Consider the following 72,089-nt stretch of genomic DNA (forward strand, 5'->3'; position numbering starts at 1 on the left):
CCTTCGAACACCGTTAAATCAATGGCAGGCAAACAAAAACACATAGGATCACATAGAAAACACATAGAAAACACTTCAAAGGTGTCCAAAAGCTGACAAACTGCTCAGAAGACACAACGAACACATGGAAAAGTGACAAGTACATATAATCATGCGAAAAGAAAAGAGGTGGAGGAGTAAAAGGAGGGGGAGACACAGATATAGGCATGTCATGCCCTTCTAACATCAAGAAAGGCTGGAGTAAAAATCTAAAATCAGCCTACCAACACCCAGACGTCGTGACAAGAAAATTAAAAAAAGAAATATCTTTAGGTGGAATGGCGGTTCCATTCAGAACACTTTCCTTACAAGACATAGTGGTATCCCCGTTGTGAGTTGTGCCAAAAACGGAACCCAATACATTCAGACTAATCCACCATTTGTCATATCCAAGGGGCAGGTCAGTAAATGACAACATCGCCGCGGAACCAAGTACAGTAGTATATACTGTACATCCTTTGACAAGTTGGGAAGGGTCACCCTAACGGCCAAAACAGACATTGATGTGGCGTTCCGGTTACTTACTACCTGTGCCTCCGAATAGTGTCCACCTATTGGGCTGCTTCTGGGAAGGAGCATACTATATAGATCGCTGTTTGCCCATGGGGTGCTTCAGATCCTGCTCACTATTTGAGGCGTTTAGTTGCTTCCTCGAATGGGTTGTAATGGACGTTTCTAAGGGGGCACATATTATCCATTACCTCGACAACTTCTTATGCCTGGGCCCAAAAGATTCGCCACAGTGTGAATACACGCGGTAGTCCACCTGTGAGAAGGAGAGAGCTGGAGGGAGAGCGGACACCACAGAGCCGAGGGGTTAGATGGAGAACGGAAGAAGGAAAGAGGGTGAGGGAGGTAAGGGAGTACAGTGGAAGGTCGACCTGAGCTCCCCCACATTCCTGCTGGGTGGGGAACAGCCCTGGGAAGAAAATCCGCTTGCGCATCCCTTTGAGGTTACGGGCGCGAGCGGGCAGAGGGACTACGCTGGAGTGCGAAGCTGACACTGCTAGTCCGTTCCTGCCCTTGCGACCTCCATGTCGCCGGGTTTGTGCCAGAGTGGCGGTGGACCCAGACGGCCAGCCCCCCTCTCCCAATACTGGTGCCTGTCCGCTGGTGGGTCGAGCCCCCCCCACGGGGAGGGGGGGGAGTAACATCTGCAGAAGAAAGACCATCTTCCAGCCAAACTAAGATGTCTACTTCTTTTCGTGGACAATGTGATACGATCCCATTCTTACAGACACGCCCATCGCTACAAATTCCAGATGAGGCACAAAAACAGCAGGTGCTTCAACAGATATCAAGTGCTCCTTCAAGTGCGCTCTCCTCCACCTCAACTTCAACATCACAAATACTCCAGTCCTCTGAGGTGTCACCCCAATCGCACTTGCTTCTTCACAGCTCCCAAGTCTCCAGCTGCCCATCTGAGTATGGGATAACACAGATGGTTGAGTCTGCACAGCTGTTTACTCATACTATAGTCTGGGAAACGGAGGTCTGCTCCAGAGCTTCTGTTAATCCAGACGAGGAAATGATCTGCACTGATGCCCAGAATCTTTATGAGTCGGATCCAGGACCAGATGAAGAAGGATCTGAGCATAATGTAGACCCTTGTTCCCAAACTGTAACTCCTGTTGGTGGAGACAATGATGAAGACGATTATGAGACTCAAATAACTGATTGGAGCGACAACTTGACTTTTCGCTTAGGGCAGGAAGAGGTTGGCTCTGAGGACGACGGGTGTGAGAACACACAGGGTGATGATGACGAGGTTGGAGATCCCACTTACTGTCAACCCTCAGTCAGCCAGTCGATGAGGTCAGCAGAGGAGGTGGAGGAGGATGTGACTAGCCCAGGGGATGGGGATGACTCGGTACCCGGGCCTTTGCCTGACCTTGGGGATCTCGCGGTGGTTGGCTCCCGGGCCCATACCCTGGGGTCACTCTTTAAAAGGGTGGATAATTGTTAATTTTATAAGAGTTCGTGATGCCACCTGTGGTATAGGGTGACAAGCACCAGCGCTGCAGCAGTCCACTGAGGCCGGTGATAAGGCAGTTCGATGGTATAGCTCCCCACAGGTGGAGCTAGGCCTCAGGGCAGCGTATGCAGGGGGAATGCAGGACAGGCGAGACCCAGCTGGGTTAGAGCAAGAACGGAAATGGACACGGTAGTAACTTCAGTACCTTTTACTGGTGGAAATTCAGGCACATCCCGGAGCACTGTAGGGTGAAGGGTGCATATCAGGATCCTCCCCAATGAGCGAGTGTAGGGCCTCCTGTTTCTTGCCTCTGCGTAGTAAGTTTCTGACCTGACTGGAGCTAGGCCTAACTTTGTCTCTGTCCTGCGCTGGCTGACCTTGTGGTAGGGCCTTGTCTTGGAGTTCACGCTCCCAGTATGCGGGGCCTAATCGTCTCCTGGCTCTGTTACGTATCAGCACCTTAGCGATCCTGGGACTTGTAGTTCTCCAGGGATTCCGGTTATGCCTTACTGGGTCATAGAGATCCCGGTAAGCTCGGATCCGGTGTCCGGTAAATGCTTCGGGGTGAGTTGGTTAAGCTCCTCTGCCCCCTATGTACTAACTCTCCACTCGCCTTCGGTCTACTCGGGCCCTCACTAGGCTATACACACTAATGGCAGCTTGCCACGCTTCACCGATTTTATGGCGCCGGCACACCTTAAGCTCTAACTGGGCTCCCTGAATCTAGCTAGCAGGAGCCTCGAGCTCCACTGCTGAACTATTAACTGAGTTCTCTAGACTAGACTGAGCTCCACTGCAGACTGACCTCTCTTAGGCTTCTCTACTGCAGTAACTCTTCAGAGGAACTGAACTGCCTAGCTCCACCTGCCCTATTTATATCCCTAACGGGCTCCCTCTGCTGGTCTGAGGTGGAAGGTGGAGATGTGTGAATGTTTATGGGGGCCTCTTGTGGAGGATTCCATCAATGCACTCATCTAGGATCTGTGAAACCAAGCGCAGCTGGGCGTCACAGATGCTATTGACGACGAGGTTAGGTTGCGCATTCCTTGACAGAGACGGAGTACTGGAAGCACTTCAACAACTGCATCCTCAACCACAACTCTTCCTCTGACCACAAGTCGTAGTGGCTCTTCAGGTCGCATGGGTTCTAAGCCTTACATAGCCTGGGCATTTTTCAGATCGATAAGGATGACCCAACTCGTGTTATCTGTAATATTTGTCACCAAAAGCTAAGTAAAGGCCAAAAAATCCATAGTTTGAGTACTTCATGCATGAACCGTCACATGGATATGAAGCATAAGTTGCAGTGGGAAGCTCACTGTGCTACAATGTGGCCTAGCGGGCCGGGCCAACCACCGTCTGCCCCATCTTGTGCATCCGCGGCCTCTTCATCCTCTGTGACTGGGGGGACAGCAGTCACACATGTTTTTGGACGCAGACCTGCCACCTCTTTACCCGCAACAGCCAGCGTGATTGGCAGGTCGTCAGTTCATTTGGAAGAGGAAACACCTGCTGGTGTTGAGCGCTCTCCAACATCGAGAGCACCACCTTTGGATCAAGGGAACCTAACATGTCCGCCTGCATATTCCTCACAGACCGGCAGTTTGCCGGGGACACCCTACTCAACCCCGTCTAAGCACAACAGCCAGCCTTCGGTCCCTCAGATGTGGACAAGTAAAAGACCATTTCCTCTTAGCAATGACAAAGCTAAGAGGTCGAATTTCACCATCTGCAAGCTGTTGGCTACAGAAATGCTGCCTTTCCGCCTGGTGGACACAAAGGATTTTCGAGACCTTATGTCCGTTGCAGTGCCCCAGTACCAGATGCCCATTCAGCACTACTTCTCAAAGAAAGGTGTGCCTGCGCTACACCAGCATATCGCACACAACATCACTTCTTCTTTGAGAAACTCTGTGTGTGACAGGGTGCATTTCACCACATATACTTGGACGAGTAGGCATGGATAGGGGCGTTACATGTCGCTGACTGGGTAACTATGGTGACAGCAGGACAAGGGGCTGCTGCCCAAGTCTTGCCATCCACACGAGTTGTACGTCAATCCTCTTTATCTCGAAGTTCCTCCACTGCTTCTGCCTCCTCAACCTTCTCTTGGTCCTCCACCTGCACCCAAAGCCTGTCTGGTAATGCCATCCGCTTTCTAACTGCGCAGAAGAAATCCTGCACACCTCCTTACTATGCTGGCAGCAGGGCTCAATGGAATCAGGCGGTGTTTACTTTGAAATGTCTGGGAAATGTGAGTCACACAGCTGAGGAGTTGTGGTCAGCTCTCGAGACCCAGTTTCATGAATGGTTGTCTCCACTGGACCTGCAACCAGGGAAGGCCATGCGCGGCAATGCTGCAAACCTGGGTGCGGTCCTTCACCGGGGAAATGTCACACACATGCCTTGTATGGCTCACATGTTGAACCTGGTTGTCCAGCAATTTTTAGCCCACTATCCCGGACTAGATGGCCTTCTGCAGCGGGCACGGTCGCTGTGTGCTCACTTCCGCTGTTCGCATCCCGCAGCTCAATGACTTACATCTCTACAGAAGTCGTTGGGCCTGCCACTTCACCGGCTGAAATGCGATGTGCCGACACGGTGGAATTCAACTCTGCACATGTTGCAGCGACTGTGGCAGCACCGACAAGCCCTGGTGCAATACGTTCTGACGTATAGCCTGGGCAAATGAGATCCAGAGGTGGGGCAAATCACGCTGCAGGAGTTGTCTCAGTTCAGGGACCTATGTAGTTGACGCGCCCCTTGGGCCATGGGGTACCCGGAGCCGGGCCGGTAGACGCTGGGTGTTGTAGTCACTGTGGCGGTGACCCGGTCCGTGACCCAGGGCGGTCAATCCAAGGGTAATTTGTATATATGGGTTTTATAAGGTCCAACTACGCCACCTGTGGAGTGCGTCCAAAGGGGCCGTCGCTGCGGAACAGTCCTCTGAAGCTGGTGGTTTTGCAGCAATTTTATTATTACTCCCCACAGTAAGAGTGTAGCTTCAGGGCAGTGTGGGTGGATGATGGTGGTTGTAGTGCAGGGAGTCAGTAATAAACACAGAGTCCATGTGATGCAGTCCCAAGATCTTTACTCACAGTTGTTGCATTCCAGATTACAGGTACCAGAGTAATATCCCCCGTCATGCTGTGCGTACTCAGTGAGGGGCTCAGTCCACCCCCAGATAGCTCCGGAGTACTTAGCAGGACCCCCTTCTGTGTGTCCTTTCTCTGGCCTTCTCCCTGCACCTCACACCCAATGACACTTCTATCCGGTATCCTCGGGCCTTGGCGGGCGACGTGTGTTCCGTCCCCTGGGTCCTATGTGGCTACCTTCTTAGTGAGACTGGTGTGGACTTTGGCCTGCAGTACATGAAATGCTGCAACTGCCGGTTTCTAGTTGAGCCTTGCTGTTTCTCCGCTAGTTGAGGGACCGGTTCCCCTTATCTGGCCTGACCCCTCTACCTCCTGGTTGCAGCGGGCGTACGGGTGGCCTTCTGCACGGCCCGTACCCCTAGGGTCCCTTCGGTTCCTGGAGCCTTCCTGCTCCCACTCCTCTCTTCTCTCCTTCAGTCCTGGGCCTCCCAGGCTAGGCCCGCCTCCGGAGCAGAGCTCATGCAGAGCCTCTGCTCCTGTCACTTCTCCTCCTCTGACTGGCTTGCTCTTTCTAATATGGCTTCCTATTTATACTCTCCCTGTCATGTGCTCCCCTAAGCTGCTCCCCTAAGCACCCACTACATAGGACCCTCCCGCCATCTAGGGACTTGGGACTGTGCACTCCCTTAGGAGCAATCTCGCCCTACCCCCATTGCGGGTATGTGTTGGATGCAGGTGTTAGGGTCCCGAGCCATACTCCTTCCTTACCTGAGGGTGAGATACCACACCTCTGGGTGAGATGCAGTAACTCTGTGGCGACTGAACCTTCAGGCGAACCACACACCCTTCTGCACAGTTTTGAAATGGCAACGAAGATGTTTAGTGCTGACGACGATGCCATTATCAGCATGACTATTCCGGTGATTTACATGCTGGAGCACACATTAAACAGAATTCAGAGTCAGGTGGTGGGATAAGAGGAGGTGGAGGAAGTAGAGGAGGAGTCGTATGTGGAAGGGATAACATCTCCAAGGTCCAGACGGTCGGTAGCACCAAGGCGGCAGGCATGGGAGGGTGGGGGAGAGGGATTAACCAGGGCGCATGGTAGCAGCCAAACTGTTGAGGAAGGTGCAGGAGCCGAGGAAGAAGTGGAGGACGAACTGGCGATGGGCATGGAAGACTAATCAGATGAGGGAGACCTTGATCACATTTCTGTTGTGCGAGGTTGGGGGGAGAGGGCAGAGGAAGGAAGCATGATTGTTACCTCGCCACCAACACAACTGGGACTTGGTGCTTCTGGATGCGCAAGACACATGAGTGCCTTCTTGCTGCACTACCTGCAACATGACCCTCGAATTGTGAGAATTAGAAATAATCCTGACTACTGGGTTGCCACACTGTTAGATCCCCGGTACAAAAGAAAATTTGCAGAAATTATTCCTGCCATAGAAAGGGATGCACGCATGCAGGACTATCAGCAGATGCTGTTGCAGAATCTTACATGTGCTTTTCCACAAAACACCAGTGGTGCACGTAGTGAATCTCAGTTTTAACTTGCCAACCGTGGGACTGTCGAGTCTGCATCACTCAAACCGTAACAGTAACACAGTATCTGCTGGCAACAGCAATTTTGTGGAATCGTTTCACCACTTTTTTAGACCATCCTTTGCAAGGCCATAGGAGACAAGAAGTCTGACACATAGTCAATGCCTAGAGAGGATGGTACAGGAGTATCTCCAAGTCAACATCGAAGCCATGACTGTGTCACTGGACCCTTGCTCATTTTGGGATTCCAATCTGGAAAAATGGCCGGAGCTCGCCACTCACGCCTTGGAGATCTTGTCATGCCCTGCAGCCAGCGTTCTCTCTGAACGAGTGTTCAGTGCTGCTGGTGGTGTGCTGACAGATAAGCGCACGCGGCTGTCCACTGAGAATGTAGACAGACTCAGGTTCATAAAGATGAACAAATCATGGATTCACAAGGACTTTTCTACCCCTGTGTCATCCTGGGGAGACTAAAAGCTTGAGGATTTGGTAAAATCACCTCACCAACCGTTTTAAGCAACTCTGGGGCAATTGATGCCACTTAAGTGGTGTCTGTGCCACAATTTTTGGAAAAAATGGAGACTCTTTTTGGAGTCCCCTTGCTGTGTTTTATGTGACTTTGGCATCGTCAATTCCAGGTGGGTTGGGTCGCTCCCCCCCCCCCCTTTAACTGTAAGAAACTACATACACTATGGCTTGGGGTAACACAGATGGTTGAGTCTGAAGAGCTGTTTACTCAGAGGTCTGCTCCAAAGCTTCAGTGTCTGCTAGTCAGCGTAGAATTTTTAACTGCATGTAGCCTAGGCAATACTTTGGGCGTCGTAGCCAAGCTGCGAAGCAAGCTGCACCGCCTGTGTATCTAATAAGAATTTTTAAATGCATCTAGCCTAGGCAGACTGCGGGGACCCCAACCAAACCCAGATGCTCAGCCCCCCTACCGCCCCCCTTTCCTTGACAATGCAATAATGTAACTCTTACAACTGGATGGGTGAGGATTGGTCACAGCTTTATTAACTCTTTATACTCATTCCATTAGAAAGACATTTTATTTCTAAAATAATTCTGCCTGTTGCAGCATGCCCTGGGTCTCCACTCCGGCAAGTTGACCAACAAGTGTAACTCTCCAACAAGTCCTTTCTATTTCCAGGCCACGGAGGATCCTGCGTACTCTTATGCAGGACTCCGACCCCCATCCATCACTCTTAACTAGAGATGAGCGTTGTTCTACTCGAACTGTTCGCCAATCTCAAATTCGAGCTGTTTTGGGCGGTGTTCGAGCCGGTCGGCGAACACGAACAATTTGAGAAAAATTCGGCTGTTCGAGGTTATGTTCGATAACTGTTCGTGCACCAAAATCATAACTGGATTTTTTCTCAGTAATGATGAAAATTAATGTTAATACGCAGTTTGAGTGTACAGCGGGGCGGGGGGAGGGGCAGGGGATGGATCTCTGCAGGAACAATGAAGATCTCCATTTTTTTTTCTCTTTCCCGCATTTGCAGTGGGGAGGTGCAATCTGTCAGCCTATCAGCAGCGCACACACGGAGCGAAGTGCTTTTTTTCACACAAGCAAGGGCATGTGTGATTGGCAGTGTATGTCACATGTCTTTGCTCTATAAGACCAAGCCATTTTCCCCGTCGCCACCATTTTCTCACTGCTGCAGCTGCGTGTTAGACGGCACCGCTGTTGCTGTGTGCGCTATACCTTGTTAATTTCAAGCCAATTTTCGCACAAATATACAGATAGCTTGGGAGTAGGGAATAGTTGTGATTGCAGTCCTTTTAAGGACTAGGTTACAGCATTTCCTACGACTTTTATCAGGCAGGTCTGTGCTCTTAAATAGATAGATTGTGGGAGTAAAGACTAATTGTAATTGGAGTCCTTTTCAGGACTAGGTTACATCAGTTCCTATCAGTTTTTGCCAGGCAGGTCTGTGCCAGTGCTGTGCAAGTTTTTTTCACAGCATTTGGCTGAATCTAGCAAAGCTAATCCTTTTTGGCCTATTGCAGAGTGTGTTAGTCAGTGGAGTAGCCTATCTGTGTTGCAAGATATACCACCTGTGTATAGAATACCAATTTTTTTACTGCACCTAGTGAAGTAAAATCTTTTGGGCATAGCATCATTCTATTAGTCCATCTATACTGACCTCCATCAGGTTGCAAACTGAATATAATTTTTTTCTGCATCTAGCTCTGAAAAAATATTTGGGCTTCTAGCAGTGTGTGGGACTTGGTCTATTAGTCCATCTATACTGACCTCCATCGGGTTGCAAATTAAAAATAATTTTTTTCTTCATTTAGCTCTGAAAAAATATTTGGGCTTCTAGCAGTGTGTGGGACTTGTTCTATTAGTCCTTCTATACTGACCTCCAGCAGGTTGCAAATTGAATATAATTTTTTTCTGCATCTAGCTCTGAAAAAATATTTGGGCTTCTAGCGGTGTGTGGGACTTGGTCTATTAGTCCATCTATACTGACCTCCATCAGGTTGCAAATTAAAAATAATTTTTTTCTGCATCTAGCTCTGAAAAAATATTTGGGCTTCTAGCAGTGTGTGGGACTTGGTCTATTAGTCCATCTATACTGACCTCCATCAGGTTGCAAATTAAAAATAATTTTTTTCTTCATTTATCTCTGAAAAAATATTTGGGCTTCTAGCAGCGTGTGGGACTTGTTCTATTAGTCCATCTATACTGACCTCCATCAGGTTGCAAATTAAAAATAATTTTTTTCTGCATCTAGCTCTGAAAAAATATTTGGGCTTCTAGCAGTGTGTGGGACTTGGTCTATTAGTCCATCTATACTGACCTCCATCAGGTTGCAAATTAAAAATAATTTTTTTCTGCATCTAGCTCTGAAAAAATATTTGGGCTTCTAGCAGTGTGTGGGACTTGGTCTATTAGTCCATCTATACTGACCTCCATCAGGTTGCAAATTGAATAAAAAAATTTTCTGCATCTAGCTCTGAAAAAATATTTGGGCTTCTAGCGGTGTGTGGGACTTGGTCTATTAGTCCATCTATACTGACCTCCATCAGGTTGCAAATTAAAAATAATTTTTTTCTGCATCTAGCTCTGAAAAAATATTTGGGCTTCTAGCAGTGTGTGGGACTTGGTCTATTAGTCCATCTATACTGACCTCCATCAGGTTGCAAATTAAAAATAATTTTTTTCTTCATTTAGCTCTGAAAAAATATTTGGGCTTCTAGCAGTGTGTGGGACTTGTTCTATTAGTCCTTCTATACTGACGTCCAGCAGGTTGCAAATTGAATATAATTTTTTTCTGCATCTAGCTCTGAAAAAATATTTGGGCTTCTAGCGGTGTGTGGGACTTGGTCTATTAGTCCATCTATACTGACCTCCATCAGGTTGCAAATTAAAAATAATTTTTTTCTGCATCTAGCTCTGAAAAAATATTTGGGCTTCTAGCGGTGTGTGGGACTTGGTCTATTAGTTCATCTATACTGACCTCCATCAGGTTGCAAATTAAAAATAATTTTTTTCTGCATCTAGCTCTGAAAAAATATTTGGGCTTCTAGCGGTGTGTGGGACTTGGTCTATTAGTCCATCTATACTGACCTCCATCAGGTTGCAAATTAAAAATAATTTTTTTCTGCATCTAGCTCTGAAAAAATATTTGGGCTTCTAGCAGTGTGTGGGACTTGGTCTATTAGTCCATCTATACTGACCTCCATCAGGTTGCAAATTGAATAAAAAAATTTTCTGCATCTAGCTCTGAAAAAATATTTGGGCTTCTAGCGGTGTGTGGGACTTGGTCTATTAGTCCATCTATACTGACCTCCATCAGGTTGCAAATTAAAAATAATTTTTTTCTGCATCTAACCCAGCCAATAGTTTTGGCCTAATACCACAGTTTGGCCACTCAGCTCTGCTCGGTTACCATCCATTGTTTTTTTGTGCAAACAACTCCAGAGTTGTGAATTAGTTAACCACCAAAATGAGTGGAAAAAAGCCTGCTGCTGGTGGAAAGGGGAATAGGCGTGTTGGGAAGGGGAAAAAAGGTTGAGTCCGTGGGGTAGGTGCAGAAGAAAGACCATCTTCCAGCCAAACTAAAATGTCTACTTCTTTTAGCGGACAATGTGATAAGATCCCTTTCTTACGGCCACGCCAATCGCTACAAATTCCAGATGAGGCACAAAAACAGCAGGTGCTTCAACGGATATCAAGTGCTCCTTTAAGTGGGCTCTCCTCCACATCAACTTCAACATCACAAATACTCCAGTCCTCAAAGGTGTCACCCAAATCGCACTTGCTTCCTCACAGCTCCCAAATCTCCAGCTGCCCGTCTGAGTATGAGGTAGAACAGATGGTTGAGTCTGCAGAGCTGTTTACTCATACTATAGCCTGGGAATCAGAGGTCGACTCCAGCGCTTCTGTGAATCCAGACGAGGAAATGATCTGCACTGATGCCCAGAATCTTTATGAGTCGGATCCAGGACCAGACGCAGAAGGTTCTGACCATAATGTAGACCCTCATTCCCAAACTGTAACTCCTGTTGGTGGAGACAATGAGGAAGACGATGATAAGACTCAAATACCTGATTGGAGCGACAACTTTAGTTTTTTGTCAGGGCAGGAACAGGTTGGCTCTGAGGACGACGGGTGTGATAACGCACAGGGTGATGATGATGAGGTCGGAGATCCCACTTACTGTCAACCCACAGTCAGCCAAGAGATGAGGTCAGCAGAGGAGGTGGAGGAAGATGCTAGTGACGACGAGGTCAGGTTGCGCCTTCCTGGACAGAGACGTAGTACTGGAAGCACGTCAACAACTGCATCCTCAAACACAACTCTGCCTCTCACCACAAGTCGTGGTGGCTCTTCAGGTCGCATGGGTGCTAAGCCTTGCATAGCCTGGGCATTTTTTCAGATCGATAAAGATGACCCAACTCGTGTTATCTGTAACATTTGTCAGCAAAAGCTAAGTAGAGGCCAAAAAATACATAGTTTGAGTACTTCATGCATGAACCGGCACATGGACATGAAGCATAAGTTGCAGTGGGAAGCTCAGTGTGCTACAATGCGGTCTAGCCGGCCGGGCCAACCACCGTCTGCCATATCTTGTGCATCCGCAGCCTCTTCATCCTCTGTGACTGGGGGGACAGCAGTCACACCTGTTTTGGGGCGCAGACCTGCCACCTCTTTACCCGCAACAGCCAGCGTGATTGGCAGGTCATCATTTTCTTTGGAGGTGGTAACACCAGCTGGTCTTGAGCGCTGTCCGACATCGATAGCACCACCTTTGGATCAAGGCAACCTAACATGTCCGCCTGCATCTTCCTCACAGACCGGCAGTTTGCCGGGGACACCCTTATCAACCCCGTCTAAGCACAATAGCCAGCCCTCGGTCCCTCAGATGTGGACAAGTAAAAGACCATTTCCTCCTAGCCATGAGAAAGCTAAGAGGTTGAATTTCACCATCTGCAAGCTCTTGGCTACAGAAATGCTGCCTTTCCGCCTGGTGGACACAGAGGATTTTCGAGACCTTATGTCCGTCGCAGTGCCCCAGTACCAGATGCCCAGTCGGCACTACTTCTCAAAGAAAGGTGTGCCTGCGCTCCACCAGCATGTCGCACACAACATCACCGCTTCTTTGAGAAACTCTGTGTGTGACAGGGTGCATTTCACCACAGACACTTGGACGAGTAGGCATGGACAGGGGCGTTACATGTCGCTGACTTGGCACTGGGTAACTATGGTGACAGCAGGACAAGGGGCTGCTGTCCAAGTCTTGCCGTCCGCACGAGTTGTGCGTCAATCCTCTTTATGTCATTTTTCCTCCACTGCTTCTGCATCCTCAACCTCCTCTCGGTCTTCCACCTGCACCCAAAGCCTGTCTGGTCATGCCACAAGCTTTCTAACTGCGCAGAAGGGATCCTGCACACCTCCTTACTATGCTGGCAGTAGGGCTCAACGTCATCAGGCGGTTTTTACATTGAAATGTCTGGGAAATGTGAGTCACACAGCTGAGGAGTTGTGGTCAGCTCTGGAGAACCAATTTCATGAATGGTTGTCTCCACTGGACCTGAAACCAGGGAAGGCCGTGTGCGACAATGCTGCAAACCTGGGTGCGGCCCTTCGCCGGGGCAATGTCACACACGTGCCTTGTATGGCTCACGTGTTGAACCTGGTTGTCCAGCAATTTTTAGCCCACTATCCCAGACTAGATGGCCTTCTGCAGAGGGCACGGTCGCTGTGTGCTCACTTCCGCCGTTCGCATCCCGCAGCTCAGCGACTTACATCTCTACAGAAGTCGTTGGGCCTGCCACTTCACCGGCTAAAATGCGATGTGCCTACCCGGTGGAATTCAACTCTGCACATGTTGCAGCGACTGTGGCAGCACCGACAAGCCCTGGTGCAATACGTTCTGACGTATAGCCTGGGCCAACGAGATTCAGAGGTGGGGCAAATCACGCTGGAGGAGTGGTCTCAGATCAGGGACCTATGCACCCTTCTGCACAGTTTTGAAATGGCGACGAAGATGTTTAGTGCTGACGATGCCATTATCAGCATGACTATTCCGGTGATTTACATGCTGGAGCACATGTTAAACAGAATTCGGAGTCAGGTGGTGGCACAAGAGGAGGTGGAGGAAGTAGAGGAGGAGGAGTTGTATGCGGAAGGGCTAACATCTGCAAGGTCCAGACGGTCGGCAGCACCAAGGCGGCAGGCATGTGAGGGTGGGGGAGATGGTTTTACCAGGGCGCATGGTAGCAGCCAAACTAGTGAGGAAGGTGCAGGAGCCCAGGAAGAAGTGGAGGACGAACTGATGGAAGACTCATCAGATGAGGGAGACCTTGATCACATTTCTGTTGTGCGAGGTTGGGGGGAGAGGACAGAGGAAGGAAGCATGATTGTTACCTCGCCACCAACACAACAGGGACTTGGTGCTCCTGGATGCGCAACACACATGAGTGCCTTCTTGCTGCACTACCTGCAACATGACCCTCGAATTGTGAGAATTAGAAATAATCCTGACTACTGGGTTGCCACACTGTTAGATCCCCGGTACAAAAGTAAATTTGCAGAAATTATTCCTGCCATAGAAAGGGATGCACGCATGCAGGAGTATCAGCAGAGACTGTTGCAGAATCTTACATGTGCTTTTCCACAAAATACCAGTGGTGCACGTAGTGAATCTCACAGTTCCAACTTGCCAACCGTGGGACCGTCAAGTGTTCAGCACTCAAACCGTAACAGAACCACAGTATCTGCTGGTAACATCAATTTTGCGGAATCATTTCACCACTTTTTTAGCCCATCCTTTGCAAGGCCACAGGAGACAAGAAGTGTGACACATAGTCAACGCCTAGAGACGATGGTACAGGAGTATCTCCAAGTAAACATTGAAGCCACGACTGTGTCACTGGACCCTTGCTCTTTTTGGGCTTCCAATCTGGATAAATGGCCGGAGCTAGCCACTTACGCCTTGGAGATCTTGTCATGCCCCGCAGCCAGCGTTCTGTCTGAACGTGTGTTCAGCGCTGCTGGTGGTGTGCTGACAGATAAGCGCACGCGGCTCTCCACTGATAATGTAGACAGACTCACGTTCATAAAGATGAACAAATCATGGATCCGAAACGACTTTTCTACCCCTGTGTCATCCTGGGGAGAATAAAAGCTTGATGATTGGTTAAAATCACCCTACCAACCGTTTTAAGCTTTCAAATTACTAATCATGTTTATCTGTATCTTGACTGGAAAATAATTTGGGCTTTGTAGCAGTGTGCAGCACTGATCCTATTAGGCCATCTATAATAAGCTTCACCAGATTTAAAATTAAAAATAATTTTTAGCTGCATCTAGCCCAGAAAATAATTTTGGGGCTCCGAGATGCGCAAGACACATAAGTGCCTTCTTGCTGCACTACCTGCAGCATGACCCTCATATTGTCAGAATTCGAAGTAATCATGACTACTGGGTTGCCACACTCTTAGATCCCCCAAACTTTTCGATCAACCTTTTCATTTTAATAAAGACCAAAACATGGTCATTTTTGAAATTATAAGCATTAGCAGGTTGTTAGAAACTGAAATCAAACAGTTTTCAACTCAAAACTTTATTCTAGGTGATGTTACATTTTCACATAGGACCCCTTGTTCGAAAGGAGCTTCTGAACTCTCTCGTCCATTGAATTTGTCAGGTTTTGGATGGTTTCTGCTTCAATTGTTTTGCATGAGGACAGAATACCCTCCCAGAGCTGCTGCTTAGATGTGAACTGCCTCCCGCCATCATAGACACTCCTTTTAATGATGCTCCAAAGGTTCTGAATGGGGTAGAGGTCAGGGGAGCATGGGGGTCACACCATAAGTTTGTCCCCTTTTATGCCCATATCAGCCAGAGATGCAGATGTTTTATGTGCAGCATGAGATGGTGCATTATCATGCAGAAAAATGATCTTGCTGTGAAATACACGGTTCTTCTTCTTGAACCATGGCAGGAAGTGCTGTTTGAGAAAATCCACATACATTATGGAGTTCATCTTTAGCGCCTTCAGGGATCCTAAAGGGGCCGACAATCTCTCTCCCCATGATTCCAGCCCAAAACATTACTCCACCTCCTCCTTGTTGGCGCTGTAGCCGTGTTTGCGTGGGGTGTCCATCAACCAGCCATCCTCCACTCCATTCATCTGGACCATCGAGCGCTGCACGGCACTCATCCGTGAACAAAACAGTTTTGAAATCAGTCTTCATGTAATGTTTGGCCCACTGGAGCCGTTTCTGCTTGTGTGAAGTGGATAGAGGAGGTCGACAGGATGGCGTATGCACAGCTGCAAACCTCTGAAGGACCCTGCATCTTGTTGTTCGGGGGACGTTGGAGGCACAAGCAGCTTCAAAAACTTGTCTGCTGCTATGACAAGGCTTTTTTGCCGCTGCTCTTTCAACCTGACGTAATTGCCTGTAGGAAAGAGTCCTCAATTTGCCCTTATCAGCACGCACACGTGTGTACTGTGAATCAGCTACATACTTCTTGATTGCCAAGACACTTCATCCTGATCATCGCACAATGTTGATTGTAGTCATGCCTTGACCTAAACACTCCACAATTTGTTGCTTCTCAGCAGCCGACACATCCTTTTTCTTTCCCATTTTGGCAGAAAATGTAGGCTGCTTAATAATGTGAGAGAGCCTTCTTAAGTAGTCTTGCCTTTCATTGGACACACCTGCCAAACTAATTAGCACAGGTGTCTGGAATTGCTTACAATGATATAAAGAGCCCTGACACACATCACCATCAATGAGTTTAACTGACAAACAAACAAATTCTTCCCTTATCACTCCTAAACACTTTTTGCATAATAATTTGGAACGCGGTGTACATGTGCTTTTCCACAAAACACCAGTGGTTCACGTAGTGAATCTTACAGTTCTAACTTGCCAACCGTGGTCTGTATGGAATTGTTCAATAAAGGGCCCAAAATTAAGATAACATAGATGGGAGAGGTCTCTATGAATAGGAATTCCTAAGTATTTGATACCCTGTGAGGGCCAGGCAAAGGGAAAGTTGGACTGGATGGAATCCTATATGGATTTAGGGAGGGAGACATCGAGGGCCTCAGACTTCGCTGCATTGATTTTAAAATTTTACCATGTAACAAAGTGATCTATTTCAGCCATAACAGCAGGGATGGATATATGTGATTGAGTGATATATACTAGGACATCATCAGCAAATAGAGAGCACTTGTACTCGGTGCCTCCCACCTCAATCGACCTAATATTGGGGTTATGGCGAATTGATGAGAGCAGGTGCTCCGTCACTAGGATGTATAAGAGAGAGGACAGAGGACATCCCTGCCTTGTCCCATTGGTGATTGTGAAAGGTGATGAAAATGTTCTGACGCACCCCCTGGGCCTTGGGACACCCGGAGCCGGACTCTTTTTGGTGGATGCTGGTGGTTGTAGTCTTCGTGGCGGCGATCCGGTTCCGTGGCTCAGGGCGGTCAAACCAGTGGCGGAACTATTTATGTGGTTTTGATGTTTAAATGTCCGACTACGCCACCCGTGGATTGCGGTCAGAGTGAACCGCCGCTACAGGGCAGACCGCTAAGGCTGGTATTGTGGGTGCAGCAGAGCGTAGCATAACTCCCCACGGGAGGAGTATAGCCTCAGGGCAGTGTATGCGGAGGATGGGGGTGATGGTGCAGGGCAGCAGCAGTAACGACACGGAGTCAGTGATGCAGTTCAGGGCCTTTACTCACAGTTCTTATTATCCAGACCACGTCTGCAGGTAACGGCTGCCCACGTCGTACTGTGCTCACCAGGTGAGGGGCTCAGACAACTCCCAGATAACTTTGGAGCGCTTCACAGGACCCCCTTTGTGTGTCCTTTGTCTGGCCTTTCTTACCAACACTTCTGTCCGGCTGCCTCGGGCCTCCTCTTGGTAAACTTGGCGCCAGTTTCCCTGACCCTATGTGGTGCCTTCCTAGCGGGTGGAGCAAGGGGCTGCGCCACATAAAATGTCAGAGCCTCCGGTTTCTAGCTGAGGGTCGTTTCCTGCCTCCACTAGTTCGGGGACCGGTCTCCCCCTTTGGCCTGACCCCTCCACGCAGGTGGATTCGGGCGTGCGGTGGCGACTCGCCCGTCCGCACCCCTGGGATCCCTTCATTCCTCGTTCCTGGAGCCTTCTCCGCTCCTCTTCCTTCCTTCTCCCTCTTGCAGGCCTGGGCCTCTGTTACTAGGCCCGCCTCCGGAGCAGAGCTCATGCAGAGCCCCTGCTCCCTGCCACTTCTGCTCAGACTTCTCTGCACTGAACTAAGATGGTGCCCACCTTTTATTCTCCCTTCTCAATGCACCCAGGAACTGCTTCCTCCCTGCTCCTGCACTACAGGGTTCCCCTTCCTCAGTGTTCCCTCCCCCCACTCCAGCCAGGGACAGGGACTGTCGTGCCCATCTCAGGGGCATATTGGTCGCCCTGCCCCACGGCAATGTGGTGTAATGCATGCAGGTGTCGGGTCCTGATCCACACTCCATCCTTATCTGAGAGTGAGATATCACACCTCTGGGTGAGGTGCAATACGTCTGTAGCAACCGAGCCCTCGGTGCTACAGTTCCATTTATCTTCAGCCTAGGTGACGTATTGTGATACAGGGCCGTGATTTTGGCTATAAAAGGGTCCCCTAGACCCCTACCCCAAGCTTTTTAAGAGAATCATATATGGCGTGCCAGGAGACTCTATGGAATGCTTTCTCAGCATCCAACGAGAGTATCTACTTACAAATTTTTAACTGCATCTAGCCCAGGAAATACTTTGTGCCTAGTAGCAGTGTCTGCTAGTCAGCGGATTATCCCGGCTGTTAAGCAAGCTACACCACCTGTAGTTTGGACACTTAATTTTTTCAAAGGAAATGCTTCGGGACCACGGGATACTTAGTGAAGAGCATCAGGAGGCACCCCAAGGCATAGGGGCTGGGACTGGCACTAGGATGCCTTGCGGTGGACAGCCGAGCTCGATCCTTATAAAAGCTTTTTAACTGCAGCAGCTTTAGTGGACGCTACTGGAGCTGGAATTACGCGGCTGCTGGCATGAGACTTGCCCTCCAATAGATCCTTGTAAATGGATTTAAAGTGTATTCATTCAAATTAGAGGGACAATTTAAATTAAAAAGCTTAGAGCTGCCTCCACCACAGGGGGGCTCTCTCGACCCACTAGCGGACAGGCACCAGTATTGGGAGAGGGGGGCTGGCCGTCAGGGTTCACCGCGGCTCTGGCACAAACCCGGCGACACGGAGGTGGCACGGGCAGGAGCGGACTGGCCGTCTCGGCTTCTCACTTTTTGGATTTTAGAAGGGCATGACATGCCTATATCTGTGTCTCCCCCTCCTTTTACTCCTCCACCTCTTTTCTTTTCTCATGACTATATGTACTTGTCACTTTTCCATGTGTTAGTTGTGTCTTCTGAGCAGTTTGTCAGCTTTTGGACACCTTTGAAGGTGTTTTCTATGTGTTTCTATGTGTTTTTGTTTGCCTGCCATTGGTTTTAACGGTGTTCGAAGGTGTTCGACGAACAGTTCGACGAACAGTTCGGCGAACACACGGGTGTTCGACGAACCGAACCGAACTCGAACACTACGGGGGTGGCTCAACACTACTCTTAACGCTTGTTCCACTCCGTCCTGGAATCCTGACAGGAATATGTCCAGTCCAATATCCATTAAGTGAACACCATCGGGCCGCATGAGGCCTGCTTTATCTCCTTCCAGTTGTCAGTGTTGTATCACTACACCGCTTCTGTCTCTTCTAAATTTTGCCATCCGAATATTTATTACCCGCCTTGTCCGTTCGATGGCCGTGATGTCTCGCGCACCTTGTCATTCCGCTATCGGCACAATCTCTGACCATACAATAGTTAAGTAGTTTTGTGAAAAATTCTCTGAAGCGCTCAGTGTCTAGTTTCATTATTGCCATTAGTTATGCGCTCTTGTGATGACTTAGGTTGTTTCCCCTGGCCTGTATAACTAAGATGACCAGACCTCTTGCCTCTCTCCCTACCCTGATTACCTCCATTAGTACCTGTGGCCATAGCAGGCCTCTAACACCTCTCCAGTTGAAATATGTGTTATGAAACTCTAATTTCCTCCCGCCTGGGCGGACTTTCGCCCTTTTTTCTGCCCAATATATATACGAGTGGCCTATCACCCACACTGTTGGCTTAGCATCACCTGCAAAAGAAACAAACCACGTTAGGATAACAAGTTAGGTCTTATGTATCTCGCCAAACACGTGGATCGCCATCTCCCTATCCTCTGAACTTCCGTTTCTGACAGTCCTACTCTTGCTGCTACCGTGGCCGCGCCTATGCGGAATGAGTGTGTCCTGTAATCTTTGGTGTGGTTCCCTGCCGATGTTATGAATTTATTAAATATAGCTTGGAACTGGTATCTTGATAATGGCTTTCCATCAATGTGTGATAGGAAGAAATTACTTTGTGATCTGATGGTTATATATGTTTTTACTATTGTTACCTGACTCAGTGTACCGTTTGTGGGTTGTAGAAGTACCCAAGTGCCCCTGCCCGCTGGAACCATTTTCGATTGGCGCATGCGTAGACGTATTGCATTATTGGCTATGTCTACGTCCTGGTGTAATAAGCTTCCACTGGTGGTATTTTTGGATTGAGGGACTAATTCGCTTATGCATAGCGCCCCGAAGAAGGCGATCGCAAATGCAGTAGACAGTAGTGTTGCTTCAAATTGTGAGTGTCATGTTAATGGTGTTAGGGATATGATGTGAGAAATCAGTTTTAGTGTCACGGGACGGGACGTCTACACTCCTGACTTGGCTGACCCCTTTTCCACCCTTTTATGGATTGTCTGATGATGAATCTCTTTGTCACATCTCCCCAATTCAGTAGTTGTTAGTGAAATGCTACTCTGGTCAGACACCGCTGCGCTGACGCCCCTGATATGCCCCTCATCATCAGCTGGTGGAGAAATTCTATGGTGACTTGTGATCTGGCTTGTTCACATTGGTCAACCCGTCTGCCTGCTACTAGTCGTGTCCACTCTTCCCATGCCTTACCGTATGCTTGCCACATCGACGGGGCAACTGACGCTCTGATTAATGGCATCAACTATTCGCCACTAGATCCCATAGGGAGGGTGGGCAACTGTTGCCCTATGGGTGGGCGTTGGGGAGGAGCTCTGTGAAAATCTGCCAATTGAATCATGATAAAGCGTTAGCAGCAGCTTTAGACCCCTCAGCATCGTGGCTAGCGCGGACCCATACATTGTGTTTTAGGCACAGGAATGCTAGCCGGCGTAGTAGGCCTAGCACTGGGAGAGACGATGATGCCATCTTATTAAAGCAGTGCGCTAGGCTGGTGTTTTTTGTTATGAAGCGTATATTTTTGTTAGCCAGGCCCGCGCCCCATATTTCTATTGCTACCACTATTGGGAAGGAAAATTATTTTCCGGGCTAGATGCAGCTAAAAATTATTATTAATTTTAAAGCTGGTGCAGCTTGGTATAGATGGCCTAATACAATGAGTACCACACACTGCTACAAGACCAAATATTTTTTCAGAGCTATATGCAGATAAAAATTATTTTTAATTTGCAACCTGGTGGAGGTTAGTAAATATGGACTATTAGACCGAGTCCCACACACTGCTACAAGCCCAAATATTTTTTCAGAGCTAGATGCAGATAAAAATTATTAATTTGCAACATGGTGGAGGTTAGTATAGATGGACTAATAGAACAAGTCCCACACACTGCTACAAGTCCAAATATTTTTTCAGAGCTAGATGCAGATAAAAATTATTTTTAATTTGCAACCTGGTGGAGGTTAGTAAATATGGACTATTAGACCGAGTCCCACACACTGCTACAAGCCCAAATATTTTTTCAGAGCTAGATGCAGATAAAAATTATTAATTTGCAACATGGTGGAGGTTAGTATAGATGGACTAATAGAACAAGTCCCACACACTGCTACAAGTCCAAATATTTTTTCAGAGCTAGATGCAGATAAAAATTATTTTTAATTTGCAACCTGGTGGAGGTTAGTATAGATGGACTAATAAACCAAGTCCCACACACTGCTACAAGCCCAAATATTTTTTCAGAGCTAGATGCAGATAAAAATTATTTTTAATTTGCAACCTGGTGGAGGTTAGTATAGATGGACTAATAGAACAAGTCCACACACTGCTACAAGCCCAAATATTTCTTCAGAGCTAGATGCAGATAAAAATTATTTTTAATTTGTAACCTGGTGGAGGTTAGTATAGATGGACTAATAGAATGATGCTATGCCCAAAAGGTTTTAGCTGGCTAGGTGCAGTAAAAAAAATTGTATTCTATACACAGGTGGTGTAGCTTGCAACACAGATAGGCTACTCCACTGACTAACACACACTGCAAGAGGCCAAAAAGGATTTGCTTACCTAGATTTAGCCAAATGCTGTGAAAAAAGCGTGCACAGCACTGGCACAGACCTGCCTGGCAAAAAGTGATAGGAACTGATGTAACCTAGCCCTCAAAAGGACTGCAATTACAATTAGTCCCTACTCCCAACCTATCTATTTAAGAGCACAGAGCTGCCTGATAAAAGTCATAGGAAATGATGTAACCTTGTCCTCAAAAGGACTGCAATCACAACTATTCCCTACTCCCAAGCTATCTGTAGATTTGTGCGAAAATTGGCTTGAAATTAACACTCAAAGTATAGCGCACACAGCAACAGCTGTGCCGTCTAACACGCAGCTGCAACATTGAGAAAATGGTGGCTACTTGGAAAATGGCTGGGTCTTATAGGGCAAGGACATGTGACATACACCGACAATGACACATGCCCTTGCTTGTGTGAAAAAAAGCACTTCGCTCCGTGTGTGCGCTGCTGATAGGCTGACAGATTGCACCTCCCCACTGTAAATGCAGGAAAGAGAAAAAAAAATGGAGATCTTCATTATTTCTGCAGAGATCCATCCCCTGCCCCTCCCCCCACCCCGCTGTACACTCAAACAGCGTATTAACATTAATTTTCAGCATTACTGAGAAAAAATCCAGTTATGATTTTGGTGCACGAACAGTTATCGAACATAACCTCGAACAGCCGAGTTTTTTTGAAATCGTTCGTGTTCACCGAACGGCTCGAACACCGCCCAAAACAGCTCGAATTTGAGATTGGCGAACAGTTCGATTCGAACATCGCTCATCTCTAATCAGCAATTCTACCACAGCAGCACCGAGTATGTCAGTGACTCCACCACAGCAGCACAGAGTATGTCAGCGACCACTGCCACAGCAGCACAGAGTATGTCAGCGACTTCATCACAGCAGCACAGATTATGTCAGCGACCCCACCACAGTATCACAGAGTATGTCAGTGACCCAACCACAGCCGCACAGAGTATGTCAGTGACTCCACCACAGCAGCACAGAGTATGACAGCGACTCCGCCACAGCAGCATAGAATATGACAGTAACCTCCGAAACAGCAGCACAGAGTATGTCAGCGACTCAAACACAGCAGCACAGAGTATGTCAGCTACTCCACCACAGCAGCACAAAGTATGTCAGCGACTCCACCACAGAAGCATATAGTTTGTCAGCAACAACCGACACAGCAGCATAGAGTATGTCAGCAACCACCGACACAGCAGCACAGGGTATGTCAGCGACCCCACCACAGCAGCACTGAGTATGACAGCAACCATGCCAGAGCAGCACAGAGTATGACAGCAACCACTGTAACACAGCAGCACAGAGTATGTCAGCGACTCCACCACAGAAGCACATAGTATGTCAAGTACTCCACCACAGCAGCACAGAGTATTTCAGTGACTTCACCACAGCAGCATATAGCATATCAGCAACTCCACAACAGCAGCAGAGTATGTAAGCGACCACCGCCACAGAAGCACAAAGTATGTCAGCGACCACCACCACAGCAGCACAGAGTATGTGAGCGACTGCACCACAGCATCACAGAGTATGTCAATGACCCCATTAAAGCAGCACAGAGAATGTTAGTGACCTCATTACAGCAGCACAGAGTATGTCAGTGGCCCCAACACTGCTGCACAGATTATGACAGTAACCACCGACACAGCAGCACAGAGTATGTCAGCTACTCCACCACAGCAGCACAGAATATGTCAGAGACTCCACCACAGGAGCATATAGTATGTTAGCGACTCCACCACAGCAACACAGAGTATGTAAGCGACCACCGCCACAGCTGCACAGAGTATGTCAGTGACTCCACCACAGCAGCACATAGTATGACGGCAACCACAGACACAGCAGTACAGAGTATGTCAGCGACCCCACCACAGCAGCACAGAGTATGTCAGCGACTCCACCACAGCAGCCCAGAGTATGTCAGATACTCCACCACAGCAGCACATAGTATGTCAGCGTCTCCACAACAGCAACACAGAGTATGTACGGGACCACCGCCACAGCAGCACAGAGTATGTCAGCGACCACCGCCACAGCAGCAGAGAGGATGTCAGCATTAGTGTTGAGCCACCCCCGTAGTGTTCGAGTTCGGTTCGGTTCGTCGAACACCCGTGTGTTCGCCGAACTGTTCGTCGAACTGTTCGTCGAACACCTTCGAACACCATTAAAACCAATGGCAGACAAACAAAAACACATAGAAACACATAGAAAACACCTTCAAAGGTGTCCAAAAGCTGTCAAACTGCTCAGAAGACATAACTAACACATGGAAAAGTGACAAGTACATATAGTCATGCGAAAATAAAAGAGGTGGAGGAGTAAAAGGAGGGGGAGACACAGATATAGGCATGTCATGCCCTTCTAAAATCCAAAAAGTGAGAAGCCGACACGGCCAGTCCGCTCCTGCCCGTGCCACCTCCGTGTCGCCGGGTTTGTGCCAGAGCCGCGGTGAACCCTGATGGCCAGCCCCCCTCTCCCAATACTGGTGCCTGTCCGCTGGTGGGTCGAGCGAGCCCCCCTGTGGTGGAGGCAGCGCTAAGCTTTTTAATTTAAATTGTCTCTCTAATTTGAATGAATACACTTTAAATCCATTTACAAGGATCTATTGGAGGGCAAGTCTCATGCCAGCAGCCGCGGTAATTCCAGCTCCAGTAGCGTCCACTAAAGCTGCTGCAGTTAAAAAGCTTTTATAAGGATCGAGCTCGGCTGTCCACCGCAAGGCATCCTACTGCCAGTCCCAGCCCCTATGCCTTGGGGTGCCTCCTGATGCTCTTCACTGAGTATCCCATGGTCCCGAAGCATTTCCTTTGAAAAAATTAAGTGTCTAAACTACAGGTGGTGTAGCTTGCTTAACAGCCGGGATAATCCGCTGACTAGCAGACACTGCTACTAGGCACAAAGTATTTCCTGGGCTAGATGCAGTTAAAAATTTGTAATTAGATACTCTCGTTGGATGCTGAGAAAGCATTCCATAGAGTCTCCTGGCACGCCATATATGATTCTCTTAAAAACTTTGGGGTAGGGGTCTAGGGGACCCTTTTATAGCCAAAATCACGGCCCTGTATCACAATACGTCACCTAGGCTGAAGATAAATGGAACTGTAGCACCCTGAGGGCTCGGTTGCTACAGAGGTATTGCACCTCACCCAGAGGTGTGATATCTCACTCTCAGGTAAGGATGGAGTGTGGATCAGGACCCGACACCTGCATGCATTACACCACATTGCCGTGGGGCAGGGCGACCAATATGCCTCTGAGATGGGCACGACAGTCCCTGTCCCTGGCTGGAGTGGGGGGAGGGAACACTGAGGAAGGGGAACCCTGTAGTGCAGGAGCAGGGAGGAAGCAGTTCCTGGGTGCATTGAGAAGGGAGTATAAAAGGTGGGCACCATCTTAGTTCAGTGCAGAGAAGTCTGAGCAGAAGTGGCAGGGAGCAGGGGCTCTGCATGAGCTCTGCTCCGGAGGCGGGCCTAGTAACAGAGGCCCAGGCCTGGAAGAGGGAGAAGGAAGGAAGAGGAGCGGAGAAGGCTCCAGGAACGAGGAATGAAGGGATCCCAGGGGTGCGGACGGGCGAGTCGCCACCGCACGCCCGAATCCACCTGCATGGAGGGGTCAGGCCAAAGGGAGAGACCGGTCCCCGAAACTAGTGGAGGCAGGAAACGACCCTCAGCTAGAAACCGGAGGCTGTGACATTTTATGTGGCGCAGCCCCTCGCTACAAGTTTACCAAGAGGAGGCCCGAGGCAGCCGGACAGAAGGGTTGGTAAGAAAGGCCAGACAAAGGACACACAAAGGGGGTCCTGTGAAGCGCTCCAAAGTTATCTGGGAGTTGTCTGAGCCCCTCACCTGGTGAGCACAGTACGACGTGGGCAGCCGTTACCTGCAGACGTGGTCTGGATAATAAGAACTGTGAGTAAAGGCCCTGGACTGCATCACTGACTCCGTGTCGTTACTGCTGCTGCCCTGCACCATCACCCCCATCCTCCGCATACACTGCCCTGAGGCTATACTCCTCCCGTGGGGAGTTATGCTACGCTCTGCTGCACCCACAACACCAGCCTCAGCGGTCTGCCCTGCAGCGGCGGTTCACTCTGACCGCAATCCACGGGTGGCGTAGTCGGACATTTAAACATCAAAACCACATAAATAGTTCCGCCACTGGTTTGACCACCCTGAGCCACGGAACCGGGTCGCCGCCACGAAGACTACAACCACCAGCATCCACCAAAAAGGGTCCGGCTCCGGGTGTCCCAAGGCCCAGGGGGTGCATCAGAACATTTTCATCACCTTTCACAATCACCAATGGGACAAGGCAGGGATGTCCTCTGTCCCCTCTCTTATACATCCTAGTGACGGAGCACCTGCTCTCATCAATTCGCCATAACCCCAATATTAGGTGGATTGAGGTGGGAGGCACCGAGTACAAGTGCTCTCTATTTGCTGATGATGTCCTAGTATATATCACTCAATCACATATATCCATCCATGCTGTTATGGCTGAAATAGATCACTTTGTTACATGGTCAAATTTTAAAATCAATGCAGCGAAGTCTGAGGCCCTCGATGTCTCCCTCCCCAAATCCATATAGGATTCCATCCAGTCCAACTTTCCCTTTGCCTGGCCCTCACAGGGTATCAAATACTTAGGAATTCCTATTCATAGAGACCTCTCCCATCTATGTTATCTTAATTTTGGGCCCTTTATTGAACAACTCCATACAGACCACGGTTGGCAAGTTAGAACTGTAAGATTCACTACGTGAACCACTGGTGTTTTGTGGAAAAGCACATGTACACTGCGTTCCAAATTATTATGCAAAAAGTGTTTAGGAGTGATAAGGGAAGAATTTGTTTGTTTGTCAGTTAAACTCATTGATGGTGATGTGTGTCAGGGCTCTTTATATCACTGTAAGCAATTGCAGACACCTGTGCTAATTAGTTTTGCAGTATGTCCAATGAAAGGCAAGACTACTTAAGAAGGCTGTCTCACATTATTAAGCAGCCTACATTTTCTGCCAAAATGGGAAAGAAAAAGGATGTGTCGGCTGCTGAGAAGCAACAAATTGTGGAGTGTTTAGGTCAAGGCATGACTACAATCAACATTGTGCGATGATCAGGATGAAGTGTCTTGGCAATCAAGAAGTATGTAGCTGATTCACAGCACACACGTGTGTGTGCTGATAAGGGCAAATTGAGGACTCTTTCCTACAGGCAATTACGTCAGGTTGAAAGAGCAGCGGCAAAAAAGCCTTGTCATAGCAGCAGACAAGTTTTTGAAGCTGCTTGTGCCTCCAACGTCCCCCAAACAACAAGATGCAGGGTCCTTCAGAGGTTTGCAGCTGTGCATACGCCATCCTGTCGACCTCCTCTATCCACTTCACACAAGCAGAAACGGCTCCAGTGGGCCAAACATTACATGAAGACTGATTTCAAAACTGTTTTGTTCACGGATGAGTGCCGTGCAGCGCTCGATGGTCCAGATGGATGGAGTGGAGGATGGCTGGTTGATGGACACCCCACGCAAACACGGCTACAGCGCCAACAAGGAGGAGGTGGAGTAATGTTTTGGGCTGGAATCATGGGGAGAGAGATTGTCGGCCCCTTTAGGATCCCTGAAGGCGCTAAAGATGAACTCCATAATGTATGTGGATTTTCTCAAAGAGCACTTCCTGCCATGGTTCAAGAAGAAGAACTGTGTATTTCACAGCAAGATCATTTTTCTGCATGATAATGCACCATCTCATGCTGCACATAAAACATCTGCATCTCTGGCTGATATGGGCATAAAAGGGGACAAACTTATGGTGTGACCCCCATGCTCCCCTGACCTGTACCCCATTCAGAACCTTTGGAGCATCATTAAAAGGAGTGTCTATGATGGCGGGAGGCAGTTCACATCTAAGCAACAGCTCTGGGAGGGTATTCTGTCCTCATGCAAAACAATTGAAGCAGAAACCATCCAAAACCTGACAAATTCAATGGACGAGAGAGTTCAGAAGCTCCTTTCGAACAAGGGGTCCTATGTGAAAATGTAACATCACCTAGAATAAAGTTTTGAGTTGAAAACTGTTTGATTTCAGTTTCTAACAACCTGCTAATGCTTATAATTTCAAAAATGACCATTTTTTTGGTCTTTATTAAAATGAAAAGGTTGATCGAAAAGTTTGGGGGATCTAAGAGTGTGGCAACCCAGTAGTCATGATTACTTCGAATTCTGACAATATGAGGGTCATGCTGCAGGTAGTGCAGCAAGAAGGCACTTATGTGTCTTGCGCATCTCGGAGCCCCAAAATTATTTTCCGGGCTAGATGCAGCTAAAAATTATTATTAATTTTAAATCTGGTGAAGCTTTAGTATAGATGGCCTAATAGGATCAGTGCTGCACACTGCTACAAAGCCCAAATTATTTTCCAGCCAAGATACAGATAAACATGATTAGTAATTTGAAAGCTTAAAACGGTTGGTAGGGTGATTTTAACCAATCATCAAGCTTTTACTCTCCCCAGGATGACACAGGGGTAGAAAAGTTGTTTCGGATCCATGATTTGTTCATCTTTATGAACGTGAGTCTGTCTACATTATCAGTGGAGAGCCGCGTGCGCTTATCTGTCAGCACACCACCAGCAGCGCTGAACACACGTTCAGACAGAACGCTGGCTGCGGGGCATGACAAGATCTCCAAGGCATAAGTGGCTAGCTCCGGCCATTTATCCAGATTGGAAGCCCAAAAAGAGCAAGGGTCCAGTGACACAGTCGTGGCTTCAATGTTTACTTGGAGATACTCCTGTACCATCGTCTCTAGGCGTTGACTATGTGTCAGACTTCTTGTCTCCTGTGGCCTTGCAAAGGATGGGCTAAAAAAGTGGTGAAATGATTCCGCAAAATTGATGTTACCAGCAGATACTGTGGTTCTGTTACGGTTTGAGTGCTGAACACTTGACGGTCCCACGGTTGGCAAGTTGGAACTGTGAGATTCACTACGTGCACCACTGGTATTTTGTGGAAAAGCACATGTAAGATTCTGCAACAGTCTCTGCTGATACTCCTGCATGCGTGCATCCCTTTCTATGGCAGGAATAATTTCTGCAAATTTACTTTTGTACCGGGGATCTAACAGTGTGGCAACCCAGTAGTCAGGATTATTTCTAATTCTCACAATTCGAGGGTCATGTTGCAGGTAGTGCAGCAAGAAGGCACTCATGTGTGTTGCGCATCCAGGTGCACCAAGTCCCTGTTGTGTTGGTGGCGAGGTAACAATCATGCTTCCTTCCTCTGTCCTCTCCCCCCAACCTCGCACAACAGAAATGTGATCAAGGTCTCCCTCATCTGATGAGTCTTCCATCAGTTCGTCCTCCACTTCTTCCTGGGCTCCTGCACCTTCCTCACTAGTTTGGCTGCTACCATGCGCCCTGGTAAAACCATCTCCCCCACCCTCACATGCCTGCCGCCTTGGTGCTGCCGACCGTCTGGACCTTGCAGATGTTAGCCCTTCCGCATACAACTCCTCCTCCTCTACTTCCTCCACCTCCTCTTGTGCCACCACCTGACTCCGAATTCTGTTTAACATGTGCTCCAGCATGTAAATCACCGGAATAGTCATGCTGATAATGGCATCGTCAGCACTAAACATCTTCGTCGCCATTTCAAAACTGTGCAGAAGGGTGCATAGGTCCCTGATCTGAGACCACTCCTACAGCGTGATTTGCCCCACCTCTGAATCTCGTTGGCCCAGGCTATACGTCAGAACGTATTGCACCAGGGCTTGTCGGTGCTGCCACAGTCGCTGCAACATGTACAGAGTTGAATTCCACCGGGTAGGCACATCGCATTTTAGCCGGTGAAGTGGCAAGCCCAACGACTTCTGTAGAGATGTAAGTCGCTGAGCTGCGGGATGCGAACAGCGGAAGTGAGCACACAGCGACCGTGCCCTCTGCAGAAGGCCATCTAGTCTGGGATAGTGGGCTAAAAATTGCTGGACAACCAGGTTCAACACGTGAGCCATACAAGGCACGTGTGTGACATTGCCCCGGCGAAGGGCCGCACCCAGGTTTGCAGCATTGTCGCACATGGCCTTCCCTGGTTTCAGGTCCAGTGGAGACAACCATTCATGAAATTGGTTCTCCAGAGCTGACCACAACTCCTCAGCTGTGTGACTCACATTTCCCAGACATTTCAATGTAAAAACCGCCTGATGACGTTGAGCCCTACTGCCAGCATAGTAAGGAGGTGTGCAGGATCCCTACTGCGCAGTTAGAAAGCTTGTGGCATGACCAGACAGGCTTTGGGTGCAGGTGGAAGACCGAGAGGAGGTTGAGGAGGCAGAAGCAGTGGAGGAACTTTGACATAAAGAGGATTGACGCACAACTCGTGGGGACGGCAAGACTTGGACAGCAGCCCCTTGTCCTGCTGTCACCATAGTTACCCAGTGCCCAGTCAGCGACATGTAACGCCCCTGTCCATGCCTACTCGTCCAAGTGTCTGTGGTGAAATGCACCCTGTCACACACAGAGTTTCTCAAAGAAGCGGTGATGTTGTGTGCGACATGCTGGTGGAGCGCAGGCACACCTTTCTTTGAGAAGTAGTGCCGACTGGGCATCTGGTACTGGGGCACTGCGACGGACATAAGGTCTCGAAAATCCTCTGTGTCCACCAGGCGGAAAGGCAGCATTTCTGTAGCCAAGAGCTTGCAGATGGTGAAATTCAACCTCTTAGCTTTCTCATGGCTAGGAGGAAATGGTCTTTTACTTGTCCACATCTGAGGGACCGAGGGCTGGCTATTGTGCTTAGACGGGGTTGATAAGGGTGTCCCCGGCAAACTGCCGGTCTGTGAGGAAGATGCAGGCGGACATGTTAGGTTGCCTTGATCCAAAGGTGGTGCTATCGATGTCGGACAGCGCTCAACACCAGCTGGTGTTACCACCTCCAAAGAAAATGATGACCTGCCAATCACGCTGGCTGTTGCGGGTAAAGAGGTGGCAGGTCTGCGCCCCAAAACAGGTGTGACTGCTGTCCCCCCAGTCACAGAGGATGAAGAGGCCGCGGATGCACAAGATATGGCAGACGGTGGTTGGCCCGGCCGGCTAGGCCGCATTGTAGCACACTGAGCTTCCCACTGCAACTTATGCTTCATGTCCATGTGCCGGTTCATGCATGAAGTACTCAAACTATGTATTTTTTGGCCTCTACTTAGCTTTTGCTGACAAATGTTACAGATAACACGAGTTGGGTCATCTTTATCGATCTGAAAAAATGCCCAGGCTATGCAAGGCTTAGCACCCATGCGACCTGAAGAGCCACCACGACTTGTGGTGAGAGGCAGAGTTGTGTTTGAGGATGCAGTTGTTGACGTGCTTCCAGTACTACGTCTCTGTCCAGGAAGGCGCAACCTGACCTCGTCGTCACTAGCATCTTCCTCCACCTCCTCTGCTGACCTCATCTCTTGGCTGACTGTGGGTTGACAGTAAGTGGGATCTCCAACCTCATCATCATCACCCTGTGCGTTATCACACCCATCGTCCTCAGAGCCAACCTGTTCCTGCCCTGACAAAAAACTAAAGTTGTCGCTCCAATCAGGTATTTGAGTCTTATCATCGTCTTCCTCATTGTCTCCACCAACAGGAGTTACAGTTTGGGAATGAGGGTCTACATTATGGTCAGAACCTTCTGCGTCTGGTCCTGGATCCGACTCATAAAGATTCTGGGCATCAGTGCAGATCATTTCCTCGTCTGGATTCACAGAAGCGCTGGAGTCGACCTCTGATTCCCAGGCTATAGTATGAGTAAACAGTTCTGCAGACTCAACCATCTGTTCTACCTCATACTCAGACGGGCAGCTGGAGATTTGGGAGCTGTGAGGAAGCAAGTGACACCTTTGAGGACTGGAGTATTTGTGATGTTGAAGTTGATGTGGAGGAGAGCCCACTTAAAGGAGCACTTGATATCCGTTGAAGCACCTGCTGTTTTTGTGCCTCATCTGGAATTTGTAGCGATTGGCGTGGCCGTAAGAAAGGGATCTTATCACATTGTCCGCTAAAAGAAGTAGACATTTTAGTTTGGCTGGAAGATGGTCTTTCTTCTGCAGATGTTACTGTTGCTTTAACACCTACCCCACGGACACAACCTTTTTTCCCCTTCCCAACACGCCTATTCCCCTTTCCACCAGCAGCAGGCCCTTTTCCACTCATTTTGGTGGTTAACTAATTCACAACTCTGGAGTTGTTTGCACAAAAAAACAATGGATGGGAACCGAGCAGAGCTGAGTGGCCAAACTGTGGTATTAGGCCAAAACTATTGGCTGGGTTAGATGCAGAAAAAAATTATATTCAATTTGCAACCTGATGGAGGTCTGTATAGATGGATTAATAGAACAAGTCCCACACACAGCTAGAAGCCCAATATTTTTTCAGAGGTAGATGCAGAAAAAAATATATTCAGTTTGCAACCTGATGGAGGTCAGTATAGATGGACTAATACAACAAGTCCCACACACAGCTAGAAGCCCAATATTTTTTCAGAGGTAGATGAAGAAAAAAATATATTCAGTTTGCAACCTGATGGAGGTCTGTATAGATGGATTAATAGAACAAGTCCCACACACAGCTAGAAGCCCAATATTTTTTCAGAGGTAGATGCAGAAAAAAATATATTCAGTTTGCAACCTGATGGAGGTCTGTATAGATGGATTAATAGAACAAGTCCCACACACAGCTAGAAGCCCAATATTTTTTCAGAGGTAGATGCAGAAAAAAATATATTCAGTTTGCAACCTGATGGAGGTCTGTATAGATGGATTAATAGAACAAGTCCCACACACAGCTAGAAGCCCAATATTTTTTCAGAGGTAGATGCAGAAAAAAATATATTCAGTTTGCAACCTGATGGAGGTCAGTATAGATGGACTAATACAACAAGTCCCACACACAGCTAGAAGCCCAATATTTTTTCAGAGGTAGATGCAGAAAAAAATATATTCAGTTTGCAACCTGATGGAGGTCAGTATAGATGGATTAATAGAACAAGTCCCACACACAGCTAGAAGCCCAATATTTTTTCAGAGGTAGATGCAGAAAAAAATATATTCAGTTTGCAACCTGATAGAGGTCTGTATAGATGGATTAATAGAACAAGTCCCACACACAGCTAGAAGCCCAATATTTTTTCTGAGGTAGATGCAGAAAAAAATATATTCAGTTTGCAACCTGATGGAGGTCTGTATAGATGGATTAATAGAACAAGTCCCACACACAGCTAGAAGCCCAATATTTTTTCAGATCTAGATGCAGAAAAAAATTATATTCAATTTGCAACCTGATGGAGGTCAGTATAGATGGACTAATAGAATGATGCTATGCCCAAAAGATTTTACTTCACTAGGTGCAGTAAAAAAATTGGTATTCTATACACAGGTGTTATATCTTGTAACACAGATAGGCTACTCCGCTGACTAACACACTCTGCAATAGGCCAAAAAGGATTAGCTTTGCTAGATTCAGCCAAATGTTGTGAAAAAAACTTGCACAGCACTGGCAGAGACCTGCCTGGCAAAAACTGATAGGAACTGATGTAACCTAGTCCTGAAAAGGACTCCAATTACAATTAGTCTTTACTCCCACAATCTATCTATTTAAGAGCACAGACCTGCCTGATAAAAGTCGTAGGAAATGCTGTAACCTAGTCCTTAAAAGGACTGCAATCACAACTATTCCCTACTCCCAAGCTATCTGTAGATTTGTGCAAAAATTGGTTGAAATTAACAAGGTATAGCGCAGACAGCAACAGCGGTGCCGTCTAACACGCAGCTGCAGCAGTGAGAAAATGGTGGCGACGGGGAAAATGGCTTGGTCTTATAGGGCAAGGACATGTGACATACACTGCCAATGACACATGCCCTTGCTTGTGTGAAAAAAAGCACTTCGCTCCGTGTGTGCGCTGCTGATAGGCTGACAGATTGCACCTCCCCACTGCAAATGCGGGAAAGAGAAAAAAAAATGGAGATCTTCATTGTTCCTGCAGAGATCCATCCCCTGCCCCTCCCCCCACCCCGCTGTACACTCAAACTGCGTATTAACATTAATTTTCATCATTACTGAGAAAAAATCCAGTTATGATTTTGGTGCACGAACAGTTATCGAACATAACCTCGAACAGCCGAATTTTTCTCAAATTGTTCGTGTTCGCCAAACGGCTCGAACACCGCCCAAAACAGCTCGAATTAGAGATTGGCGAACAGTTCGAGTAGAACAACGCTCATCTCTAGTCAGCATCTCCCCAACAGCATCATAGAGTATGTCAGCGACCCCATTACAGCAGCACAGAGTATGTCAGTGACCCCAACACAGCTGCACAGACTATGACAGTAACCGCTGACACAGCAGCACAGAGTATGTCAGCGACTCCAACACAGCAGCACAGAGTATGTCAGCTATTCCACAACAGCAGCACAAAGTATGTTAGCGACTTCACCACAGCAGCATATAGTATGTCAGCAACCACCGACACAGCAGCACATAGTATGTCAGCTGCCTCACCACTGCAGCACAGAGTATGTCAGCGGCCCTCACCACAGCAGCACAGGGTATGTTAGTGATAGACAGAGATGACGGAGGAGATGTTGGGCGGAGCAGCACTGTGGAGAACATAGATACGGTGATAGACAGAGATGACGGAGGAGATGTAGGGCGGTGCAGCACTGTGGAGAGTACGGATACGGTGATAGACAGAGATGACGGAGGAGATGTAGGGCAGTGCAGCACTGTGGAGAGCACGGATACGGTGATAGACAGAGATGACGGAAGAGATGTAGGACGGTGCAGCACTCTGGAGAGCACGGATATGGTGATAGACAGAGATGACCGAGGAGATGTAGGGCAGTGCAGCACTGTGGAGAGCACAGATACGGTGATAGACATAGATGAGGGAGGATATGTAGGGCAGTGCAGCACTGTGGAGAGCACGGATACGGTGGTAGACAGAGATGATGGAAGAGATGTAGGGCGGTTCGGCGCTGTGGAGAGCACGGATACGGTGGTAGACAGAGATGATGGAAGAGATGTAGGGCGGTGCGGCGCTGTGGAGAGCACTGATACGGTGATAGACATAGATGATGGAGATGTAAGGCAGTGCAGCACTGTGGAGAGCACGGATATGGTGATAGACAGTTGATGGAGGATATGTAGGGTGGTGCAGCACTGTGGAGAGCACGGATACGGTGATAGACATAGATGACGGGGGATATGTAGGGCAGTGCAGCACTGTAGAGAGCACGGATACGGTGATAGACAGAGATGAGGGGGAAGATGTAGGGCGGTGCAGCACTGTGGAGAGCACGGATACGGTGATAGACAAATGACAGAGGAGATATAGGGCGGTGCAGCACTGTCGAGAGCACGGATACTGTGATAGACATAGATGAGGGAGGAGATGTAAGGCAGTGCAGAACTGTGGAGAGCACGGATACGGTGGTAGACAGAGGTGATGGAAGAGATGTAGGGTGTAGGAGTATTGTGGAGAGCTCTGATACAATGATAGACAGATGACGGAGATTTAGGGCGGTGCAGCACTGTAGAGAGCATGGATACGATTATAGGCGTAGATGAGGGAGGAGATGTAGGGCGGTGCAGCACTGTGGAGAGCAAGGATACGGTGGTAGACAAAGATGATGGAAGATATGTAGGGCGGTGCGGCGCTGTGGAGAGCACTGATACGGTGATAGACATAGATGACGGAGATGTACGGTGGTGCAGCACTGTGGAGAGCACGGATATGGTGATAGACATAGATGACGGAGATGTACGGTGGTGCAGCACTGTGGAGAGCACGGATATGGTGATAGACATAGATGACGGAGGAGATTTAGGGCGGTGCTGCACTGTGGAGAGCACAAATACAGTAATAGACAGATGACAGAGGAGATGTAGGGCGGTGCAGCACTATAGAGAGCACGGATACGGTGCTAGACGTAGATGAGGGAGGAGATGTAGGGCGGTGCAGCACTGTGGAGAGCAAGGATACGGTGGTAGACAATCATGATGGAAGAGATGTAGGGCGGTGCGGCGCTGTGGAGAGCACTGATACGGTGATAGACATATATGACGGAGATGTACGGCGGTGCAGCACTGTGGAGAGAACGGATATGGTGATAGACATAGATGACGGAGGAGATTTAGGGCGGTGCAGCACTGTGGAGAGGTCAAATCCAGTGATAGACAGAGATGATGGAAGAGATGTAGGGCAGTGCAGCACTGTGGAGAACATAGATACGGTGATAGACAGAGATGACGGAGGAAATGTAGGGCAGTTCAGCACCATGGATAGCATGGATAAGATGATAGACAGAGATGAGGGAGGAGATGTAGGGCGGTGCAGCACTGTGGAGAGCACGGATACGGTGGTAGACAGAGATGATGGAAGAGATGTAGGGCGGTGCAGCACTGTGGAGAGCATGGATACGGTGGTAGACAGAGATGATGGAAGAGATGTAGGGTGGTGCTGCGCTGTGGAGAGCACTGATACTGTGATAGACATAGATAACGGAGATGTAGGGCGGTGCAGCAATGTGGAGAGCACAGATACGGTGATAGACATAGATGACGGAGGAGTTGTAGGGCGGTGCAGCACTGTGGATAGCACAAATACAGTGATAGACATAGATGATGGAGGAGATATAGGGCGGTGCAGCACTGTCGAGAGCACAGATACGGTGATAGACATAGATGAAGCAGGATATGTAGGGCAGTGCAGCACTGTGGAGAGCACGGATACGGTGGTAGACAGAGATGATGGAAGAGATGTAGGGCGGTGCAGCACTGTGGAGAGCACGGATACGGTGGTAGACAGAGATGATGGAAGAGATGTAGGGCGGTGCGGCGCTGTGGAGATCACTGATACGGTGATAGACATAGATAACGGAGATGTACGGTGGTGCAGCATTGTGGAAAGCACAGATACGGCGATAGACATAGATGACGGAGGAGCTGTAGGGCGGTGCAGCACTGTGGAGAGCACAAATCCAGTGATAGACATAGATGATGGAGGAGATGTAAGGCAGTGCAGCAATGTGGAGAGCACAAATACAGTGATAGACATAGATGATGGAGGAGATGTAGGGCAGTGCAGCACTGTGGAGAGCACGGATACGGTGATAGACAGATGACGGAGGAGATGTAGGGTGGTGCAGCTCTGTGGAGAGCACAAATATAGTGATAGACAGAGATGATTGAGGAGATATAGGGCGGAGCAGCACTGTGGAGAGCACTGAAACGGTGATAGACATAGATGACGGAGATGTAAGACGGTGCAGCACTGTGGAGAGCACGGATATGGTGATAGACAGATGATTGAGGATATGTAGGGCAGTGCAGCACTGTGGAGAGCATGGATACGGTGATAGACATAGATGAGGGAGGAGATGTAGGGTGGTGCAGCACTGTGGAGAGCACGGATACGGTGGTAGACAGAGATGATGGAAGAGATGTAGGGCAGTGCGGCGCTGTGGAGAGCACTGATACGGTGATAGACATAGATAACGGAGATGTACGGCTGTGCAGCAGTGTGGAGAGCAGGGATATGGTGATAGACATAGATGACGGAGGAGATGTAGGGCGATGCAGCACTGTGGAGAGCACAAATCCAGTGATAGACATAGATGATGGAGGAGATGTAGGGCGGAGCAGCACTGTCGAGAGCACAAATACAGTGATAGACAGAGATGACAGAAGAGATGTAGGGCGGCGCAGAATGGTGGAGAGCACGGATACAGTGATAGAGATGACTGAGGAGATGTACGGCGGTGCAGCACTGAGCAGAGCACAGATATAATGATAGACAGAGATGTTGTAGGAGATATAGGGTGGTGCAGCACTGTGGAGAGCATGGATTCGGTGATAAAGGTGATGAAGGAGATGTAAGGTGGTGCAGCACCATGGAGAACATGGATTCGGTGATAGAGATGACGAAGGAGATGTAGGGTGGTGCAGCACTGTGGAGAGCACAGATACTGTGATAGACAGAGATGACGGAAGAGATGCAGGGCGGTGGAGAGCACGGATACGGTGATAGACAGATGACGGATGAGATAGAGGGTGTTACAGCACTGTGCAGAGCATGGATACAGTGATAGAAAGATGACGGAGGAGTTGTAGGGCGATGCAGCACTGTGTAGAGCACAGATATGGTGATAGACAGAGATGACGGAAGAGATGTAGGTCTGTGGAAAATGGTGGAGAGCACGGATACGGTGATAGACAGAGATGACGGAGGAGATGTAGGGCAGTGCAGAATGGTGGATAGCACGGATACGGTGACAGAGAGAGAAGACGGAGGAGATGTAGGGAGGTGCAGAATGGTGGAAAGCACGGATACGGTGATAGAGAGAATAGAGAGAGAAGACGGAGGAGATGTAGGGCGATGCAGCACTGTAGAGAGCACAGATAGGGTGATAGACAGAGATGACAGAGGAGATCTAGGGCGGTGCAGAATGGTGGGGAGCACGGATGTGGTGATAGAGAGAGAAGACGGAGGAGATGCAGGGCGGTGCAGCACTGTGCAGAGCATGGATACAGTGATAGAGATGACGGAGGAGATGTAGGGTGGTGAAGAATGGTGGAGAGCATGGATACCGTGATAGACTGAGATGACGGAGGAGATGTAGGGCGGTGTAGCACTGTGGAGAGCTTTGTGATTAGTTTATATTGTAATCTGTAGCGGATGGGTAACCAGTGCAATGACTGACACAGTGTGGAGGCATCAGTATAGCAGCTGACAGAAGTATGATCCTGGCTGCTGCATTAAGCATGGATTGGAGAGGAGAGGGTTTAGTAAAACAGAGACCAATTAGTATAAAAAAAACATATTAGTATACACACGTGGTCAAAATTGTTGGTACCCCTCGTTTAATGAAAGAAAAACCCACAATGGTCACAGAAATCACTTGAATCTGACAAAAGTAATAATAAATTAAAAATCTATGAAAATGAACAAATGAAAGTCAGACATTGCTTTTTCAACCCTGCTTCCACAGAAATTTAAAAAAAATTAAACTCATGAAATAGGCCTGGACAGAAATGATGGTACCCCTGAAAATAATGTGACAAAAGGGACATGTTAAATCAAATTGTGTCCACTAATTAGCATCACAAGTGTCTACAATCTTGTAATCATTCAGTGGGCCTGTATATAGGGCTACAGATACTCACTGTGCGGTTGGTTGACATGGTGTGTACCACACTCAACATGGACCAGAGGAAGCAAAGTGAAGAGTTGTCTCAGGAGATTAGAAAGAAAATTATAGACAAGCATGTTAACGGTAAAGGTTATAAGACCATCTCCAAGCAGCTTGAAGAACATGTGACTTCAGTTGCACATATTATTTTGAAATTGAAGATCCATGGGACTGTAGTCAACCTCCCTGGACATGGCCACAGGAGGCAAATTGATGACAAATCAAAGAGACGGATAATACAAATGGTAACAAAAGAGCCCAGGAAAACTTCTAAAGAGATTAAAGGTGAACTTCAAGCTCAAGGAACATCAGTGTCAGATCGCACCATCCGTCGTTTTTTTGATACAAAGTGGACTTCATGGGAGACGACAAAGGAAAACACCATTGTTGAAAAAAACTATTAATACTATAGATGACACTGATGTGGGGGGGATTATTATAGATGACACTGATGTGGGGCGATTATTATTATAGATGACACTGATGTGGGGGGGATTATTATTAATATAGGTGACACTGAAGAGGGGGAATCATTATTATTATAGATAGACACTGATGTGGGGGATTATTATTATAGATGACACTGATGTGGGGGGATTATGATTATTATACGTGACATTGATGTGGGGGGATTATTATTATTATTATAGATGACATTGCTGTGGGGGGTTAAAAGATTATAGGTGAAACTGATATGGGGGGATTATTATTATCATAGGTGACACTGATGTGGGGGGATTATTATTATTATTATTATTATAGATGACACTGCTGTGGGGGGTTATAAGACTATAGGTGAAACTGATGTGGGGGGATTATTATTATTATTATAGGTGACACTGATGTTGGGGGGATTATTATAGGTGACACTGTTGTGGGGGGGATTATTATTATTATAGGTGACACTGATGTGGGGGGATTATTATCATTATTATAGATGACACTGATGTGGGGGGATTATTATTATTATTATTATTATAGGTGACACTGATGTGGGGGGATTATTATTATTATTATAGGTGACACTGATGTGGGGGGATTAATATTATTATAGATGACATTGATTTGGGGATTATTATTATTATTACAGATGACACTGATGTGGGGGGATTATTATTATAGATGACAATGATGTGGGGGATTATTACTATAGATGACACTGATGTGGGGGGAGTATTATTATTATTATACATGACATTGATGTGGGGGGATTATTATTATTATAGACGACACTGATGTGGGGGGATTATTATTATCATAGGTGACACTGATGTGGGGGGATTATTATTATTATAGATGACACTGATGTGCGGGGATGATTATTATTATAGATGACACTGATGTGGGGGATTATTATTATTATAGATGACACTGATGTGGGAGGCTTATTATTATAGGTGACACTGATGTGGGGGGATTATTATTATAGATGACACCGATGTGGGAGGGATTATTATACATGACACTGATGTTAGGGGATTATTATAGATGACACTGATGTGGGGGTATTATTATTATTATAGCTGACACTGATGTGGGGGGATTATTATTATTATAGATGACACTGATGTGGGGGATCATTATTATTATAGATGACACTGATGTGGGAGGATTATTATTATTATTATAGGTGACACTGATGTGGGGGGATTATTATTACTAAAGGTGACACTGATGTGGGAGGTTATACGATTATAGGTGACACTGATGTGGGGGGAATATTATTATTATAGGTGACACTGATGTGGGGGGATTATTATTATTATAAGTGACACTGATGTGGGGGGATTATTATTATTATAGGAGACACTGATGTGGGGGGATTATTATTGTTATAGATGACACTGAAGTGGGGGGATTATTATAATAGGTGACACTGATGTGGGGGGATTATTATTATTATTATAGGTGACACTGATGTGGGGGGGATTATTATTATTATAGATGACACTGATTTGGGGATTATTAATATTATTATTATAGATGACACTGATGTGGGGGGATTATTATTATTATTATTTTTATTATTATTATAGATGGCACTGATGTGGGGGATTATTATTATTAATGACACTAATGTGGGGGATTATTATTATAGATGACACTGATGTAGGGGATTATAATTGTTATTATGAATGACACTGATGTGGGGGAATTATTATTAGTATAGGTGACACTGTGGGGGATTATTATTATCATACATGACACTGATGTGGGGGATTATTATTATTAATGACACTGATGTGTGGGGATTATTATTATTATAGATGACACTGATGTGGGGGATTAAAATAATTATTATTATAGATGACAATGATGTGAAGGATTATTATTATTATAGATGACACCGATGTGGGAGGAATTAATATAGATGACACTGACGTTGGGGGATTATTATAGATGACACTGATGTGAGAGGATTATTATTATTATAGATGACACTGATGTGGGAGGATTATTATTATTATATATGACACTGATGTGGGGGATTATTATTATTATTACCATAGGTGACCATGTGGAGGGGATTATTATTATAGATTACACTGATGTGAGGGATTATTATTATTATAGATGACACTGATGTGGGGGGATTTTTGTTATTATAGATGACACTGATGTGGGAGGATTATTATTATAGGTGACACTGATGTGGGGGATTATTATTATTATTACCATAGGTGACCATGTGGAGGGGATTATTATTATTATAGATGACACTGATGTGGGGGATTATTATTATTATTACCATAGGTGACCATGTGGAGGGGATTATTATTATTATAGATAACACTGATGTGGGGGGATTATTATTATTATAGATGACACTGATGTGGGGGGATTATTATTATTAAAGGTGACACGGATGTGGGGGGTTATTATATAATAGGTGACACTGATGTGGGGGGATTATTATTATTATAGATGACACTGATGTGGGGATTAATATTATAGGTGACACAGATGTGGGGGTTTATTAGATTATAGGTGACACTGATGTGGGGGGAATATTATTATTATAGGTGACATTGATGTGGGAGTATTATTATTACTATAGGTGACACTGATGTGGGGGGATTATTATTGTTATAGACGACACTGATGTGGGGGGATCATTATTATTATTATAGCTGACACTGATGTGAGTGGATTATTATTATAGGTGACACTGATGTGGGGGGATTATTATTATTATTATAGGTTACACTAATGTGGGGGGATTAATTATTATTATAGATGACACTGATTTGGGGATTATTATTATTATTATTATTATTGATGACACTGATGTGTTGGGTTTATTATTATTATTATTATTATGGATGACACTGATGTGGGGGGACTATTATTATTAATATTATTATAGATGACACTCATGTGATGGCGATTATTATGATTATTATTATTAATATTATTTATGACACTGATGTGGGTGGGATTATTATTATAGGTGACACTGATGTGGGGGGATTATTATTATTATTATTATAGATGACACTGATGTGGGTTGATTATTATTATTATTGGTGACACTGATGTGGGGGGATTATTATTAGTGTTGAGCCACCCCCGTAGTGTTCGAGTTCGGTTCGGTTCGTCGAACACCCGTGTGTTCGCCGAACTGTTCGTCGAACTGTTCGTCGAACACCTTCGAACACCGTTAAAACCAATGGCAGGCAAACAAAAACACATAAAAACACATAGAAAACACCTTCAAAGGTGTCCAAAAGCTGACAAACTGCTCAGAAGACATAACTAACACATGGAAAAGTGACAAGTACATATAGTCATGCGAAAATAAAAGAGGTGGAGGAGTAAAAGGAGGGGGAGACACAGATATAGGCATGTCATGCCCTTCTAAAATCCAAAAAGTGAGAAGCCGACATTGCCAGTCAGCTCCTGCCCGTGCCACCTCCGTGTCGCCGGGTTTGTGCCAGAGCCGCGGTGAACCCTGACGGCCAGCCCCCCTCTCCCAATACTGGTGCCTGTCCGCTGGTGGGTCGAGCGAGCCCCCCTGTGGTGGAGGCAGCTCTAAGCTTTTTAATTTAAATTGTCCCTCTAATTTGAATGAATACACTTTAAATCCATTTACAAGAATCTATTGGAGGGCAAGTCTCATGCCAGCAGCCGCGGTAATTCCAGCTCCAGTAGCGTCCACTAAAGCTGCTGCAGTTAAAAAGCTTTTATAAGGATCGAGCTCGGCTGTCCACCGCAAGGCATTCTACTGCCAGTCCCAGCCCCTATGCCTTGGGGTGCCTCCTGATGATCTTCACTAAGTATCCCATGGTCCCGAAGCATTTCCTTTGAAAAAATTAAGTGTCTAAACTACAGGTGGTGCAGCTTGCTTAACAGCCGGGATAATCCGCTGACTAGCAGACACTGCTACTAGGCACAAAGTATTTCCTGGGCTAGATGCAGTTAAAAATTTGTAATTAGATACTCTCGTTGGATGCTGAGAAAGCATTCCATAGAGTCTCCTGGCACGCCATATATGATTCTCTTAAAAAGCTTGGGGTAGGGGTCTAGGGGACCCTTTTATAGCCAAAATCACGGCCCTGTATCGCAATACGTCACCTAGGCTGAAGATAAATGGAACTGTAGCACCCTGAGGGCTCGGTTGCTACAGACGTATTGCACCTCACCCAGAGGTGTGATATCTCACTCTCAGGTAAGGATGGAGTGTGGATCAGGACCCGACACCTGCATGCATTACACCACATTGCCGTGGGGCAGGGCGACCAATATGCCCCTGAGATGGGCACGACAGTCCCTGTCCCTGGCTGGAGTGGGGGGAGGGAACACTGAGGAAGGGGAACCCTGTAGTGCAGGAGCAGGGAGGAAGCAGTTCCTGGGTGCATTGAGAAGGGAGTAAAAGGTGGGCACCATCTTAGTTCAGTGCAGAGAAGTCTGAGCAGAAGTGGCAGGGAGCAGGGGCTCTGCATGAGCTCTGCTCCGGAGGCGGGCCTAGTAACAGAGGCCCAGGCCTGGAAGAGGGAGAAGGAAGGAAGAGGAGCGGAGAAGGCTCCAGGAACGAGGAATGAAGGGATCCCAGGGGTGCGGACGGGCGAGTCGCCACCGCACGCCCGAATCCACCTGCGTGGAGGGGTCAGGCCAAAGGGGGAGACCGGTCCCCGAACTAGTGGAGGCAGGAAACGACCCTCAGCTAGAAACCGGAGGCTCTGACATTTTATGTGGCGCAGCCCCTCGCTACACCCGCTAGGAAGGCACCACATAGGGTCAGGGAAACTGGCGCCAAGTTTACCAAGAGGAGGCCCGAGGCAGCCGGACAGAAGTGTTGGTAAGAAAGGCCAGACAAAGGACACACAAAGGGGGTCCTGTGAAGTGCTCCAAAGTTATCTGGGACTTGTCTGAGCCCCTCACCTGGTGAGCACAGTACGACGTGGGCAGCCGTTACCTGCAGACGTGGTCTGGATAATAAGAACTGTGAGTAAAGGCCCTGAACTGCATCACTGACTCCGTGTCGTTACTGCTGCTGCCCTGCACCATCACCCCCATCCTCCGCATACACTGCCCTGAGGCTATACTCCTCCCGTGGGGAGTTATGCTACGCTCTGCTGCACCCACAACACCAGCCTCAGCGGTCTGCCCTGTAGCGGCGGTTCACTCTGACCGCAATCCACGGGTGGCGTAGTCGGACATTTAAACATCAAAACCACATAAATAGTTCCGCCACTGGTTTGACCGCCCTGAGCCACGGAACCGGGTCACCGCCACGAAGACTACAACCACCAGCATCCACCAAAAAGGGTCCGGCTCCGGGTGTCCCAAGGCCCAGGGGGTGCGTCAGAACATTTTCATCACCTTTCACAATCACCAATGGGACAAGGCAGTGATGTCCTCTGTCCCCTCTCTTATACATCCTAGTGACGGAGCACCTGCTCTCATCAATTCGCCATAACCCCAATATTAGGTGGATTGAGGTGGGAGGCACCGAGTACAAGTGCTCTCTATTTGCTGATGATGTCCTAGTATATATCACTCAATCACATATATCCATCCATGCTGTTATGGCTGAAATAGATCACTTTGTTACATGGTAAAATTTTAAAATCAATGCAGCGAAGTCTGAGGCCCTCGATGTCTCCCTCCCCAAATCCATATAGGATTCCATCCAGTCCAACTTTCCCTTTGCCTGGCCCTCACAGGGTATCAAATACTTAGGAATTCCTATTCATAGAGACCTCTCCCATCTATGTTATCTTAATTTTGGGCCCTTTATTGAACAACTCCATACAGACCACGGTTGGCAAGTTAGAACTGTAAGATTCACTACGTGAACCACTGGTGTTTTGTGGAAAAGCACATGTACACTGCGTTCCAAATTATTATGTAAAAAGTGTTTAGGAGTGATAAGGGAAGAATTTGTTTGTTTGTCAGTTAAACTCATTGATGGTGATGTGTGTCAGGGCTCTTTATATCACTGTAAGCAATTGCAGACACCTGTGCTAATTAGTTTGGCAGGTGTGTCCAATGAAAGGCAAGACTACTTAAGAAGGCTCTCTCACATTATTAAGCAGCCTACATTTTCTGCCAAAATGGGAAAGAAAAAGGATGTGTCGGCTGCTGAGAAGCAACAAATTGTGGAGTGTTTAGGTCAAGGCATGACTACAATCAACATTGTGCGATGATCAGGATGAAGTGTCTTGGCAATCAAGAAGTATGTAGCTGATTCACAGTACACACGTGTGCGTGCTGATAAGGGCAAATTGAGGACTCTTTCCTACAGGCAATTACGTCAGGTTGAAAGAGCAGCGGCAAAAAAGCCTTGTCATAGCAGCAGACAAGTTTTTGAAGCTGCTTGTGCCTCCAACGTCCCCCGAACAACAAGATGCAGGGTCCTTCAGAGGTTTGCAGCTGTGCATGCGCCATCCTGTCGACCTCCTCTATCCACTTCACACAAACAGAAACGGCTCCAGTGGGCCAAACATTACATGAAGACTGATTTCAAAACTGTTTTGTTCACGGATGAGTGCCGTGCAGCGCTCGATGGTCCAGATGGATGGAGTGGAGGATGGCTGGTTGATGGACACCCCATGCAAACACGGCTACAGCGCCAACAAGGAGGAGGTGGAGTAATGTTTTGGGCTGGAATCATGGGGAGAGAGATTGTCGGCCCCTTTAGGATCCCTGAAGGCGCTAAAGATGAACTCCATAATGTATGTGGATTTTCTCAAACAGCACTTCCTGCCATGGTTCAAGAAGAAGAACCGTGTATTTCACAGCAAGATCATTTTTCTGCATGATAATGCACCATCTCATGCTGCACATAAAACATCTGCATCTCTGGCTGATATGGGCATAAAAGGGGACAAACTTATGGTGTGACCCCCATGCTCCCCTGACCTCTACCCCATTCAGAACCTTTGGAGCATCATTAAAAGGAGTGTCTATGATGGCGGGAGGCAGTTCACATCTAAGCAACAGCTCTGGGAGGGTATTCTGTCCTCATGCAAAACAATTGAAGCAGAAACCATCCAAAACCTGACAAATTCAATGGACGAGAGAGTTCAGAAGCTCCTTTCGAACAAGGGGTCCTATGTGAAAATGTAACATCACCTAGAATAAAGTTTTGAGTTGAAAACTGTTTGATTTCAGTTTCTAACAACCTGCTAATGCTTATAATTTCAAAAATGACCATTTTTTTGGTCTTTATTAAAATGAAAAGGTTGATCGAAAAGCTTGGGGGATCTAAGAGTGTGGCAACCCAGTAGTCATGATTACTTCGAATTCTGACAATATGAGGGTCATGCTGCAGGTAGTGCAGCAAGAAGGCACTTATGTGTCTTGCGCATCTCGGAGCCCCAAAATTATTTTCCGGGCTAGATGCAGCTAAAAATTATTTTTAATTTTAAATCTGGTGAAGCTTTAGTATAGATGGCCTAATAGGATCAGTGCTGCACACTGCTACAAAGCCCAAATTATTTTCCAGTCAAGATACAGATAAACATGATTAGTAATTTAAAAGCTTAAAACGGTTGGTAGGGTGATTCTAACCAATCATCAAGCTTTTACTCTCCCCAGGATGACACAGGGGTAGAAAAGTCGTTTCGGATCCATGATTTGTTCATCTTTATGAACGTGAGTCTGTCTACATTATCAGTGGAGAGCCGCGTGCGCTTATCTGTCAGCACACCACCAGCAGCGCTGAACACACGTTCAGACAGAACGCTGGCTGCGGGGCATGACAAAATCTCCAAGGCGTAAGTGGCTAGCTCCGGCCATTTATCCAGATTGGAAGCCCAAAAAGAGCAAGGGTCCAGTGACACAGTCGTGGCTTCAATGTTTACTTGGAGATACTCCTGTACCATCGTCTCTAGGCGTTGACTATGTGTCAGACTTCTTGTCTCCTGTGGCCTTGCAAAGGATGGGCTAAAAAAGTGGTGAAATGATTCCGCAAAATTGATGTTACCAGCAGATACTGTGGTTCTGTTACGGTTTGAGTGCTGAACACTTGACGGTCCCACGGTTGGCAAGTTGGAACTGTGAGATTCACTACGTGCACCACTGGTATTTTGTGGAAAAGCACATGTAAGATTCTGCAACAGTCTCTGCTGATACTCCTGCATGCGTGCATCCCTTTCTATGGCAGGAATAATTTCTGCAAATTTACTTTTGTACCGGGGATCTAACAGTGTGGCAACCCAGTAGTCAGGATTATTTCTAATTCTCACAATTCGAGGGTCATGTTGCAGGTAGTGCAGCAAGAAGGCACTCATGTGTGTTGCGCATCCAGGAGCACCAAGTCCCTGTTGTGTTGGTGGTGAGGTAACAATCATGCTTCCTTCCTCTGTCCTCTCCCCACAACCTCGCACAACAGAAATGTGATCAAGGTCTCCCTCATCTGATGAGTCTTCCATCAGTTCGTCCTCCACTTCTTCCTGGGCTCCTGCACCTTCCTCACTAGTTTGGCTGCTACCATGCGCCCTGGTAAAACCATCTCCCCCACCCTCACATGCCTGCCGCCTTGGTGCTGCTGACCGTCTGGACCTTGCAGATGTTAGCCCTTCCGCATACAACTCCTCCTCCTCTACTTCCTCCACCTCCTCTTGTGCCACCACCTGACTCCGAATTCTGTTTAACATGTGCTCCAGCATGTAAATCACCGGAATAGTCATGCTGATAATGGCATCGTCAGCACTAAACATCTTCGTCGCCATTTCAAAACTGTGCAGAAGGGTGCATAGGTCCCTGATCTGAGACCACTCCTCCAGCGTGATTTGCCCCACCTCTGAATCTCGTTGGCCCAGGCTATACGTCAGAACGTATTGCACCAGGGCTTGTCGGTGCTGCCACAGTCGCTGCAACATGTGCAGAGTTGAATTCCACCGGGTAGGCACATCGCATTTTAGCCGGTGAAGTGGCAGGCCCAACGACTTCTGTAGAGATGTAAGTCGCTGAGCTGCGGGATGCGAACGGCGGAAGTGAGCACACAGCAACCGTGCCCTCTGCAGAAGGCCATCTAGTCTGGGATAGTGGGCTAAAAATTGCTGGACAACCAGGTTCAATACGTGAGCCATACAAGGCACGTGTGTGACATTGCCCCGGCGAAGGGCCGCACCCAGGTTTGCAGCATTGTCGCACACGGCCTTCCCTGCTTTCAGGTCCAGTGGAGACAACCATTCATGAAATTGGTTCTCCAGAGCTGACCACAACTCCTCAGCTGTGTGACTCACATTTCCCAGACATTTCAATGTAAAAACCGCCTGATGACGTTGAGCCCTACTGCCAGCATAGTAAGGAGGTGTGCAGGATCCCTTCTGCGCAGTTAGAAAGCTTGTGGCATGACCAGACAGGCTTTGGGTGCAGGTGGAAGACCGAGAGGAGGTTGAGGAGGCAGAAGCAGTGGAGGAACTTTGACATAAAGAGGATTGACGCACAACTCGTGGGAACGGCAAGACTTGGACAGCAGCCCCTTGTCCTGCTGTCACCATAGTTACCCAGTGCCCAGTCAGCGACATGTAACGCCCCTGTCCATGCCTACTCGTCCAAGTGTCTGTGGTGAAATGCACCCTGTCACACACAGAGTTTCTCAAAGAAGCGGTGATGTTATGTGCGACATGCTGGTGGAGCGCAGGCACACCTTTCTTTGAGAAGTAGTGCCGACTGGGCATCTGGTACTGGGGCACTGCGACGGACATAAGGTCTCGAAAATCCTCTGTGTCCACCAGGCGGAAAGGCAGCATTTTTGTAGCCAAGAGCTTGCAGATGGTGAAATTCAACCTCTTAGCTTTCTCATGGCTAGGAGGAAATGGTCTTTTACTTGTCCACATCTGAGGGACCGAGGGCTGGCTATTGTGCTTAGACGGGGTTGATAAGGGTGTCCCCGGCAAACTGCCGGTCTGTGAGGAAGATGCAGGCGGACATGTTAGGTTGCCTTGATCCAAAGGTGGTGCTATCGATGTCGGACAGCGCTGAACACCAGCTGGTGTTACCACCTCCAAAGAAAATGATGACCTGCCAATCACGCTGGCTGTTGCGGGTAAAGAGGTGGCAGGTCTGCGCCCCAAACCAGGTGTGACTGCTGTCCCCCCAGTCACAGAGGATGAAGAGGCCGCGGATGCACAAGATATGGCAGATGGTGGTTGGCCCGGCCGGCTAGGCCGCATTGTAGCACACTGAGCTTCCCACTGCAACTTATGCTTCATGTCCATGTGCCGGTTCATGCATGAAGTACTCAAACTATGTATTTTTTGGCCTCTACTTAGCTTTTGCTGACAAATGTTACAGATAACACGAGTTGGGTCATCTTTATCGATCTGAAAAAATGCCCAGGCTATGCAAGGCTTAGCACCCATGCGACCTGAAGAGCCACCACGACTTGTGGTGAGAGGCAGAGTTGTGTTTGAGGATGCAGTTGTTGACGTGCTTCCAGTACTACGTCTCTGTCCAGGAAGGCGCAACCTGACCTCGTCGTCACTAGCATCTTCCTCCACCTCCTCTGCTGACCTCATCTCTTGGCTGACTGTGGGTTGACAGTAAGTGGGATCTCCGACCTCATCATCATCACCCTGTGCGTTATCACACCCATCGTCCTCAGAGCCAACCTGTTCCTGCCCTGACAAAAAACTAAAGTTGTCGCTCCAATCAGGTATTTGAGTCTTATCATCGTCTTCCTCATTGTCTCCACCAACAGGAGTTACAGTTTGGGAATGAGGGTCTACATTATGGTCAGAACCTTCTGCGTCTGGTCCTGGATCCGACTCATAAAGATTCTGGGCATCAGTGCAGATCATTTCCTCGTCTGGATTCACAGAAGCGCTGGAGTCGACCTCTGATTCCCAGGCTATAGTATGAGTAAACAGCTCTGCAGACTCAACCATCTGTTCTACCTCATACTCAGATGGGCAGCTGGAGATTTGGGAGCTGTGAGGAAGCAAGTGCGATTTGGGTGACACCTTTGAGGACTGGAGTATTTGTGATGTTGAAGTTGATGTGGAGGAGAGCCCACTTAAAGGAGCACTTGATATCCGTTGAAGCACCTGCTGTTTTTGTGCCTCATCTGGAATTTGTAGCGATTGGCGTGGCCGTAAGAAAGGGATCTTATCACATTGTCCGCTAAAAGAAGTAGACATTTTAGTTTGGCTGGAAGATGGTCTTTCTTCTGCAGATGTTACTGTTGCTTTAACACCTACCCCACGGACACAACCTTTTTTCCCCTTCCCAACACGCCTATTCCCCTTTCCACCAGCAGCAGGCCTTTTTCCACTCATTTTGGTGGTTAACTAATTCACAACTCTGGAGTTGTTTGCACAAAAAAACAATGGATGGGAACCGAGCAGAGCTGAGTGGCCAAACTGTGGTATTAGGCCAAAACTATTGGCTGGGTTAGATGCAGAAAAAAATTATTTTGAATTTGCAACCTGATGGAGGTCAGTATAGATGGATTAATAGAACAAGACCCACACACAGCTAGAAGCCCAATATTTTTTCAGAGGTAGATGCAGGAAAAAATATATTCAGTTTGCAACCTGATGGAGGTCAGTATAGATGGACTAATACAACAAGTCCCACACACAGCTAGAAGCCCAAATATTTTTTCAGAGGTACTGTAGATGCAGATAAAAATTAGTTTTAATTTGCAACCTGATGGAGGTCAGTATAGATGGACTAATAGAGAAAGTCCGACACACTACTAGAAGGCCAAATATTTTTTCAGAGGTAGATGCAGAAAAAAATATATTCAGTTTGCAACCTGATGGAGGTCAGTATAGATGGACTAATAGAGAAAGTCCGATACACTACTAGAAGGCCAAATATTTTTTCAGAGCTAGATGCAGAAAAAAATTATATTCAGTTTGCAACCTGATGGAGGTCAGTATAGATGGATTAATAGAACAAGACCCACACACAGCTAGAAGCCCAATATTTTTTCAGAGGTAGATGCAGAAAAAAATATATTCAGTTTGCAACCTGATGGAGGTCAGTATCGATGGACTAATACAACAAGTCCCACACACAGCTAGAAGCCCAATATTTTTTCAGAGGTAGATGCAGAAAAAAATTTATTCAGTTTGCAACCTGATGGAGGTCAGTATAGATGGACTAATACAACAAGTCCCACACACAGCTAGAAGCCCAAATATTTTTTCAGAGGTACTGTAGATGCAGATAAAAATTAGTTTTAATTTGCAACCTGATGGAGGTCAGTATAGATGGACTAATAGAGAAAGTCCGACACACTACTAGAAGGCCAAATATTTTTTCAGAGCTAGATGCAGAAAAAAATTATATTCAGTTTGCAACCTGATGGAGGTCAGTATAGATGGATTAATAGAACAAGACCCACACACAGCTAGAAGCCCAATATTTTTTCAGAGGTAGATGCAGAAAAAAATATATTCAGTTTGCAACCTGATGGAGGTCAGTATAGATGGACTAATACAACAAGTCCCACACACAGCTAGAAGCCCAATATTTTTTCTAGAGGTAGATGCAGAAAAAAATATATTCAGTTTGCAACCTGATGGAGGTCAGTATAGATGGACTAATACAACAAGTCCCACACACAGCTAGAAGCCCAAATATTTTTTCAGAGGTACTGTAGATGCAGATAAAAATTAGTTTTAATTTGCAACCTGATGGAGGTCAGTATAGATGGACTAATAGAGAAAGTCCGACACACTACCAGAAGGCCAAATATTTTTTCAGAGCTAGATGCAGAAAAAAATTATATTCAGTTTGCAACCTGATGGAGGTCAGTATAGATGGACTAATAGAGAAAGTCCGACACACTACTAGAAGGCCAAATATTTTTTCAGAGCTAGATGCAGAAAAAAATTATATTCAGTTTGCAACCTGATGGAGGTCAGTATAGATGGATTAATAGAACAAGACCCACACACAGCTAGAAGCCCAATATTTTTTCAGAGGTAGATGCAGGAAAAAAATATATTCAGTTTGCAACCTGATGGAGGTCAGTATAGATGGACTAATAGAACAAGTCCCACACACAGGTAGAAGCCCAAAATTTTTTCAGAGGTACTGTAGATGCAGATAAAAATTAGTTTTAATTTGCAACCTGATGGAGGTCAGTATAGATGGACTAATAGAATGATGCTATGCCCAAAAGATTTTACTTCACTAGGTGCAGTAAAAAAATTGGTATTCTATACACAGGTGGTATATCTTGCAACACAGATAGGCTACTCCACTGACTAACACACTCTGCAATAGGCCAAAAAGGATTAGCTTTGCTAGATTCAGCCAAATGCTGTGAAAAAAACTTGCACAGCACTGGCACAGACCTGCCTGGCAAAAACTGATAGGAACTGATGTAACCTAGTCCTGAAAAGGACTCCAATTACAATTACTCTTTACTCCCACAACCTATCTATTTAAGAGCACAGACCTGCCTGATAAAAGTCGTAGGAAATGCTGTAACCTAGTCCTTAAAAGGACTGCAATCACAACTATTCCCTACTCCCAAGCTATCTGTATATTTGTGCGAAAATTGGCTTGAAATTAACAAGGTATAGCGCACACAGCAACAGCGGTGCCGTCTAACACGCAGCTGCAGCAGTGAGAAAATGGTGGCGACGGGGAAAATGGCTTGGTCTTATAGGGCAAGGACATGTGACATACACTGCCAATGACACATGCCCTTGCTTGTGTGAAAAAAAGCACTTCGCTCCGTGTGTGCGCTGCTGATAGGCTGACAGATTGCACCTCCCCACTGCAAATGCGGGAAAGAGAAAAAAAAATGGAGATCTTCATTGTTCCTGCAGAGATCCATCCCCTGCCCCTCCCCCCACCCCGCTGTACACTCAAACTGCGTATTAACATTAATTTTCATCATTACTGAGAAAAAATCCAGTTATGATTTTGGTGCACGAACAGTTATCGAACATAACCTCGAACAGCTGAATTTTTCTCAAATTGTTCGTGTTCGCCGAACGGCTCGAACACCGCCCAAAACAGCTCCAATTTGAGATTGGCGAACAGTTCGAGTAGAACAACGCTCATCTCTAATTATTATTATTATAGATGACACCGATGTGCGAGGGATTATTATACATGACACTGATGTTGGCGGATTATTATAGATGACACTGATGTGGGGGGATTATTATTATTATAGATGACACTGATGTGGGGGATTATTATTATTATTATGGGTGACACTGATGTGGGGGGATTATTATTATTATTGATGACACTGATGTGGGGGGATTATTATTAGTAAAGGTGACACTGATGTGGGGGGATTATTATTACTATAGATGACACTGATGTGGGTGGATTATTATTATTAAAGGTGACCCTGATGGGGGGGGGTTATAAGATTATAGGTGACACTGATATGGGGTGAATATTATTATTATAGGTGACACTGATGTGGGGGGATTATTATTATTATAAGTGACACTGATGTGGGGGGATTATTATTATTATAGGTGACACTGATGTGGGGGGATTATTATTGTTATAGATGACACTGATGTGGGGGGATTATTATTATAGGTGACACTGATGTGGGGGGATTATTATTATTATTATAGGTGACACTGATGTGAGGGGTATTATTATTATTATAGATTACACTGATTTGGGCATAATTAATATTATTATTATAGATGACACTGATGTGGGGGGATTATTATTATTATTATTATTATTATTATAGATGACACTTATGCGGGGGGGCTATTATTATTATTATTGTTTTTATTATTATTATAGATGACACTGATGTGGGGGATTATTATTATTATTATTAATGACACTGATTTGGGGGATTATTATTATTATAGATGACACTGATGTAGGGGATTATAATTATTATTATAGATGACACTGATGTGGGGTGATTATTATTATTATAGGTGACACAGTGGGGGGATTATTTTTATTATAGATAACACTGATGTGGTGGATTATTATTATTATTAATGACTCTGATGTGTGGGGATTATTGTTATTATAGATTACACTGATGTGGGGGATTACTATTATAGATGACACTGATGTGGGAGGATTATTATTATTATTATGGGTGACACTGATGTGGGGGGATTATTATTATTATTATAGGTGACACTGATGTGGGGGGATTATTATTACTATAGATGACATTGATGTGGGGGGATTATTATTATTAAAGGTGAAACTGATGTGGGGGGTTATAAGATTATAGGTGACACTGATGTGGGGGGAATATTATTATTTTAGGTGACACTGATGTGGGGGGATTATTATTATTATAAGTGACACTGATGTGGGGGGATTATTATTATAGTTGACACTGATGTGGGGGGATTTTTATTGTTATAGATGACACTGATGTGGGGGGACTATTATAATAGGTGACACTGATGTGGGGGGATTATTATTATTATTATAGATGACACTGATGTGGGGGGACTATTATAATAGATGACACTGATGTGGGGGGATTATTATTATTATAGATAACACTGATTTGGGGATAATTAATATTATTATTATAGATGATGCTGATGTGGGGGGATTATTATTATTATTATTATAGATGACACTTATGTGGGGGGGCTATTATTATTATTATTTTTATTATTATTATAGATGACACTGATGTGTGGGATTATTATTATTATTAATGACACTGATGTTGGGGATTATTATTATTATACATGACACTGATGTAGGGGATTATAATTATTATTATAGATGACGCTGATGTGGGGGGATTATTATTATTATAGGTGACACTGTGGGGGGATTATTATTATTATAGATAACACTGATGTGGGGGATTATTATTATTATTATTAATGACTCTGATGTGTGGGGATTATTATTATTATAGAAGACACTGATGTGGGGTATTAAAATAATTATTATTATAGATGACACTGTTGTGGTGGATTATTATTATTATAGATGACACCGATGTGGGAGGTATTAATATAGATGACACTGACGTTGGGATATTATTACAGATGACACTGATGTGAGAGGATTATTATTATAGATGACACTGATGTGGGGGGATTATTATTAATATAGATGACACTGATATGGGGGATTATTATTATTATTATTACCATAGGTTACCCTGTGGGGGGATTATTATTATTATAGATGACACTGAAGTGAGGGATTATTATTAATATAGATGACACTGATGTGGGGGGATTATTATTATAGATGACACTGATGTGGGGGATTATTATTACTATTGATGATACTGGTGTTGGAAGATTATTATTATTAGTATAGGTGACAGTGATGTGGGGGGATTATTATTATTATAGATGACACTGATGTGGGGTTATTATTATTATTAAAGGTGACACTGATGTGGGGGGAATATTATTATTATAGGTGACACTGATGTGGGGGGATTATTATTATTATAAGTGACACTGATGTGGGGGGATTATTATTATAATAAGTGACACTGATGTGGGGGGATTATTATTGTTATAGATGACACTGATGTGGGGGGATTATTATAATAGCTGACACTGATGTGGGGGGATTATTATTATTATTATAGGTGACATTGATGTGGGGGGGATTATTATTATTATAGATGACACTGACTTGGGGATTATTAATATTATTATTATAGATGACACTGATGTGGGGGGATTATTATTATTATTATTGTTATTAATAATTTTATTATTATTATAGATGACACTGATGTGGGGGATTATTATTATTAATGACACTGATGTGGGGGATTATTATTATTATAGATGACACTGATGTAGGGGATTATAATTATTATTATAGATGACACTGATGTGGGGGGATTATTATTATTATAGGTGACACTGTGGGGGGATTATTACTATTATAGATGACACTGATGTGGGGGATTATTATTATTATTATTATTATTATTAATGACACTGATGTGTGGGGATTATTATTATTATAGATGACACTAATGTGGGGGATTAAAATAATTATTATTATAGATGACACTGATGTATGGGATTATTATTATTATAGATGACACCGATGTGGGAGGGATTAATGTAGATGACACTGACGTTGGGGGATTATTATAGATTATTATTATTATTATTACTACCATAGGTGACCATGTGGGGGGGATTATTATTATTATAGATGACACTGATGTGAGGGATTATTATTATTATAGATGACACTGATGTGGGGGGATTATTATTATTATAGATGACAATGATGTGGGGGATTTTTATTATTATAGATGACATTGATGTGGGAGGATTATTATTATTATTATAGGTGACACTGATGTGGGGGGATTATTATTATTAAAGGTGCCTCGGATGTGGGGGGTTATTATATTATAGGTGACACTGATGTGGGGGGATTATTATTATTATAGATGACACTGATGTGGGGATTAATATTATAGGTGACACTGATGTGGGGGGAATATTATTATTACAGGTGATATTGATGTGGGGGTATTATTATTATTATAGGTTACAGTGATGTGGGGGGATTATTATTGTTACAGGCGACACTGATGTGGGGGGATTATTATTATTATTATAGGTGACACTAATATGGGGGGATTATTATTATTATAGATTATACTGATTTGGGGATTATTATTATTATTACTATTATTATTATTATTATTATTATTATAGATGACACTGATGTGAGGGGTTTATTATTATTATTATTATTATTATTATTATTATTATAGATGACACTGATGTGGGGGGACTATTATTATTGTTATTATTATTATTATTATTATAGATGACACTGATGTGAGGAGGATTATTATTATTATTACTATTATTATTAATATTATAGATGACACTGATGTGGGTGGGATTATTATTATAGGTGACACTGATGTGGGGGGATTATTATTATAGATGACAATGATGTGGTGGATTATTATTATTATTAATGACACTGATGTGGGGAATTATAATTATTATAGATGACACTGATGTGGGGGGATTATTATTATAGATGACAATGATGTGGTGGATTATTATTATTATTAATGACACTGATGTGGGGAATTATAATTATTATAGATGACACTGATGTGGGGGGATTATTATTATAGATGACACTGATGTGGTGGATTATAATAATTATTATTATTATAGATGACACCTATGTGGGAGGGATTATTATAATTGACAATGATATTGGGTGATTATTATAGATGACACTGATGTGTGGGGATTATTATTATTATAGATGACACTGATGTGGGGGGATTAATAATATTATAGATGACACTGATTTGGGGGATCATTATTATTATAGATGACAATGATGTGGGAGGATTATTTTTATTATTATAGGTGACACTGATGTGGGGGGATTATTATTATTATAGATGACACCGATGTGGGAGGGATTATTATACATGATACTGATTTTGGCGGATTATTATAGATGACACTGATTTGGGGGGATTATTATTATTATAGGTGACACTGATGTGGGGGGATTATTATTATTATAGATGACACTGATGTGGGGGATTATTATTATTATTATAGATGACACTGATGTGGGAGGATTATTATTATTATTATTATTATGGGTGACACTGATGTGGGGGGATTATTATTATTATAGATGACACTGATGTGGGGGGATTATTATTAGTAAAGGTGGCACTGATGTGGGGGGTTATTATATTATAGGTGACACTGATCTGGGGGGATTATAATTACTATAGATGACACTGATGTGGGGGGATTATTATTATTAAAGGTGACACTGATGTGGGGGGGGTTATAAGATTATAGGTGACACTGATGTGGGGGGAATATTATTATTATAGGTGACACTGATGTGGGGGGATTATTATTATTATAGGTGACACTGATGTGGGGGGATTATTATTATTATAAGTGACACTGATGTGGGGGGATTATTCTTGTTACAGATGATACTGATGTGGGGGGATTATTATTATTATAGGTGACACTGATGTGGGGGGATTATTCTTGTTATAGATGATACTGATGTGGGGGGATTATTATTATTATAGGTGACACTGATGTGGGGGGGGATTGTTGTTATTATAGATTACACTGATGTGGGGATTAATATTATAGGTGACACAGATGTGGGGGTTTATTAGATTATAGGTGACACTGATGTGGGGGGAATATTATTATTATAGGTGACATTGATGTGGGTGGATTATTATTATTATTATAGGTGACATTGATGTGGGGGTATTATTCTTATTATAGGTGACACTGATGTGGGGGGATTATTATTGTTATAGGCGACACTGATGTGGGGGGATTATTATTATTATTATAGATGACACTGATGTGGGTGGATTATTATTATTGGTGACACTGATGTGGGGGGATTATTATTATTATTATAGATGACACTAATGTGGGGGGATTATTATTATTATAGATGACACTGATTTGGGGATTATTATTATTATTATTATTATTATTATTATTATAAATGACAATGATGTGAGTGGGATTATTATTATTAATATTATAGATGACACTGATGTGGGTGGGATTGTTATTATAGGTGACACTGATGTGGGTGGATTATTATTATTATTATAGGTGACACTGTGGGAGGGATTATTATTATAGATGACAATGATGTGGGGGATTATTATTATTATTATTAATGACACTGATGTGGGGAATTATAATTATTATAGATGACACTGATGTGGGGGGATTATTATTATTATAGATGACACTGATGTGGGGGATTATAATAATTATTATTATTATAGATGACACTGATGTGGGGGATTATTATTATTATAGATGACACCGATGTGTGAGGGATTATCATACATGACACTGATGTTGGCAGATTATTATAGATGACACTGATGTGGGGGGTTTATTATTATTATAGCTGACACTGATGTGGGGGGATTATTATTATTATAGAAGACACTGATGTGGGGGATTATTATTATTATAGATGACAATGAAGTGGGAGGATTATTATTATTATTATTATAGGTGACACTGATGTGGGGGGATTATTATTTTTATAGTTGACACCGATGTGGGAGGGATTATTATACATGACACTGATGTTGGTGGATTATTATAGATGACACTGATGTGGGGGGATTATTATTATTATAGGTGAAACTGATGTGGGGGGATTATTATTATTATAGATCACACTGATGTGGGTGATTATTATTATTATTATAGATGACACTGATGTGGGAGGATTATTATTATTATTATGGGTGACACTGATGTGGGGGATTATTATTATTATTGATGACACTGATGTGGGGGATTATTATTAGTAAAGGTGACATTGATGTGGGGGGTTATTATATTATAGGTGACACTGATGTGGGGGGATTATTAATATTATAGATCACACTGATGTGGGGTATTATTATTATTATAGATGACACTGATATGGGGGATTATTATAGATGACACTGATGTGGGGGATTATTATTATTAAAAATGACACTGATGTGGGGGAGTTGTAATTATCGTATATGACACTGATGTGGGGGGATTATTATTATAGGTGACACTGATGTTTGGGGATTATTATAGATGACACTGATGTGGGGGGACTATTATTATAGGTGACACTGTGGGGGGGATTATTATTATTATAGATGACAGTGATGTGGGGGGGTTATTATTATAGGTGACACTGTGGGGGGGATTATTATTATTATAAGTGACACTGATGTGGGGGGTTATTATATTATAGATGACATTGATATGGTGGGATTATAATATTATAGATGACACTGATGTGGAGGGATTATTATTATCATTATAGGTGACACTGATGTGGGGCGATATTATTATAGATGACACTGATTTGGGGAGAATCTTATTATTATAGACGACATTGATGTGGAGGGATATTTATAGATGACACTGATGTGGGGGATTATTATTATTATAGATGACACTGATGTGGGGGATTATTAATATTATAGATGACACTGATGTGGGGGATTATTATTATTATAGATGATACTGATGTGGGGGGTTATTATTATTAATGACACTGATGTGGGGGATTATTATTATTATAGATGATACTGATGTGGGGGGGGGGTTATCATTATTATAGATGACACTGATGTGTGGGATTATAATAATTATTATTATAGATGACACTGATGTGGGGGATTATTATTATTATAGATGACACCGATGTTGGAGGGATTATTATAGATGACACTGACGTTGGGGGATTATTACAGATGACACTGATGTGGGGGGATTATTATTATTATAGGTGACACTGATGTGGGGGGATTATTATTATTATAGATGACACTGATGTGGGGGATTATTATTATTATAGATGACACTGATGTGGGGGGATTATTATTAATATTATAGGTGACACTGATGTCGGGGGATTATTATTATTATAGATGACTCTGATGAGGGCGATTATTATTATCATAGATGACACTGATGTGGGGGATTATTATTATAGATGACACTGATGTGGGGGGATAATTATTATTATTATTATAGGTGACACTGTGGGGGGATTATTATTATTATAGATGACACTGATGTGGGGGATTATTATTATTATTAATGACACTGATGTGGGGGATTATTATTATTATAGATGACTCTGATGTGGGGGATTATTATAATTATAGATGACACTGATGTGGGTGGATAATTATAATTATTAAAGGTGACACTGTGGGGGGGGATTATTATTATTATAGATGACACTGATGTGGGGGATTATTATTATTAAGGACACTGATGTGGGGGAATTATTATTATTATAGATGACAGTGATGTGGGGTATTATAATAATTATTATTATAGATGACACTGATGTGGGGGATTATTATTATTATAGATGACACCGATGTGGGAGGGATTATTATAGATGACACTGACGTTGGGGGATTATTATAGATGACACTGATGTGGGGGGATTATTATTATTATTATAGGTGACACTGATGTGGGGGATTATTATAATTATAGATGACACTGATGTGGGTGGATAATTATAATTATTAAAGGTGACACTGTGGGGGGATTATTATTATTATAGATGACACTGATGTGGGGGATTATTATTATTATAGATGTCGCTGATATGGGGGGATTATTATAGATGACACTGATGTAGGGGATTATTATTATTATAGATGACACTGATGTGGGGGGATTATTATTATTAATATAGGTGACACTGTGGGGGCATTATTATTATTATAGATGACACTGATGTGGGGGATTATTATTATTATTAATGACACTGTGGGGGGGATTATTATTATTATAGATGACACTGATGTGGGGGATTATTATTATTATTAATGACACTGATGTGGGGGGATTATTATTATTATAGATGACACTGATGTGGGGTATTATAATAATTATTATTATAGATGACACTGATGTGGGGGATTATTATTATTATAGATGACACCGATGTGGGAGGGATTATTATAGATGACGCTGACGTTGGGGAATTATTATAGATGACACTGATGTGGGGGGAGTATTATTATTATAGGTGACACTGATGTGGGGGGATTATTATTATTATTATAGGTGACACTGATGTGGGGGGATTATTATTATTATAGATGACTGATGTGGGGGATTATTATTATCATAGAGTACACTGATGTGGGGGATTATTATTATAGATGACACTGATGTGGGGGAATAATTATTACTATTATTATAGGTGACACTGATGTGGGGGGATTATTATTATTATTATAGATGACACTGATGTGGGGGATTATTATTATTATAGATGTCACTGATGTGGGGGGATTATTATAGATGACACTGATGTAGGGGATTATTATTATAGATGACACTGATGTGGGGGGATTATTATTATTAATATAGGTGACACTGTGGGGGGATTATTATTATTATAGATGACACTGATGTGGGGGATTATTATTATTATTATTAATGACACTGATGTGGGGGATTATTATTATTATAGATGACTTTGATGAAGGGGATTATAATTATTATTATAGATGACACTGATGTGGGGAATTATTATTATTATAGATGACACTGATGTGGGGGGATAATTATAATTATTATAGGTGACACTGTGGGGGGATTATTATTATTATAGATGACACTGATGTGGGGGATTATTATTATTATAGATTACTCTGATGTAGGGGATTATAATTATTATTATAGATGACACTGATGTTGGGGGATTATTATTATTATAGATGACACTGATGTGGGGTATTATAATAATTATTATTATAGATGACACTGATGTGGGGGATTATTATTATTATAGATGACAGCGATGTGGGAGGGATTATTATAGATGACACTGACGTTGGGGGATTATTATAGATGACACTGATGTGGGGGGATTATTATTATTATAGGTGCCACTGATGTGGGGGGATTATTATTATTATTATAGGTGACACTGATGTGGGGGATTATTATTATTATTATAGGTGACACTGATGTGGGGGGATTATTATTATTATAGATGACTCTGATGTGGCGGATTATTATTATTATTATAGATGACACTGATGTGGGTGGATAATTATTACTATTATTATAGGTGACACTGTGGGGGGATTATTATTATTATAGATGACACTGATGTGGGGGATTATTATTATTATTAATGACACTGATGTGGGGGATTATTATTATTATAGATGACTCTGATGTAGGGGATTATAATTATTATTATAGATGACACTGATGTGGAGGATTATTATTATTATAGATGACACTGATGTGGGGGGATAATTATAATTATTATAGGTGACACTGTGGGGTGGATTATTATTATTATAGATGACACTGATGTGGGGGATTATTATTATTATTATTAATGACACTGATGTGGGGGGATTATTATTATTATCGATGACACTGATGTGTTGTATTATAATAATTATTATTATAGATGACATTGATGTGGGGGATTATTATTATTATAGATGACACTGATTTGGGGAGAATATTATTATCACAGATGACACTGAGGTGCGGGGTTATTTTATTGTAGATGGCAATGATGTGGGGGATTATTATTATTATTATTATTATTATAGATGACACTGATGCGGGGGATATTATTATAGATGACACTGATGTGGGGGCTGGGGGATAATTATAGATGACACTGATGTGGGGGATTATTATTATTATAGATGACACTGATGTGGGGGATTATTATTATTATAGGTGACACTTTGAGGGGGAATATTATTATTATAGATTACACTGATGTGAGGGATTATTATTATTAATGACACTGATGTGGGGGATTATTATTATTATAGATGACACTGATGTTTGGGGATTATTATTATTATAGATGACACTGATGTGTGGGATTATAATAATTATTATTATAGATGACACTGATGTGGGGGATTATTATTATTATAGATGACACCGATGTGGGAGGGATTATTATAGATGACACTGATTTTGGGGGATTATTATAGATGACACTGATGTGGGGGGTTATTATTGTTATAGATGACACTGATGTTGGTGGGATTACTATTATTATAGATGACACTGATGTGGGGGATTATTATTCTAGATGACACTGATGTGGGGGGATAATTATTACTATTATTATAGTTGACACTGTGGGGGATTATTATTATTATTATAGATGACACTGATGAGGGGGATTATTATTATTATAGATGCCACTGATGTGGGGGGATTATTATAGATGACACTGATGTAGGGGATTATTATTATTATAGATGACACTGATGTGGGGGGATTATTATTATTATTAATATAGGTGACACTGTGGGGGATTATTAATATTATAGATGACACTGATGTGGGGGATTATTATTTTTATAGATGACACTGATGTGGGTGATTATTATTATTATAGATGACACTGATGTGGGGGATTATTATTATTATAGGTGACACTGTGAGGGGGAATATTATTATTATAGATGACACTGATGTGGGGGGTTATTATTATTAATGACACTGATGTGGGGGATTATTATTATTATAGATGACACTGATGTGTGGGATTATAATAATTATTATTATAGATGACACTGATGTGGGGGATTATTATTATTATAGATGACACCGATGTGGGAGGGATTATTATAGATGACACTGATTTTGGGGGATTATTATAGATGACACTGATGTGGGGGGTTATTATTGTTATAGATGACACTGATGTTGGGGGGATTATTATTATTATAGATGACACTGATGTGGGGGATTATTATTATTATAGATGATACTGATGTGGGAGGATTATTATTATTATTATAGGTGACACTGATGTGGGGGGATTATTATTATTATAGATGACACTTATGTTTGGGATTATTATTATTATAAATGACACTAATGTGGGGGATTATTATTATAGATGACACTGATGTTGGGGTATAATTATTATTATTATTATAGGTGACACTGTGGGGGGATTATTATTATTATAGATGACACTGATGTGGGGGATTATTATTATTATTATTATTAAAGACACTGATGTGGGGGATTATTATTATTATAGATGACACCGATGTGGGAGGGATTATTATAGATGACACTGATTTTGGGGGATTATTATAGATGACACTGATGTGGGGGGTTATTATTGTTATAGATGACACTGATGTTGGGGGGATTATTATTATTATAGATGACACTGATGTGGGGGATTATTATTATTATAGATGACACTGATGTGGGAGGATTATTATTATTATTATAGGTGACACTGATGTGGGAGGATTATTATTATTATTATAGGTGACACTGATGTGGGGGGATTATTATTATTATAGATGACACTTATGTTTGGGATTATTATTATTATAAATGACACTAATGTAGGAGATTATTATTATAGATGACACTGATGTGGGGGGATAATTATTATTATTATTATAGGTGACACTGTGGGGGGATTATTATTATTATAGATGACACTGATGTTGGGGATTATTATTATTATTTTTAATGACAGTGATGTGGGGGATTATTTTTATTATAGATGACTCTGATGTAGGGGATTATATTTATTATTATAGATGACACTGATGTGGGGGATTATTATTATTATAGATGACACTGATGTGGGGGGATAATTATAATTATTATAGGTGACCCTGTGGGGGGGGATTATTATTATTATAGATGATTCTGATGTGGGGGATTATTATTATTATTAATGACAATGATGTGGGGGGATTATTATTATTATTATTATAGGTGACACTGATGTGTGGGGATTATTATTATTATAGATGACTCTGATGTGGGGGATTATTATTATCATAGAATACACTGATGTGGGGCATTATTATAGATGACACTGATGTGGGTGGATAATTATTACTATTATTTTAGTTGACACTGTGGGGGGATTATTATTATTATAGATGACACTGATGTGGGGGATTATTATTATTATAGATGCCACTGATGTGGGGGGATTATTATAGATGACACTGATGTAGGGGATTATTATTATTATAGATGACACTGATGTGGGGTGATTATTATTATTATTATTAATATAGGTGACACTGTGGGGGGATTTTTATTATTATAGATGACACTGATGTGGGGGATTATTATTATTATTATTAATGACACTGATGTGGGGGATTATTATTATTATAGATGACTTTGATGTAGGGGATTATAATTATTATTATAGATGACTGATGTGGGGAATTATTATCATTATAGATGACACTGATGTGGGGGGATAATTATAAGTATTATAGGTGACACTGTGGGGGGGATTATTATTATTATAGATGACACTGATGTGGGGGATAATTATTATTATTAATGACACTGATGTGGGGGGATTATTATTATTATAGATGACACTGATGTGGGGTATTATAATAATTATTATTATAGATGACACTTATGTGGGGGATTATTATTATTATTATAGATGACACTGATGTGGGAGGGATTATTATAGATGACACTGACGTTGGGGGATTATTATAGTTGACACTGATGTGGGGGAATTATTATTATTATAGGTGCCACTGATGTGGGGGGATTATTATTATTATAGATGACTCTGATGTGGGGGATTATTATTATTATTATAGATGACACTGATGTGGGTGGATAATTATTACTATTATTATAGGTGACACTGTGGGGGATTATTATTATTATAGATGACACTGATGTGGGGGATTATTATTATTATTAATGACACTGATGTGGGGGATTATTATTATTATAGATGACTCTGATGTAGGGGATTATAATTATTATTATAGATGACACTGATGTGGAGGATTATTATTATTATAGATGACACTGATGTGAGGGGATAATTATAATTATTATAGGTGACACTGTGGGGTGGATTATTATTATTATAGATGACACTGATGTGGGTGGATAATTATTACTATTATTTTAGTTGACACTGTGGGGGGATTATTATTATTATAGATGACACTGATGTGGGGGATTATTATTATTATAGATGCCACTGATGTGGGGGGATTATTATAGATGACACTGATGTAGGGGATTATTATTATTATAGATGACACTGATGTGGGGTGATTATTATTATTATTATTAATATAGGTGACACTGTGGGGGGATTATTATTATTATAGATGACACTGATGTGGGGGATTATTATTATTATTATTAATGACACTGATGTGGGGGATTATTATTATTATAGATGACTTTGATGTAGGGGATTATAATTATTATTATAGATGACTGATGTGGGGAATTATTATCATTATAGATGACACTGATGTGGGGGGATAATTATGATTATTATAGGTGACACTGTGGGGGGGATTATTATTATTATAGATGACACTGATGTGGGGGATAATTATTATTATTAATGACACTGATGTGGGGGGATTATTATTATTATAGATGACACTGATGTGGGGTATTATAATAATTATTATTATAGATGACACTTATGTGGGGGATTATTATTATTATTATAGATGACACTGATGTGGGAGGGACTATTAAAGATGACACTGACGTTGGGGGATTATTATAGATGACACTGATGTGGGGGAATTATTATTATTATAGGTGCCACTGATGTGGGGGGATTATTATTATTATTATAGGTGACACTGATGTGGGGGATTATTATTATTATTATAGGTGACACTGATGTGGGGGGATTATTATTATTATAGATGACTCTGATGTGGGGGATTATTATTATTATTATAGATGACACTGATGTGGGTGGATAATTATTACTATTATTATAGGTGACACTGTGGGGGGATTATTATTATTATAGATGACACTGTTGTGGGGGATTATTATTATTATTAATGACACTGATGTGGGGGATTATTATTATTATAGATGACTCTGATGTAGGGGATTATAATTATTATTATAGATGACACTGATGTGGAGGATTATTATTATTATAGATGACACTGATGTGAGGGGATAATTATAATTATTATAGGTGACACTGTGGGGTGGATTATTATTATTATAGATGACACTGATGTGGGGGATTATTATTATTATTAATGACACTGATGTGGGGGGATTATTTTTATTATAGATGACACTGATGTGGGGTATTATAATAATTATTATTATAGATGACATTGATGTGGGGGATTATTATTATGATAGATGACACTGATGTGAGGGATTATTATTATTATAGATAACACTGATGTGGGAGGATTATTATTATTATTATTATTATAGGTGACATTGATGTGGGGGGATTATTATTATAGATGACACTGATGTGGGGGATTATTATTATTATTATAGATGACACTGATGTGGGAGGATTATTATTATTATAGGTGACACTGAAGTGGGGGGATAATTATTATTATAGATGACACTGATGTGGGGGGTTTATTATTATTAAAGGTGACACGGATGTGGGGGGTTATTATATTATACGTGACACTGATGTGGGGGGATTAATATTATTATAGATGACACTGATGTGGGGTATTATAATAATTGTTATTATAGATGACACTAATGTGGGGGATTATTATTATTAAAGATGACACCGATGTGGGAGGGATTATTATAGATGACACTGACGTTGGGGGATTATTATAGATGGCACTGATGTGGGGGGATTATTATTATTATAGGTGCCACTGATGTGGGGGGATTATTATTATTATTATAGGTGACACTGATGTGGGGGGAGTATTATTATTATTATAGGTGACACTGATGTGGGGGGATTATTATTATCATAGAATACACTGATGTGGGGGATTATTATTATAGATGACACTGATGTGGGTGGATAATTATTACTATTATTATAGGTGACACTGTGGGGGGATTATTATTATTATAGATGACACTGATGTGGGGGATTATTATTATTATTAATGACACTGATGTGGGGGATTATTATTATTATAGATGACTCTGATGTAGGGGATTATAATTATTATTATAGATGACACTGATGTGGGGGATTATTATTATTATAGATGACACTGATGTGGGGGGATAATTATAATTATTATAGGTGACAATGTGGGGGGATTATTATTATTATTATAGATGACACTGATGTGGGGGATTATTATTATTATTAATGACACTGATGTGGGGGGATTATTATAATTATATATGACACTGATGTGAGGTATTATAATAATTATTATTATAGATGACATTGATGTGGGGGATTAATATTATTATAGATGACACTGATGTGAGGGATTATTATTATTATAGATGACACTGATGTGGGAGGATTATTATTATTATTATAGGTGACATTGATGTGGGGGGATTATTATTATAGATGACACTGATGTGGGGGATTATTATTATTATTATAGATGACACTGATGTGGGAGGATTATTATTATTATAGGTGACACTGATGTGGGGGGATAATTATTATTATAGATGACACTGATGTGGGGGGTTTATTATTATTAAAGGTGACACGGATGTGGGGGGTTATTATATTATACGTGACACTGATGTGGGGGGACTAATATTATTATAGATGACACTGATGTGGGGTATTATAATAATTGTTATTATAGATGACACTAATGTGGGGGATTATTATTATTAAAGATGACACCGATGTGGGAGGGATTATTATAGATGACACTGACGTTGGGGGATTATTATAGATGGCACTGATGTGGGGGGATTATTATTATTATAGGTGCCACTGATGTGGGGGGATTATTATTATTATTATAGGTGACACTGATGTGGGGGGAGTATTATTATTATTATAGGTGACACTGATGTGGGGGGATTATTATTATCATAGAATACACTGATGTGGGGGATTATTATTATAGATGACACTGATGTGGGTGGATAATTATTACTATTATTATAGGTGACACTGTGGGGGGATTATTATTATTATAGATGACACTGATGTGGGGGATTATTATTATTATTAATCACACTGATGTGGGGGATTATTATTATTATAGATGACTCTGATGTAGGGGATTATAATTATTATTATAGATGACACTGATGTGGGGGATTATTATTATTATAGATGACACTGATGTGGGGGGATAATTATAATTATTATAGGTGACAATGTGGGGGGATTATTATTATTATTATAGATGACACTGATGTGGGGGATTATTATTATTATTAATGACACTGATGTGGGGGGATTATTATAATTATATATGACACTGATGTGAGGTATTATAATAATTATTATTATAGATGACATTGATGTGGGGGATTAATATTATTATAGATGACACTGATGTGAGGGATTATTATTATTATAGATGACACTGATGTGGGAGGATTATTATTATTATTATAGGTGACATTGATGTGGGGGATTATTATTATTATATATGACACTGATGTGGGGGATTATTATTATTATTATAGATGACACTGATGTAGGAGGATTATTATTATTATAGGTGACACTGATGTGGGGGGATAATTATTATTATAGATGACACTGATGTGGGGGGATTATTATTATTAAAGGTGACACGGATGTGGGGGGTTATTATATTATACGTGACACTGATGTGGGGGGATTATTATTATTATTATAGATGACACTGATGTGGGGATTAATATTATAGGTGACACAGATGTGGGTTTTTTTTAGATTATAGGTGACACTGATGTGGGGGGAATATTATTTTTATAGGTGACACTGATGTGGGGGTATTATTATTATTATAGGTGACACTGATGTGGGGGGATTATTATTGTTATAGGTGACATTGATGTGGGGGGATTATTATTATTATTATAGATGACACTGATGTGGGTGCATTATTATTATATGTGACACTGATGTGGGGGGATTATTAATATTATTATAGGTGACACTAATGTGGGGGGATTATTATTATTATAGATGAGACTGATTTGGGGATTATTATTATTATTAATATTATTATTATTATAGATGACACTGATGTGGGGGCTTATTATTATTATTATTATTATTATTATTATTATTGTTATTATAGATGACACTGATGTGGGGGGATTATTATTATTATTATTATAGATGACCCTGATGTGGGGGGGATTATTATTATAGGTGACACTGACGTGGGGGGATTATTATTATTATTATTATAGATGACACTGATGTGGGGGGATTATTATTATTATTATTATTATAGGTGACACTGTGGGGGGGATTATCATTATAGATGACACTGATGTGGGGGATTATTATTATTGTAGATGACACTGATTTTGGGGGATTATTATTATTATAGATGACACTGATGTGGGGGATTATTATTATTATTAATGACAATGATGTGGCGAATTATAATTATTATAGATTACACTGATGTGAGGGGATTATTATTATTATAGATGACACTGATGTGGGGGATTATAATAATTATTATTATAGATGACACTGATGTGGGGGATTATTATTATAATAGATGACACCGATGTGGGAGGGATTATTATACATGACACTGATGTTGGGTGATGATAATAGATGACACTGATGTTGGGGGATTATTATTATTATAGATGACACTGATGTGGGGGGATTATTATTATTAAAGATGACACTGATGTGGGGGATTATTATTATAATAGATGACACCGATGTGGGAGGGATTATTATACATGACACTGATGTTGGGTGATGATAATAGATGACACTGATGTTGGGGGATTATTATTATTATAGATGACACTGATGTGGGGGGATTATTATTATTAAAGATGACACTGATGTGGGGGATTATTATTATTATAGATGACACTGATGTGGGGGGGATTATTATTATTATACAGTCATGGCCAAAAGTATTGAGAATGAGACAAATAGTAATTTTTCCAAAGTTTACTGCTTCATTTTTTGTAATGTGAATTTGCATATACTCCTGAATGTCAAAGAGTGATCAGCTTAACAGCAATTACTGTACTTGCAAAGTCAATATTTGCCCAGAAAATGAACTTTAACCCCCAAAACACATTTCAACATCATTGCAGTCCTGCCTTAAAAGGAGCAGCTAACATCATTTTAGTGATTGATCCATTAACACAGGTGTGGATGTTGATGAGGACAGGGCTGGCGATCAATCAGTCATGATTAAGTAAGAATGACATCACTGGACACTTTAAAAAGAGGCTGGTTCTTGGTATCATTGTTTCTCTTCAGTTAACCATAGTTATCTCTAAAGAAACACGTGCAGCCATCATTGCACTGCACAAAAATGGCCTAACAGGGAAGAGTATCGCAGCTACAAAGATTGCACCTCAGTCAACAATCTATTGCATCATCAAGAACTTCAAGGAGATAGCTTC

Source organism: Phyllobates terribilis, unplaced genomic scaffold (assembly GCF_046119375.1).
Source record: "Phyllobates terribilis strain yellow unplaced genomic scaffold, ASM4611937v1 Scaffold_14__1_contigs__length_39327217, whole genome shotgun sequence".
NCBI classification, from domain to species: domain Eukaryota; kingdom Metazoa; phylum Chordata; class Amphibia; order Anura; family Dendrobatidae; genus Phyllobates; species Phyllobates terribilis.